This window comes from Cupressus sempervirens, chromosome 1 (assembly GCF_028749045.1).
Source record: "Cupressus sempervirens isolate cs-2001-9-10 chromosome 1, ASM2874904v1, whole genome shotgun sequence".
Lineage (NCBI taxonomy): Eukaryota > Viridiplantae > Streptophyta > Pinopsida > Cupressales > Cupressaceae > Cupressus > Cupressus sempervirens.
Window position 1 is genome coordinate 415,207,199 of NC_143118.1, and position 72,089 is coordinate 415,279,287.

Sequence of the window (72,089 nt, forward strand, 5' to 3'; positions counted from 1 at the left end):
AGTAATATATTTGTTCATTATGTTACATGTTATATTGTATACTACATTTGTATAAAATTATTTAATTTTTTATAAATAAAAAAAAGTATAGTGTTTAAATATTTTTTATAATTTGTAGATGAATCACTAGAAATTTATGAATTTGAATTTGTTTTTAGCCTTTAAAATATTAATATCTTGAACTATAAATTGATGTACTGCCACTACTTCTTCAAGAGGCAAAGACTCAAGCTCAAGGAGAACTCCTGTTTACAATATAGATATGTAGCAGCATTTTGAGTTCTAACAGTCATACCTACAAACAATAGTAAATAGCAACCGTAGAGACCTTAAACCCCAGCGCCACTATATTTATTGAACCCCGCGCGTGTACGACACTTTCGTAAATTTAAGCAGGGTTTGAATTTCGCCCATAGCTATACAGCCACGAAAATGCACTTCCTTTACATTGCTTTTTCTTAACTTTAAAAAAAATTAAAAGTCCTCTCCTTCGTATGGAAGTGCATTTTTTTGAATTTCTTGCTTCGATCGCGGCACACCCCTCAATATTTATTTAACTGGTAAGGCAGTCAAAGTAGAGCAGATTAGAGGAAGTAAGAAAGTGCATAACCATGTCGAAGAAAAATGATCTTGGACGGCGTAAAAGGCTACACGATTTCGAGCTGAGGAGTAAGTTTTCTCTGCGTGCTTTCTACTTACGTTGCGGTCATTTTTCATGGGTTTAAATGCGGATACTATGAACAGAGGAGAAAGAGGAGAAGGAAAAGAAGGAACGAAAGTTAAAAGCAAAGCAGGAGAAGATGAAGGTGCAAATTTTATTTAAAAGTCGTTTCGCGTTTCTCACGTACATGACTAAATTCTAGGTTTTTTTGTAATAGCTGAGTGTTTCACCTACACAAGAATAGCCTGTTTGATTTAGGGTTTGTGCAAACTAACGGTGGCGATTATGCTTACACATTTATTATAGGATGGCATTTCTTCTGTCTTTGTACGTTGCGGTCTTCTATACCTAGGTGTTGGGTGTGGTGTTTGTGCATTTCTGCAGTTTATTATGTCTCAGTAAATATGAAGTTGCCACTACTGCAATAGTATCCTGAGTTCTCCATGCTTGTATCTGTTGAGCTCGTCCCACTTGACCGGATCAATGTTGTCCACTGAAATTAAGAGGTTTACTTGTAAAAATGATAGCTGTTTTGTATTCAATTTAATTTGATTGGGTATTTGGTGTAGGTTGATGGTAAGGAGGAGAAGAAAAAGATGAAGAGGAAGAGAGGGTTTAATGTCAGGAAAAATAAAAAGGTGCAGACCAAATTATCTGCATTGACCAAGGCCAAGGCTGCCCAGGCAATGGAAATAGATGGCTAATTTTGCACTTTAAACAAGTAAGCATTAGAACCATATCCTTTTTCTTTTTTCAATTTACAATGGATCAATTAGTTGCCACCCCATTGTTATTGTTACTGGACTCGAATAAACAAATTTGCCATTCTTATTTACGTCTGCCAAGGGTTAAGAAGACAACTTGTTTCATTAGAAGGTAATATATAACTCTGCAAAACTTTAAAGGAACAGACTGTTGACAGTCAGGACTAGATTATATTCACAACTCACTCACAATTGTCATATCAAGAAATCAGTGCTAACATGTTCATCAACACCACAAAAATAGATGCAAGATTCAAACTGTCCTGTTTCTTTAGTTTGTTGGATTCTTAACAAGTCCAATGTGTATGGATATGTTGTGTGTAGATCATAGTGAATGTAGTAGTATTATTGGCACTTTATGACAATGATGTTTATGAAGCTTGTTTTGACTTTTTACCTTCAGATCATTGTCTAATTTGTTTGTGAAAATGAAAAAAATTATGATCAATTTAGTTGATGGATATTGGTTAGTACTAGGCCTGCCCTTTTTCCTCATCTCTTCCCGAGTTATTGTTCATAAGAAGTTCTATGACTTTGCTTGCACACAAGGCACAGCATACATTTGATCATTTAGTGCCAAACATGAGTGCATATTTATCTAATAATCTAGTTGGTTATTGTTAACACAAAAGCTTGCACCCATGCCTCGGGTATGACCCACAAGCAACCTTGTGAAACATGGGAACAACCTCCAAGTTTGGGATTTGGGGTTTAAGGTTAAATCTCCAGAGAAGACCGGCTGCCTTACAATCAAGGTGCACCTAAACTACAACTTGTGAGGAAAAGGGAGAAGGAATACATGAAAAGTAAATGTTGAAAGGGGAAGTGGGGTTATGCATTAAATGAAAACACAATTACTCTCTTTGAATATAACTGCACAAAACATGAATAAGGCATCTAAAAACACAAATCTGGACTCCAATCTACCTTCCAAGGAATTGTATGTAGGTTAAAACTAATGAGGTATTGCAGGGAAACATATTCACAATACAACATTCATGAGGAGGTTAAACACAACATTAGATCTTGGAAAAAAAGAAGAGGAATAATCCATACAAGGAAAGAAAATGCACAATATATTAGACTAGCAAGTTAAGGTAACAACTAAGGTTTCTATTGATGAAAGGCAAAAGGGAGTTACAGTTGCAGAGAATAATGCTGTTGCAATGAACTAGAGAAGAACCACCCAGAAAATATCTACAAACAGTGCCTTTATAGATCAGGCATTACTCAAATTACAACTTGAAGTTTCTCCAAACATGGTGGAGTTAGATTATGGAAGGCAACAATAAATGAATATCAGATAAAAATCTGATCTCTCTAGCAACTTGATCCATGAAAGTGATAGAAGGGACCAAATGAATGCATTTGTCAGATAGAAAGGGATAAAAACATCCTTGCAAATCAATAAATAGGCATGGAGTGAACTGGCGTCATGATATGAGAGCCAAATAAGTTGCTCCACATTGAGTAACCGGCTCTAATAACATGTTGTAACCATAAGCAGTCAAATTGTGCCAGTAGCAGAGAATCATCGAGGTGGTTAACACAACATGTTAATCCACCAATAAGTTACGCCGCCGCATGTGGAAAAAGATCTAGGCCACCAGTAAAAAAATGTGAGCCATTGATGACATTTTGTGAATTGGATTGGATGGCTAAGATTTGATGCAAAGCCTCCCTGTAAAAGATTAACACACAACTGTTGATGGAAAGGAGCCTTTTAAATTGGATGGCTACTGCGATTTCACAGCAACAGGCAGAAGAAACTAGGAAATGGGATAACACAAAATGTTAGCCTGCCACATGGCGCTGTCCCATTGACCCCTGCCATTGTGCAATCTATCATTTTGCTCCCTGAAATTGATTTTGACATGGCGGGGTAAACCATGACTGTTGATGAAATTGCACGAGCTTTAAAACATGGGAAAATGTTGGCCCACACCATCAAACAAAATGGAGCCACGTAGTAGAGCTTGACTAGTTTGCCATTTTGCAAGGGGCAAAAAAGAACCCTGTGAAATAGCAAAACAGTGATAACACGAAGGTTAGCCGTAAATAACATGACGTGTTAATCCACTGTAGCAGATTTCAGCCTATTGAAAATATCTCAAGTCAGTTATATATGGTGGGCTGAATGGTGGCAAAAATAGCCAGCAATTACCTTATAGATACTATGGTAGGGCCATCAAAGCTCTCTTTCTAAATGCTTGGTAATTATGTCCTAATACTAAATAACATTTCATAAATCACACAATAATGAAAAATGAAATGTGGAAGCATACATAGATAATTACACCTTGAAATCTAGGTTTTATTTTTTCAAAAAAAAATCTTAGAAGGGTACCTCCAAAACTGATACAACACACAACTATGTTGTTTTGGTATATTACAACTATGGTTTCTGTCCCTCAAAAAACTTCTTAGGCTTTACATTTTTCCGTTCAACTCCTATCTTTAGGTTAATATAGCCAAAAATGTAGTCTTTAAAAAAACAGCTTTAATTACAAAAGCATCTTCCTCACTTATGAGGATGAATTGAAAGTTATGTCTAAATCACTTATCAATAATTAGGTTTTAGACTTATTTCAATTTAGCTAAATAACAGTCTTCCACTTTGGTCCTTCAAAGTGAAATGCAAAATAGACTAGCTTGAACTGCTTGAACTTTTTTATATATGTTTGTAGTGAAAGTTCATATCTGAGCTAAAACTCAAACACTCCCTCTTAATAAGGAATGAATTTTGCACCAGTTCAAGTTTGTCTCCAAAAGCCTAAGACTTCTCTTTTGTTAAGGGCATGTTCAAAATATTAGCTAATTGTTGATTGCTGGAGATGTATTGGAGCTTAACTGCTCCTTTTCTAAACCATGTAACATTTGTCAAATGAAATGATAAATGATCATGTGCTTATAGTTGTTACATAACACTAGATTCTCTGAGTTTGTGACACAATTCTGTTATCATTGTTTATGACCTTTGAGTTTGACTCTTGATCAAACACCCTTGCAAGCAACTTGTAAAGTGAGATGGCTGCATCTCAATCCCAAGCAAAAGCAACACCCTAAGGTACTCTTTCTATTTGCTACACTACCTAACATATCGAATTGAAGTTTGTATACCATTAGAACTTCACTTTGCCATATCTAATATATCTCATACCATACTCCATTGTGCCCTTCAGATTTCTGATTGCATGTTTTGTTGCTACTCAATGTTCTTGGGTTGGCTCCACCATGATCTAAGTCAAGATGGTGAGTGCAAACTATAGATTTGGTCTGATGTTGCCCAGATACATTAAGGAAACTATCAGTTGCCTATAGCTGGGGTCAATCAGCTCCGAATTTGAAGTTGATTCATTTTTCAAATTAATGCACATAGATTTACAATCCTTCATCTTGAATCACTTCAATATCTCAATTGCATACTTATTCTGCTCATGGAAAATCTATCTTTGTCTTTGCTAAATTCCTAACCCCAAATAGCAATGCACTAAGTCTAGGTTCATCTCAAATTCAACAGATAAATTTACCGTGCACTATATATAGTATCATGAGATGCTCTGTACCTCTAATGAATAGATTATCTATATATAGTATCAAAATGAACATATTAGTCACAACAACTATATAATACAAATCAGAATTTGCTTCACTTTCATTGAAGCCCATACTAAGCAAATAGTTGTTTATCTTGGAATACTACGCCTTGGGTTTTTGTTTGGGTTCAAAAAGGCTTTCTTAAGCTATATTCATGGGAATCCTTTCCATTTAACGCAAGGCGTTAAGGCTGCTCTATGTACACTTCTACAATTAGACCATTAAATTAGATTGCCTTAATGCCTATACAATCTAGTTTGATGCCAATGACTAAAAATTAAGGCATAATTATTCTTATTGAAGTGTATTCGATGATTTGAGTAGAAGTCTTCTCATAGTCTACTCCCTCTTCCTAGTGAAACTCTAAAAATTGAACTATTGTATTAACCAAATACCAGAATATATAGAGTTTACAAAAGCCATAAACAAAAAGCAAAAATGAAAAGCAAAGCTGTCTATATATAGACGACTAAAAAAAAACTAATTAAGACAATTGAAAAATAGAACCTAAATGACAAGTAACTAAGATCTTAAAATAACAAGCTAAAAATAGCAAGAACCTAGGATACTAAAAGTAGTCTAATACCCTCCCTTAATGGTCATTTTATCAACTACCCAATCGACATAACAAAATCTGCTTATCAAAAAGCATAGTAGGCTGACTTCTCTTTACAATGCTCTGGAATAGGAGCCTGCTGCTTAGACTCTCCTTGGTTGGTCTTATGATCAGCCAACAGCTTTTTGCAGAACTTCTAAATATGACCAAGTCTACCGCAATAGGGACATGTGATTTTCTTCTTGGAACCTTCCTTAGATGTGTGTTGTCCTTTCTGCTGAGTGGACACTCGTTTGCCTTTATCTATGTCAGTAAATACTTGTTCCATACTGACCATGTCATTGCTACTATCAAATTGTTCTCTCCACCTAGCTTGCTGCAACAATTTATTGCACAACTCATTAAATTTCAAATCAATGTTAGTGGAGGTAATGTTGAGCATCTCAATAAAATGTTTGTAGGAGTGTGATAAACTCTTCAGCGTAATCACCACCATGTCCTCTTGCATCTTGCTACCTAATGGCCTCTAGTTGATCACATATATCTTTGATCTTCATAAGATGCTCTTGTAGAGTTATCTTCTCATCCATCATAATGGAAATTATGGCAGTCTTCATAAAAACGCTCAACTCTTGTCAAATGTTTCATGAAGACCCTTAAGTGATCCCAAATCTCTTTAGTTGTCTTGCCTGATAGCACTTTTGCAAGCATCTCATCAGTGTCTAATAATTTTAGTAGCATAATCACCTCTCATATATGCTTATCAAACTTGTCTAGGCTGTTTCCTGCTGTTGTAGGACAAGTAGTGGTACTCAAATCAACCGCATCTAAACATTGGTACTCAAAAATTGAAAGCATACTTTTTTTAATAATTTTTCATTTTATTAATATATAAAGATTTTTACATAAGTATAAAATGGGCTCTTTTAGTTAGCCTTCCCCTTCCTATGCATTTCTATTAAAAAAATTCCTTCCTATAGTCCTACTTCAAATATACAATTGTTGCCTCTTTTTTGGCTTTAGCATTTACATTACACTTTTTTCATATTACAAAACAAAAAGGGGCTTTTTGCCATGACACCATCTGTCCTTTCCTTCAACGCATTCGACAAATGCAACCTATTTGCTTTGCACCATCTTCCTAGAGGTGCCTCCGACAATCCAAACATTTCTTTCGCACCTCCGTCCTCTGTGAAGTGATTCTCCAACTTTACCATTTCCTTTGCGACACCTTTGCCAAAACTTTCCTAAAAATTGAATTCCCAAAATTTTGTTGTAGGGTTTCCTTGTTAACCATTTTCCGTTGGCGAATTACCGTGTCTTCGACTATGTTTCTTGTGATTTTTTTTTTTTCCAAGGCTTAATACCGCCCCCATTTCACTTCAGTCTTCCACCCTTACTGGGAATCTGACTCTTAGCACTCGATGACTCTTCTTATCACCTGCACTTCTTCGTTGCTTTGGATGGGCCATAAGGAAACCCATCACCTTCCTTCCTTCCTTCTCTTTGAATTTGCCAATTTCCTCCACCAGCCTCACCTATGCCACTTTAATCTTGGCTTTATAAGTGTCCTTATCCACCCTCGTTGGCCACCAGACAAACCCAAATTTTCCTTGGGTCTTGCCCATGTTCTCAAAATATTCACTATAATTAAAACCCAGTCTCGACCACACCCATTCTAGTAGAAAATTAATTCCTACTATCAAATCCATAGGGAACAACATTTTCATTACCCGTTCAACCTCCTTCACTGGATATGCCAACTCTAGACCCCAAGCCATCACCATTGCTGCTATGTCAACATTTATTTTCCAATGATGGGATGAGTTTTGAAACAATTCCCCCACCGTTTCCTTCACCGCTTCCACCACTCCTTGCGTTGGGCACTTCAACCTCTAGTTTTGCACCCGGCCAAACAAAGCTTTTTGCTGTCTTGGCGTTTTAAAAGTAAAGGTAGCTTCCAACCTTTCCACTTTCTTCCTGTCACTTCACCACAGTTTTAAATTAGTATTCAGCATGTTAAAAACATCCCTTCTAACTACTATATTTATAACATGTCAGTAATTTCCTTTTTAGCATTTCTTCCAGACACTACCTAAAATAATCATTTACTTCTATTTGTGTGTCTTTTCATTATGAGATCATTAATTGCAGATCTCCGAAATCCGCTTGTCCACTTTTACTAGAGAGTCCTTATTGATGTCAGTTTCCTTCGCTCACTCACCCAATGATTTAAATTTTACTTTATTCTTGCCTTAATCATTATCTCCCATTCCTTCCCAATGACTACACCACTCAGAACTTAACTTCCCTTCTCACAAATTGAAAGATCTATTTTTTCTGTCAAAAACTATTCAAAAAGCTTTAGTGAACAATAAGCACAAACTTTGATGCACTGCACAGAAAACAAAATCCCTTGTAGAAAACAAAATGATTTTTCTCCAAAATCATGCAAAAATCAGAAACCATAAATTTTGCCAAAATATCCATAATTTATTTTTGTCAAGCCCTAGATTGCAAGAAAAGTATCAACATAACCAAAAAAATGACAAGTTTTATGCCTGACCAAAAAATAGAGTTGACATGGGTTAGAAAACCACGGTTTTGTATAGACCCAAGGTAACATGAAAAAATTGCACGGGTAGGAAATTGTCTAGGATATTGTTACACAACTTATTGAGAAAATGCTCCACGCAAAATTCTCTAATTCAGAACTTTTCATAAAAAAGTTCTGGAAATAATTATATCCAGGTAGAAGTGCACAAAAAATCTAATTCCTTGACACCTTCACTGATGCTAGGAAACTCTGAAAAAATGAATGATTTTATGTACCAAATACCTAATTATAGAGAATTCACAAAATCTTTTATGAAAAAATTAAAAAGCAAAGTTGTCCAAATATAGATGATTAAAAACAAACTAATTAAGACTACTGAAAAATAGAACCTAAATTATCATTAACTAAGATTCTAAAATAATGAGCTAAAAATAGCAAGAACCTAGGATACGGAAAATAATCTAATACCTAGTGGAACTCTCTTGCTACAAACCATGCTTTATACTTTACAACTAAGTTACCGATTCGGCCTCCTAGAGGTGGATGCAAAAGTGGATACAAATGGGTGCTATAGGCGGATGGGTGCGCTGTGGGTGCCACCCAGGTGCCCCTCACAGGCACTCGGATGCAGGCATTTGGACACATCCGGGTGCTTGTGAGTGGTTTTAGGCATTCAGACGCATCTGGGTGGCACCCATAGGGCACACAGGAGAATCCATTGGCTTCCTTGTCTAGAAAAGAAAGACAAACATTTTTAAATCATTTTTTAACATGTGGCATAGTTTTATTACGCTTAAATCATGAGAAAATGAGTGAAATAATTAGATATATGTAATGAAAGATAAGAGCGATACAATAGATTTGAACAGCAATGAGACATTGATGCCTCAGAGAAACTCTTTAATAAGACTATATGCTGAGTGCTTAAAAATGGCTTACAAAACTGATTCCACAACTCCTTTTGAATTGCAATAGGTTTCTTTGCAAGGGTTTCTTTTGGCCTGCTGTCTAGTTGAGCTTATATTGATATGCAATTTGCAAACTTTTTCAACTTTGAGAGCATTACAATTTGCCATTTTTGTGACAAATAGTCAGATGAAATTCTCTCTTCAAATTATAGGGCAGGATTTTTTTAAAATTAATCTATGCCTAAAATCTGAAACAAGTAAACAGATTGCAGATTATGTACCTTGTACAAATAACTTTCTAGGGGTTTTGCATCTAAACAAAAGTACTTGAAAGAAACAATGTAGATCATCTTTTGATCTTGAAGGTAAGAATACAAGAATGAAATTACCTATCTCATTTCTTTCTATATATATACATACATACATACGCATCCATACACATCTGCATCCCCTCCCCCCCCCCCAAAAAAAAAAAAAAAATCCCGCATCCTGATTTTTAACTCACAACAAAGCTCCCTTTCACTCTTGGTGCCGTGATCCATACATCATTGTCATGATAGATATGTATTCCAACATGGCATTGTTGATTTTGAGATTTGTGACCACCTCAACCTGTGGGATAAAACACTTAGTGTCCTAAGACAAAACACCAGATATCTAATCCTTTTTGGAGCAAGGAAGCTTTAAATGCTAAACAATGTAGGATATTGTGTACACAAGTAAAGCAACCCCAAGGTTTACACTATGTACTTGTGACTTTGTTGTTGGACACATCTTAGTTTTTATGATGTGGTTTCTTGGTAACCATGTGAGGCCTTATGCTAATCACTCAATGAGAATTTGACCTTCCTTTGCAAATGATCGAGCGATACAAGTCCTTGATCCTAATTCTAATAAGGTTTTTGAACAAAGTGCAAAAGAAGTGTTTAGAGGTCCTATTCTAATCCTAGAGTGCAAGAGATGGTGTATGTTTGCATGAACTCTACTCGACCAAACTTTGTCATCAACTTCCACCAAGCTAGTGCAATCTTCTAAGAAAAACAATAAATGTTCAGATCAGTATTAACTACACCAACACCATCAGTTGGATACATATCAATCGGCAAGTAACAATCGAAGTTGAGCTTAAATTAAAATACCAATTGAACATGCAAAGCAATTTGCAATCAGCAAATTACAAATTGTCTGGATAAAGGAGTTTCATAAAGGCTCATTCAAGATTTCTTTCATCCAACTAAAACAGTCTACACAAATTCAAAACTATGTTTGAGAAATCAAGGAACCACACAAATACTCAAAATGATTTATTTCAATTTTGGCAGCATCAAAGTGACAATTCTCCAGATTCCCTTTACAAATGAGAGGGACAGGGTTTACATGGGTTTTTTTCATGCAATGAACAACCCAAATTGATTTGGAATCAATGGCAAAGATCATTTCAAAATCAGGGTCTATTATAATTCATTAAATACAATGCAGCAAAAGTGGAACATTATCCATGGATTATATTTCAAGCAAAAAAAGCCAATAAGAAAAGTTGATGATGCCTAGTCCTGCAACAAATCATCTTCTGGAATGGACATGCTCTTATCCCTTTCTTTATGTAGCAAATTCAATGAACCTGGATGCCATCACATCAAACCCTTCTGTTGTGACACTTGGCAAGCTGTTATGCTGCAAATGTATTAACTCCAAACCTTCTGTGCAAACATCAGGAACGCTGTCCCAGTCTGCTGTAAGCTTCTGGGAGTCGCTGGTAAAAACTATGAGGGAAACAAGATCATCCAATTGATTTTTCTTAATGAATTCCTTATTTTGAAAATAAATGAATTTCAACCTTTTCTTCAATTCTTCTAAGTTTAGATTGCTGGAAACGACAACCTCTTGATCCAATAACTCCTTGATTGATGTGAGGATTTTTAATGGATGTCTAGGATGGATCCTTTGATTCTAAGGCAATCTTCCTATGCATGATCAAATGTGTATTCATTGCCAAAGAGCAGTACCAATAACTAAACTAATGTGCATTATCCTCTTCAATTATCATTTCTTGAACTATTTTTGTTGTAGGAATCCTCCTTAATGCCTTGAGGTGAGGAATTGTCTTGTTTTGAACTGGTTGAAATCTTCCCAAATCCCTTCCAAACTTTGGATCCTGTTCATGAGCATCTTTATTGCATTCATTAGCCTTTTTTGAGACATTCTTATGTTGAAGATGGTAGCTGCGATATAGATCTTTATCTCTGGAAACATTGACGTTATTATCGTTATTATCACCTTCAGTTGAAAAGGACACTTATGTTTAATTTGTAATATTAATGTAATGACATGTGTCATTCGACATGCATTGAGGCATGGAAATTCAAAGAGTTGTAATTATAATTTGTAATAAAGAGTCACATTTTGGGAATTTGGAGAGGCCTTTGGTTGGGATGTGAAGAGTCTCTCCTTAAGTTATATATATTGCATCAAGCGATAGGAATTGTACACGTGAACTTTTATGATCAATAAATGATAATTTTGTTGTGTGGCTGGGTTTTTTCCTTCATTCTAGAGGGGTTTTCCCAAGATATTTTTGGTGTTTATTGTTTCAGTTTTGACTCCTTATTGTTGTTTATCTTCATTGATTTCTGGGCTCAAAACTTAACATGGTATCAAAGCTTGATTATTGAGCGTGTCTTGTTTTATGATGTGGTGGGCGGTTCATTTCATTGTTGTTTTGAGTTGTTCATGTCATTTAGTCTTTGAATCCTACAATCTATAGCGTTGGGTTCAGTTTGTTGGCCAACCTCTTTTTTTTTGTGTGTGCTATTTGCTAAACATTATTTTTTTTCTTTTCTGTTTGTGACTTCCCCTACATCATTTTTTAGCTTTTGCATTGCTTTCATGACTATATCAAAATCCCTCCATTTCGGCTCTAGAGATATGGACATATACAAATATATTTCGATGGGGGATTGCCTATGTTTTTCAAGAGCAATGCACATTGAAGGCGAGGGAAATATGGAAAATGGTTTCAAGATTGACGTTGAAGAGTCTTTGAGCCCCCATTCTAATTATTTTTTAAATGATCCACGTGCACAAAGTATCATGTCTACGACTCCATGAAGAATCTGGCACCATAAATGACATCGGAATACTCGTCAAATTTACAGCTTCATGGAAATAATGGATTCTTCAGCTAGTGCTTTGCATAGTTGAATGTTTGCATTTATATTGTGATTGGCACTGCATGTTTTTTTGGCATCATGTGTGTATCTCTAGCCATGCCAACGTTTCATACGAGATGAGTAGACATCTATAGAATCATGCACAACAACCAACTATATTTGGCAACTCCTTATTTGACATATAAGTGTTTTTTTTTTTTTTTGCAATATATGAGATTCATATTCTTTTGAAACCTCTTGCCGTTACTTAATAACCGATGGGCGTTTTTTTTTGTTGCTCTTCGTTAGGTGATTACGGTGAAACACAAAATTCTCACACTGGCCTGATTTTTGCTAAAAGTGGTCATCTTTGCCAGAGGATTGTCTATACATCTTCGCTTGTCTTGTAACTGACGCACTTGATTTATCAACTAATCTTAGAATTATGGTAATCGTGAAAAGTGTAACGCTCAATGAAGGGGTTCTTAATAATTTTTGGAGCCTTTCGATCAATCTTATCATCTTTTTTTTCTTTTTGTACTTGCTTTAGATGAAATAAGAGGAATCCTAAACGTTGTGAGGCAACAACCATCGTTGGTGAATAGGAAATAAAACTACCATTTTGGATGTACTTCCTGCTCATATCATTGATTCAATTGTTGTGGGAGGTTATGCGCTCATTCATGTGTCTGTACTTGTCAAAGATGGAATGATTTGGGTGTGTAGGAGCTTTTTGCTTCACCATTTTTGTCCATACTCTGAGGGCCTGTCCAATATTCTCAGTCACATTCATGGCTATGTAGCTTTGCTGAAGTTGGGGGTCTACTTTATAGAGTTTATCTTTGGTTCAAAAATCGTAGTCCATGACAATCTAGATGTCCTTTGTTGGATGCTATATAGCAAAGTTTGGACTTTGTTGCATCTCCATCTTTTGGTAATCTGAAGAATTTCATAAAGGTAAGATTTTTGTAACAGCTGAGGTACGTAATCTCTTCTATATATAATTAAGATGTGTATCTTCTATATATAGTTGTATTTTCACACTATTTGGAAAAACATTTGAAGCAATGTATTCGAGTTGAGTGCAATATAATTCTTGAGATGTTATTAACTAATAAAATGGTAAATTATGGGTAGACAATAGCAAGTAATGAATATCTCTCATGGCTTTGTGTTAGTTGTCTATGCTGCAGAATGTGTCATTAGAAGGAAATCTGTTTGGCACTCAAGTTGGAGATATTATGTAGATCTTAGATGTTAATATACTGAGATTAGATGATGTGTTAGATCAATGAGAATAGTTTATGTTTTAACATTAATGATGATCTCTTTTGGTATAGAACTAAGCATTGAGGTGAATGTTATATTCAGAGGATGCAATGAGATTATGTAGTTTGGACAAGGATGTTGCAGAATAATGATCCTTAGATCCATGTTGAGCCATAGAAGGAGATTTTAGCTTCAAAGGGAGGGTTCATAATTAAGAGGTAGTGCTTATGGAATCTCCTTCATTTACATATATGTTTGTGATGATTGTGGTATTTGTAAAATTTGAGACTTAAATGGAACCAAGTCTTATTTTGTTATTGCTTATTTTATTCTTGTGTGAAAAAATTAGATTGTAAGATCAGCTATGATAACTCTTTCACTATGCGATAGTGAACATCATGTTGAGAGAGTCCATGATGTCATCACATTGATAGATTCCGTGATGGGAGTTGGATGTCATGTTGAGAGATTCTATGACAGCTCACATTGAGAGAGTCTGCGATTAAAGGCTTAGCTGAGTCTTACAAATCTTTTCATGTTGAGTGATTCCATGAATATGAGTAATTGTTACAAGTTTTCATGTTGAGCGATTCCATGAATATGGGTAATTGTTACAGGTTTTCATGTTGAGTGATCCCATGAATGTGAGTAATTGTTACAAGTTTTCATGAATTTTATAGGATCTATGTGATGAGATTTTGTCATTGCCATTTTAGTTGCAATCTTGTGTGAATGTGCAGCTAAAGATCTCTCTTTGGCTAAGAGGGAGTGTTGAAGATGGTAGCTGTGATAAAAATCTTTATCTTTAGAAACATTGATGTTATTACCGTTATTATCACCTTTAGCTGAAAATGACACTTATGCTTAATTTGTAATATTAATGTAATGACATGTGTCATTCAACATGCATTGAGGCATGTAAATTTGAATAGTTGTAAAAAATATTTGTAATAAAGAGTCACGTTTTGGGAATTTCGAGAGACCTTCAGTTGGGATGTGAAGAGTCTCTCCTTAAGTTATATATATCACATCCAGCGATAGGAATTGTACACTTGAACTTTTATGATCAATAAATGATATTTTTGTTGTGTGGCTGGGTTTTTCCCTTCATTCTAGAAGGGTTTTCCTAGGATATTTTTGGTGTTTATTGTTTTAGTTTTGACTCCTTATTGTTGTTTATCTTCATTGATTTTTGGGCTCAAAACTTAACACCTTAAAGTCTTGGAATTCTTGTTTTTTTAGTTGTTGTCCCAAGGTCAATTGTTGTAACTTGATATTCCATGGGTATGATCTTCTCATCCGCCACCTGTAAGATGCGGGATCCTGAATTAACAATTCAGGTCAGGAAAGCATTTATGCCTTTGATTAGCTAAATTTCTTCTTTGTTATTCTTCATGCTATCCATCAAACAATCAAGAACTGTGGACAATTTCATTTCATCCTTTAGCTGATTATCATCAAGATGAAATAATTTCTTCTTTTCCTTCATTTGGATTGAAATCTCCCAAGTCCTCTCCTAAATCAAGCTCAAGTTGTATAGTAGGAGATGTTGGCTGCTGCTCTTCATCTTCATCCTGTGCTGTTTAGGAAGGCTCCTCTTGATCCTTTTGAGGTAGAATTTGAGTATCAACAGCTTGTCTCGATTCATTCTCATCATCTAGCATGTCAATCTCTTTAACAGATGAAGCACTTGTGGTAGATTGAGCAGTGTTAGACTTATGCTTCTTTTGCCTGTATGCTTCACTGTTGGCCTCTTTATTCCTTGCTTGTGACCATTCGGCTGTCCCTTCTCTTTTCTTGGAAGCTTGACCTTCTTCCTCTTTATTCAATCCTGTGTTACTTATTGTTCTTTCATCTCCTTAAGAAGAAGACTACTCATTTAGTATCCTTCCATGAGTCAAAGTGTCACGTTGTTTCCTTAACTTTTTGATCCATCTAGCCACCCATTCTATTGATTTATCAATCACTTCCCCCATCAAGATATTCAAATCTGTCATCTCTTTTACTTGTGACCAACTAGGTGATGGAATTGACTTATCCTTCTCTTGTTCATATTGGGGATAAATGTGTCTCCCATTATTTTTTACCTCATCAGGAAATAGGAAGATGTTACACTTCATCATGAAATCGACAGACATTCTGGACTACATCTTCCTTTTAATTCCATACTCATTAGTGAGATTCGCCTAATAGTCTTCTAGATCAACCTTGTGTATATACTTCTTTCCTTTAGTTGTGAGAATCCTCTGAAATGGATTGAAATTATCTCTAGCCTTGTAACTTCCAAGTTGGTAGAACCTTAACTCTGTGAGTTGGGTACCTATTCTTTACAGTTTTCTTGTTTAGGGCACTGTAATCTATGCATATACGCAAAGTGCCTTGCTTCTTTTTTAACACTAGTCAGGTGCAACTCAGCAGAAAACCATTTGCAACCATAACACTGAGTACAAGAAACTCCTCATCTTGAAGTCATTGTTCCATCACCAATTCCTCATCAATAAAACTATGCTTGGCTCCACTCTTTACTAAAGACACCTTTCGTTTTCCCTTAAGGACACCTTTCAGCCAGAACAAATGACAGCAAAGAACTCCAGATAAGGTGGCAATGTGTGTAGTCTCTCTGACTGTAGTATCCTCCAACTCAAGCTGCTAGGGCTGATCCCCCTGTGCATCATCCTTATCGGCACTAGCCTCTCACCTATCCTGATCCTTATGATTGGATATGACCTGATTCAAATAAGCTTTGCCTTTTCCAAGGCAGTGATGACTGGGCTCCCATGGTTCATTGCAAGAGAAGCATAGTTCTCTCCTTCTCAGTTCATTCCTTGACTCCTGATCAGCTTTGGGGGGTGTGTTCTTTTATCAGATTTCCATGGACTGAAACTTTTCTTTTGTGGCTGATTAGAGGGTGTGACTTCAAGATCAAGAGCTATCCTGATGGGATCATCTAGTGTTTCTAGGCCTATGAGTGTTGACAAGCCCTTTTAATCTGTCACTTAATCCTCCTACAAAAAGCATTGTGACTTGCTTTTGTGACATGTTAGGAACCATAACTGAATTTTTTTTGGAACTCATTAATGTATGTCTCCAAGTTTTCCACCTTCAGTTGAACCAAGTCCCTGTAATAAACCTCTATGCTTTTCCTGTCAAAACGTGTAATCAACCTGCTAACAAATTCTTCATAAGAATGAATCATGGCATGGTCTTGAGATACTTGCCCATGGTGCCACCAATCATATGCTTCTCCTCCTATAGGCATCGCAATACACTATATAGCCTTATCCTCTTACATGGGTTGAAGTGCAAAGAGTATATCAAGTTCATGTACCTATGACCTGTCTGCTATCTTTCTGCTGTCATCAAACATTGGTAAAGGATTATACTCCTTGGGTTTAGTGCCTTGTTTGGTTGGCCTTCTAGGCTCCTTGTTCTGCCCCAATCTATACCTTGCCTTGTCTCTCTGCTGGTTCATAAACTAAGTCAGATTAATTAAATCGCTAACTTGGTCTGGAAGTTCCATATAATCATCATAGGGTACCATGACAGCATCTGCATTATGGGGTTCTTCAACCTTTTCCTTAGGAACTTCCCCTTCATCTTCATTTTTGGGGTAAAAATTGTAGGTCTCAGTGGCTGATCAGTCCTTGTGATTGCTGTCCTAAACTCCTAACAGCATTAGAATCTGCTCCAGCAGGATTCTCTTGCTCAACCTCATTTCTTTCATCATCTTGATTCTTCAGCTGTGGCTGTACTGTTGAATTACCAATTGCAGTCAGAAGTTGCTGTTGAGATTGTATAAAAGTCCGCATCATCTGCTGCTGTTGTTGAGCCAAATGTGCCAGAACATCCAGTAGATTAGGCTGACCATTCACACAACCATTCCTTTCCTCTGCTATATTCAGAGGACCATTGTCTGCTTCTTCTTCCGGTTGTTCCTGTTCCTGTCGCTCTGCTTTACTTCTGGTAAAATTTCTGTGTGGACCAATTTCTTTGGAGCTCATAAGATCAATTCAAACTGATATGCAACACAAACATCTTAAATGCATGAATGGACCCTGCAGTCTGGCAGGTTTGTGGCCCTGATACCACTGGAATATCTACTCGTCTGATTTTGAGATAAATTGTGAATTTAGCATGTTTTATGCTTCAGATTTATTTCGTAATACAAATTGATTTGTTCATGCAATGTGAAATTCATATGACAAAGAAACAAATGAGCTTCAAAGGAAATCAACTCTCATGAAATTTGATTAGTGAGATAACAGAAGTAGGACAGAGTTGAATCAAGTTTTGTGAAGAGCTTTTAGCAAACAAACTTTCTGTAGATTCCAGACTGCTTTTTAAGCATTCCCAGTCCTCCTGATGTGTGTGCGATTTTATTCAAATGCTTCCATGGTGATATTTCTGCAACTTATCATCTGACTGATTGAAGATGCCTGTGTGATTTTCCTATGATTGTTGAACGCACTGTGATTCTGATTTGAGAAGTATACTTCACGTATCCTCTTAATTTGAGTCTTCCTAGCAGCGACCCCAGCCTCTGGTTCAGACATTATCCTGAATCAAATCTGATCTCACTAGCAAATTCTGGAAATAGCACTGATTAATTTCAACCTAGGCAATTTTCTTCTTGGATTTTTCCTGGTTTTTGCCATGGAAGATGTCTCTATCACTGCCCTAGTTTGCATTAGGTAGACGTGATTTTGATTCTATCTCTGGCTTCTCACATTCACAGCTTTTATATAATAAGGATTTTATTACGCTTTTGGGCTTTCTCCTGAAGCCTGCATCCTTCTTAAAGACGCTTGAATTTAACTTCTGAATTTTTCTTCAAATCTGCTTCTTCTAGATGCTGGCCATTCTTGATACGACTTCTTCATCTTCTGCTTCATTATCTGTTGTCTTCAAATCATCTGCACTTAAATGTTTTTTCAGTCACCAAATTAAGCTTTCTCTTTGCATTGTGCTTTATCACTGTGTATGATGACAATTTATTGCAGCTTTATCTCAGTTTTACAACTGCTTGGTGCATGTGGGACTAAAAAAATGACTCAAAGTGGAAAATTAATCTGCATAGGGGCTCATTTACATTCCCTTTTGCTTGATTTCATTCACTTCATGCCTTGGTGGAGAATCAATTTGCATAGGGACAATACAAATCCTCATTCCTGTCTTTGAATCTGTCTTTAAAATTTTAGCAAGTCCGTCAAGTGGAAAATCGATGGTCATAGAAACAAGTCAATTTCATGCATTTGTTCAATCTTTACACATTTCCCTTTTGGTGGAAATTCAATCAGAAATTTCATCTTCCATTGCACATAAGGGACATGTTGGAAGTCGACCCTCAAAGGGACTTTGCTCATTTGATCTCCAAGGGGAAGTTCAATGGTAATAGGGACTAATGGTGATTTGGACCTCATCAGGATAAAGGGGAAAATTGAACCCCATAGTGACAAATGGAAAATTCTTACTCGTTGGGAAAAACTCAGTCCTCGGAATTTTTTTGTTACAAATTGGAAATTTTGCCTCCATCGAGACAAAGTGGAAATCTAGCCTCCATAGGGAAAAAATGGAAATCAAGCCTCCATAGGTACAAAGTGGAAATTCCACATCCATTGGGACTTCCAATTTCCAACTGATATACCAACTTTGCTAAGGGTTCACAGTTCTATCTCTTGGAAAGTTTATCTCCATATTGACTCTTCACTTTAACTCGACCTCTTGGTGGAAAAATAATTTCTACAAGGACTTTATGGATTTTGACCCCAATTTTTTTCATTCCTTCCACTTAGGAGTGGAAAATCGACCTCCATAGGGACTTTTCATCTGCGCGTATTGGAAAACTGATTTTCATAAGGACTTTGGATTTACTTGCACCATTTCATCATTTTTATCCAAATTCAAATGCAAGGTGGGAATTTAATGCTCATGAGGACAAACTGAATCATCGAACAGCTTGATACCTAGGAAAGTTTCCTTGAAACTCAACAAGCTTTTGCACTTTGACATTGATGACTTCAAAAAGAGGGGTTCCTTATTTGCAACGGGGTGATGTGTGAAAAGGTCACAGCAGGCATCTCATTGAACTTGCCAATCTGCGGCTTCTTGGAAGTTGGAAGGCTCTAAATCATTGATGTTACATATCAATGTTCCTAAAATTGGTTCACCTTGTAACCTATAAAGATTGCATTCTCCAACCTCAATAAATTGCACTATATTTGGGCTAGATTAATTCTTTCTGATTAAAACTTGCTGATCTTTGAATTCAACTACATGGCCCTTGTCCTTCATCACTAAAGCTGGAAACAAATTCTCTTTGAAATTGGGAACATAGCCAAAATCAACTTGACCTCTAGAGTTATGCTCCCTGAAATTTGCAATATATTCTCAGGCTGATGTCTATGCTCAGAGACTTCATTGTTCACATACCAAGTTTTGCTTGTAACCTGTTGGTAGGAAGATAGGATACCACTGAGAAATCTTTGTCAAACTTGGCAGCAAACATGTTGAGTTTTTTCAGAGGCAGCTACTTCCGTCTGTTATTGGCTTATTTGGTTTTTTGCAAAGTTGCATGCACAGGGATATGGATATGGTATCTGATATGGATACAGCCATTTATGAAGATCCCCAGTAGGGATAAGTTTGGATACAACCTTCATAAAAATTACACAGAAATACATTTAACACGATTTTCTAAAGTTATCATTGGAGGTTGTCATTGCTTAAAAAACTATATAGACACAATTGCTACATCCATAATTATAAGCTGATTTAACAATTTACAATATGCAGGAGATAGTAGAGCTGCATTGGAAGATAGCCCAAAACAATGGATTGCTGAAATAGAAAATCATTTCATCTGTCTTCCTCATTTGGCATGGGTTTTCTTAAATACCCAAAAAATTTAAAAAAAGTTCATGATTGAAGGTTTTTAAAATTAAGATCATGAAGGTATCTGTCAGTTTTTTCAAAATCAAATCACTCAATATTTGACGAGGTTGTAAAATTAGTATCTAATGTGTATCCTTGGTGTATCCCTATCGTCAGGGATGAAAATGCCTAGGGAGGGGCATTGTTGTATCCGGCTACTCTGGGTTTTCTTCTTGCCTGAACATGACAGCTGAGACACTTGATTTTACTCGAGTCTTTCTTCCTTGGTTGTGAGGATGGTTCCTCACTCTTTCCCTTATCCTTGATGTTTTGTCTACATCCTTTTTCCAAAGCCCTAGGTTACATCTACAAATCCGAACAGTCTTCAAACCTGGTTAAATTTCATGTCAGAAAAGACACCTAAAGTTTGACCCTAGTCCTGCTGCTAAATCTTAGTTCATGGTCCTAGTTGAAACTTAAAACCCTAATAACAATCACTTTTAAAACCTTGTTGGTTCAAAGCAAACTTGCCGGTTTGGTTTGCCCTAGCCACTGGTTCTAAACTTGGCCGCAACAAACAAATATCATAAATATCACGTTTTCATTTTATTCCTAGCTGTGGCTGCCCTCGCTACAATCTGCAAAACCCTAGTGACAGATGTTGCTTAGCAAATATGGCAGACAAATCCACATTTTTTATCAGAACAACTGCAGAATTCCTTAGTTGTGAGTTATGACAGAAGCAAAAACATAAATTTAATAGTGTTCAATCTCACGATTTTTATGTTGACCTGCACAGTAAACCTCTGTAAATCCACAGACAAAATGGTGTATTCTGAGCATTGTTGTGGTTTCCGAAAAAAAATGTTCATATTTTTTCTTCAAGCTGCAGCCTGTGATGCTTGACCAAGTTTGACTGCAATTTCTGCCAAATAAGATCTGTGAATCACCAAACATCCACCCATTAATCTGTCCTCCCTTTGTCATGGTTTTACCATGAAACACTTGTGATTCCAACAGGAAAAATAGAGGAGCGAATTCCAACACAAAATGCTTCATGTTGTTCCCTGAAATCTGCCTCTGATATTTGCAAGCCCTGGCTTCACAATTTTACTTTTGCTCTTCAAGCTCTGATACCGTGACGAATTTTCAAAATACCTTGCAATTATGTCCTACATCTAAGTAGTATTAGGACATATCAGTAGGTATTTTGAAAATTCTTCAGAAATGTTCCCCAACCATCATTGATTTGCCCAAAATTAAAAAATTTCTTTGGGACAGTAATTTTAGGAAACACCACGAAATAGTAGGGGACAGATAGACATCCTTGGGAATATTACGATAATAGATAGTTTCTATATCTATTTAATGTTCATCTATTGTAAATAGTACAATCTTTCTAATATTTAGATAGCTGTTTGTTATTTGTTAGCTAGAATAAAAATGTTTCTATTCTTGACGACTAGTTCCTAAGGAAACATCGTCTATTCATTTGTATATATCGATCATTTGATCTCTACTAATATCAATCATGCTTTTTAGCAATTACTTCCTGTAATATGGTATCAAAGCATAAACTTCAATTTTTTTCAAAAAAATTATAATTTTCCACAAAAATTATATGAGCAAAATTTTTTGAAATTATTTCTGCAAATCAATCTGGAAGATTTATCTGTAAATCCGCTATTTTTCCAACAAATATTTGAGTTTTTTCGAACGAGTTGGTTCCATTTTTAATTTGTAGATTCTTGGTGAGTTTTGTGAGAGCTCAACTAGGTTGTCATCCCTTTTTTTGGGTGCCTTGATTTTTGTGCCTCTTTTTTGAGCCAACGAAAATAGAATTTGATAGCAAATTCCTTCTGGGATTTTTTGAGCTCTCTTTTGGGTACCTCTTCATTTTTTGGGTCTTCCAACATTTTGCCTCAAAGTATGTGCCTTCATACAATTTCACGTTTTCACCAAAACATGTGCCATGGCATCATTGACAAATATTTTGCTCGAGGGAAATAAAAAATTCAATGGTCGGAATTATGGGCTTGGAAATAATAGATGCTGACCATCTTCCAATATCTTAGCATCGATTAGGTAGTCCTGGGTAGTACAACTCGTCCTGCTCAAGCTTGTCCTGATGAAACTGCCTATGATCAGTATAATTAGGAGGTAGTGATGCTTCTCAAATTATCAACAACTGATGAACAACTCCTTGAGTTCCCATTCGACAAAATAGCTATTGAGATATGGGAGCACCCAACTACATGACTTTTTCAAGAACACTATTTTCTATTGTGATGGATGAGCGAAAATCACTCTAGGAATTAATAGGATTTAGGAAATTCGTGACCAATTGCTTGCCATTGGACACAAGATGGAGGAAGAGAACATTGTGGTAATCACTCTCAAAAGTTTTCCCAAGTCCTACAAGCATTTTATCGAGACTCTTAACATCACTTCTACTGGTGTGGACCTCAAGTTCACATATCTCTGCGCACTTCTGCTTCTGTAAGATCGATGAAAACAACAATTCAGTAGCAGTTTCGTCTCCACCTCCACAAAGCAAGCCTTTGCTGCTAAATCCTTTCAGAAGGATAAGGGCAAGTCTCCTTTACATCAATCTTCTTAGTAGAAGTCCTCTTCTTTAGCATCAAAAGGCTCTAAGAAAAAGAACATTCAATGCAACTATTGCCACAAGTATGGTCACATCAGAAACACTTAGCTGCCTTTTCTAAGCAATTTCGTTCGTAGCCCAAAGCAAATAGTGCAAAGCATGCTGAGCAAACAAAATCTGCCTTTTAAGCCTTCATGGGTAAAAGACTTGCAGATCATGTCAAGTTGTCTGTTTCTTACATTGATATAGGTGCTTCTTGTCATTTCACCCACTGCAGAGATAGGTTTATTGACTACTAACCTTATACAGATTCAATTATTTTTGGTGGAGGGGAAGAGTAGACTGTTGTCAGCAAAGGAAAAATTCAAATTCAATCTACTGAGAGGAACCTCATTTTCCTCGATGTGTACTACGTCCCAAGGATGAAAGTAAATCTACTCTTAGTTAGTCAGTTGTTGTGACACTCTCCACAGTTGGATGTCACCTTCAGTTCACATCTTTGCATTATTACTAATAGGGAGACTCAATTCGTTGTTGCAGTTGGCCTTGAGGATCATGGTCTTTTTAGACTTGTTGATTCTAGTGATTCTTAGGACTTAGCTATGGCTGCTTGTCAGTCTTTTGTTAGTGCACTTTGGCATCAACGGTATGGGCACTTAAATGTGCATTATCTCTCCCAGCCTACTTGGGAATAGCTTGTCCTTTGATTGCTAGAGATTCAGATACATCAGCTTGGAGTTTGTGATGCATTTGAGGTTGGGAAGCAACATTGCACACTTTTCAAAAGTGGTGATTCATGACAGGCTTCTCAGGTACTTCAGCTTGTTCATGTCGATATTTGCGACCTTATGACCACTCCTGTTCTTGGGTTCAGGTATTCTTTGTTGTTTGTTGATGATTTCAGTAGAAAGATGTGGGCCTATTTTTAAAAAAAAGAAATCACAAGTGTTTGCTATATTTCAAAAATTTAAACCTCTAGTTGAAACAGAGTTTGGGAGATCTATTATTGCTTTCAGGTCAAATAATGGGAGGGATTTTATTCTAAAGAACTCTCTAGTTTCTGTGATATTCATGACATCAACCACTAGCTAACCACACTCCACACACCACAATAGAATAGTGTAGTTAAACATTGGAACAAAACAATCATTGAGATGTCTAGATCTATGCTCGAGTACAAACATGTTTTGAAGAAGTTTTGGGTAGAAGCAGTTCACATTGTAGTCTACCTTTTGAACCGGTCATCCATTATGGCGGTCAAAGGCAAGACTTTGGAAGAGGCTTAGTTAGGTCGCAAGCCTAGAATTAATCACTTGAAGGTTTTCGGCTCTTTTGCCCATGTTTGGATCCCTAATGCATTACACACCAAGTTGGATGCCAAGAGTAAAAAACTCATGCTTGTTGGATACGATAGTCTTCAGAAAGCCTACAACTTGATTGATAGTGAGACATTTCGTCTCTTGTAAAGTCGTGATGTAGTCTTTGATGAGCAACGAGGACCATTCATGCATGTTTCTCTTATATCTAATCTAATAGATCAAACTATGAAGGCTCATGATTTGGGAGTTCGATTTCCATTAGGTCCCCTGATTGGAGGGCTCCAACACCCCTAGTAGCTCCGGCAATACCAATGATTCCTGTATAGACACATTTGACTTCTCTTGTAGGATCACCTAGATATGCAGATGCTTCACTTGATTTTGATCTAGACATCTCTAGTGAGGAACTTGAACTCCTCTAATGATGAACTTGACCATAGAACACCTTTTGATACTAATGTGGGTCCTTTTCGGCCTAAGTGGTGGGCTAAGACGTTGATCTTTGAGACGATGAGAGAACTGCTTGGAGAAAGAGCAAACCCAGAGAGACACTCAATAATGCTCTCATGACCAACATTCATAGTGTGTTTGAACCTTAGACATACTCCGAGGCTAAAGGAATTCCAAAGTGGGAACATGCCATGAAATTTGAACACCAAAGCTTGCTGAAGAATCATACTTGGGTCCTTTTTGATCTTCCATTAGGGAAGAAACCTATTGGCTGCAAATGGGTCTACAGAATAAAATACAAGTTTGATGGTACTTTGGATAAGTACAAAGCTCGTTTAGTTGCAAAGGGCTTTTCTCAACGTCAAGGTATTGTTTACAAGGAGACCTTTTCTTTTACAGTAAAGATGAGCACAATCAAATTAGTCGTAGCCATGGCAACACAGTTTGGTTGGAAGGTCCATCAAATGGATGTCAAGAGTGCTTTCCTGAATGGTGAGCTACAAGAAGAGGTCTACATGGTGCAACCTCTTGGTTTCAAGTTTGTTGGTAAGGAACGTTAGGTTCTTAGATTGGTGAATGCTTTCCATGGTTTGAAGTAGGCCCCTAGGGCATGGTACATGAAAATTGATAAGTACCTCAATAATCAAGTCTTCCAGAGGAGTTCGTCAGACTCAAATTTGTACATTAAGACTATTGACAATGACATCATTGTGATATTGTTATCAGGATTTAACTGTGTAGTTTTTGAGTCAAACTCTATGATCCATGCACCATGAGTAGTGATTCACACATGAATCCATCTCTCATAAGAATAAATGGAACACTTAGCACTCATTGGATCAAGGTGATGCTCACAGAGGTGAAGCACCGAGACTTTCTAGGAGTTCACCCATCCCAATACTATTGCAGCTCGAGCGTGCTTAACTACGAAGTTTCCTCCATGGTTAAACCCACTCTGCTTGCAACCTCATTTGAAAAACCTTCACCAAATGTTGTGCCTCATGAACCATTCATTAGAAAGCCCCTTAAGCTCATCAATTGGTAAGGAGGTATTTTCCATAGCAAGTCAAATTGTGATATTGCTATCAGGTTATTTATCCTTCTGGTCATTTATGTGGATGATTTTGATCATAATTGGTAGTTTGTCATCTTTGATTCAGGGAATCAAACAGAGTTTATGCTAGTCTTTTGATATGATTGACCTTGGGCTTATGCATTATTGCATAGGTGTTGAGGTTTGGCAACAAGTTTTTTGGTATCTTCCTTTCTCAGTCCAAATATGCTAGGGCTTTATTAAACAGGCTTCATATGCTGGATTGCAAGCTTGGATCTGCAACCATGGAGTAAGGTTTGAAGTTATTTGCCATCTAATGCTCCTCTAGTTGATGATACTACATACAGGCAACTAGTAGGCAACCTCATCTACCTCTCTACTACTAGACCCGCTATCGGTTTCATAGTCAACTACATCTCATGCTTTATGATAGCTCCCGAGGCTGATCATTGGATTGTAGCAAAGCGTGTGCTTTGTTATGTGAAGGGCACTACTAAGTATGGATTTCTTTACTCTCAGAGACCTAATCCTAGACTCAGTGGGTGAACATAATTAGATTTGGCAAGTTTTGTTGACTATAAAAAGTCAACTTCTGGATATGTGTTTAGTTTGGGTTCCGATGTCGTCACATGGACGAATAAGAAGCAACAAGTAGTTTCTCTCTCCTCTATAGAGGCCAAATAGATAGGGATAGTTGATGCAGGTTGTGAAGTTGTTTGGCTTCATTGGATGTTTGGGGACATGCAAATGTCACTAGCAGGCATTATCACCAAGCCACTTGGTCCAGATAAGTTTGTCAAATTCAAAGGACAGCTTGGTGTAGTGGATAGATTAATCGTGAAGGGAGTGTATTATGATAATAGATAGTTTTTATATCTGTTTAATGATTATCTATTGTAATCTATTGTAAATATTAGAATCTTTCTTATATTTAATTAGCTGTTAGTTATCTGTTTGCTAGAATAAAGTGTTTCTATTCTTGACAACTATTTCCTAAGGAATCACCGTCTATTCATTTGTTTATATTGATCATTTGATCTCTGTTAATATCAATCAAGTTTTTAACCAATTACTTCCCGCGATAGGGAAACTCTATGCATTCCCTAGCCATCTTGGGGTTTGCTAGTTGTCACTTAGGCCGTCATTTTTTTTACAGATTACATACACAGATCAGATATATTTATTTTTCAGACTAGATGTACTTATCTTAATTTGAATGAATGCCTGGAAATTTGATTCAAAAACATGATTTTAAAATGTATTGTTTTCAACTTTTCTGGTGCAACTTAGTTCACGTGATGTTCCAAACATAACTGTATTTGATCTTTGCACGACTGACTCTATGTGATTCCGTAAAAGTGACTTACTTTCTGGCCACAATTGAACTGATAAACAGCCCATATTATTTTATGTGATTGTACACCACTAGAAATCATGACTGAACTGCTGTTCATTGGGTCTTAATTTTTCCTTTGCAATATGGAGTTCTCTTCGCCTGCAAATATTCTAGTTTATTAAAGGTTGGGGTCATCTTCTTCCACACTGTTCTTTCATTACATGGCAATAAGTGCTTTTCCCTTTTATCTGTGCTATATAAAATTTGATTATGAATGCTCAACTTGGCAAATAACGAGTCATGGAACAAATCTTAAAACTGAAGTCACAAGGTTTTAATTTGTGTTTGTGTTTGACAACAGGAAAATTTGGATGAAGTACGCAATCAGAAAATAATTGAAAAGAAAATTTTGTTATTAAATTTACTTTATATTATTAGTTTTAAATTAAGTTTCTGGATGTGCACCGCCCCCGCCCCTGCATCCTGTTGCTGATGCATTTGGGTCCAGATGTGCGGGGTGATGTGTCTGGATGCACTGTGGATGAGCACCTGGACAGCATTCGGCCATTCGTCTCTCTCGTTGACATAAAAAACACATTTTAGTGCGCAGCAGTCCAAAAGAAGGGCAAGGGGGCTTGGATTCAAACAATTTTTTGAGCTGCCAAAACCAATTCAATTTCCAGCTCATCTTAGTTTTTGCATTATGGAGCATTGCTGCTATGCTAGGTAAGCTCATGGGTGGTGCCAAGATGTCTTCTAGTTTGGTTTACGTTGCATTAGCATATGACATAATTTTGTGTGTCGTTAATTGCATTGAATATTTTTGGCACCTGTGTTTACGTGTAAAATTTGATCTCTCTAAATTTAAATTACATTGATAAAACTGGGAATGAAGAAAATAAAATTTCTGTAAGCATAAGAACAAAATAGTAAAAATAGCTACAAACGAGTGAGAACAAAGCAATATGAATAGCTAGAAAAGAGTGAAAACAAAACAACAAAGAACTTATAAAGTGACTCAAGATACTCTCAGGAATGGTATGTGTTGTGCGTTACCATCCCAGGTGGCATCGATGTTTTTCTTCATTACCTGTTCAATCCCCACATGGGATCATACAAATACAGAGAAGAAGTGCTAGAGAGGTGCAAATAATCAATTGATATAGAATAGCGACAAAAGTGGTGATTTGTAGAGCGACAATGTACTTGTTTTTGAATAGAAGGAAAGGTTGTGACTACTTATGAGCTTTTCATAAATGGTCAAGGCCCTAGTTTGATCTTTTGACCCTCACAAGTAGTCAATGGACCAAGGAACACTGGACTTGTGTGCGCACTTATTTGTTGTGCATATAAGACAAAGTAATAATGTAAATGAAAATAGAACAATATTATTGTATAAATTGGTATCCCTATGCATGGAGGAGATTTTGGAGATGTAGAAATTTAAAGATGCCAAGGAAACAAAAGAATAACAAAGCAATACAGGAAAGATTTTTTTTTGCCTCTTCTAGGATTTTAATCAAGTTACCGTTTCAGATTTGGGTTTGAAATGCGTTCAGTTTTTTTTTGAGGTGGGTTTGGATTTGTTTTGGGTTCGTCTGTACAAAATATGTGTTTACATTTACATATGTATATGTATATATATGCAGCAACAAATAAGTTCATGCACCAGTATGCTAATATTAAAGCAACATAGTAAAATACAACACCATATATATATAAACTTTTTAGTCCAAACAACATAACAAAATGGAAAAATACACCTCTATATCAATGTTTTAGTTCAAAATTAAAGATGTCAATATTAACAATCAACCATCACCAATCAAATATCATAAAAAATCATCAAACATGTCATCGTTGTCCCACTGTGGCAAATTAGAAGCACAAATAGTGCCACTGACATCAATATTAGCAATTCAACCTAAGAAACAACCTTAGTATGACCAGGTAGCTCGTGATCATCATCATCATCAATTGCAAGTGCATCAAGGCGAGCAATCGGATCTTCCAACTCCATATGCTTGGGTTCAACATCCCAGTGTTTTGCCTCCCCTTATTTTGTAGGTATTTTCTTTGTGTGCTATGAGCCTCAAGTTTGAATGCACATAGACCAAGTCTTCTCCCTTTTTGGAATGTAGTCTATTGTGTTTTATTGAGTGGATGAAGGAGTATGTGATCTAGTTCTCTGCTCAATGAGGATGAACTAGCAACCTATCAAGATTTTCAATTTTGAAATCAGAGAGTTAAGAGTTTTAAATAAATTTAAAAAAAATGTAAATTCAATATTCATCAACAAGAATTTAGAAATTAAAATTATAAGGGTTAAGAACTTGTGATAAACTTTTGATGGCAATAGGTTGTAGGTGTTGTTACATTTCTCCGTGGAAGTACCACCATTTAGGAGCAATGCCATTGGTCTTTACTTGAAGATCGTCATGACTACAATAATTGGTGCTTGGGAAACTCATGAATTTAGTCCTTAGGCTTTATGTGATTAGAATAGAATCTATGAAGGGCTGCTTTGTACCCATGAGCACCTTTAGGATTCTTGCGTGGGGAAACTTTAGTGGTACTTTCCTCAAGGACTGACTGACTATAGTACTCGGGGCTCAATGCAAAAGCAAGGAGATTGAAAGTGTTATTCAATTGTTCCCATCTCTTCACCATGATTTTTTGCAGTTCCTTGAAGTATGTTTCGTCAGAATCTTGCCTTTTGTCATTTATGATTATTTGAATATCTTCCATCATGGAGTCTATTCCAACATATACCTCACCCAAGCAAGGCTGATTTAGGTCAGTATATCAGATCATGCTCAATATTGGCTTAGTGAATCTCAGGAGGTACTCAATACGAACCCACAAAGAGTCATCTACTATCACTGTCTTGACTCTTATTGGAAGCTTCCCTTGTACTACTGAATTGCCTCCACATGCTCCAATTAACACTGATTACCATTCTAGACAATACCTCTTTAAAATCCTCACAAGGCATCTCAAAACTGTAGTATTGGAGGCAAAACAAGTCTCAACAACCTATTTCAAATTCAAAACAATAATAAATTAAAATAAAAATTAAAAAACATAGAGTGACAAACTTACAAAGTCTAAAACAAATTATAATTTGAAATAATTTATCTTACCTTCAAGAGTTCCAATCTCAAGAATTGCCTAAAAGTGGCTTGCATAATATGGCTGTTTGTGATGAACATTTAGATCTCCATGACATCTTTATACATTTTTTTGATCCACTCAATTGTATTGCCATTTTTTTGCAGCATTAGGTTGAGTAAGCGGACAGCACAAGTTGTCCGAAAAATATGTCGGAAAAATATGTTTGAAATGCTCCTTGACCAATAACCTAACAACCCTACAATTTTTGGCATTGGCAGTTATTACTATTAAGATAATATCTTATACTTTCTATAATAGTCAACTACTTGTCTGTAGTCCGTCTTTCAGTTTAGATAGGAATGTTTCCTATCCTGTCTCTTTTTTCTTCAGTCCAGATAGGAATGTTTCCTATCCTGTCTCTAGTTTTGTTTCTAATTCCGTCTTCAGTCTACGTTGTTTCTAAAAAGAAACAACGTCCTTGTAATTCTTTATAAGGAACACATTTGTTCCTCTGTTAATTAATTAATCATCCGGAAATCCGTTAATCTGCCAATTCTTCTTGAATCTTGTAACATGTTATCAGAGCGAAGTTTTTTTTTTGAAAATAATAATTTCTTTTCAGAAATTATCAGTAGCTATTTTCGAAATTAAGTATCCGTGATATTTTGCTTCAAACTGGGTTTTTCCATTCGGAGAAATCTCACTGTAAATCGAGAGCAGGGTTTCCGTTTTCTGTGAGAAATTCATAGAACTCCTGGTTTTTGGCTAGGGCTTGTGAGACCAGTAAAGGGTGTTTTTTCTGCAAATCACGGCTCTACAATTTCTCTGGTCGGCTTGTGTTTTGCTTGGTTCGTGGTTCGAATGTGCCAACTTTCGGCTGCAGTCTACAAGCCTTGAAGTCGTGCGTTTTTTGGCCGTTTTTCTTGCAGCCGGGCTTTAGCTTTCATGCGCCTGTAACAGCGAAATTATTACAATAATAGATAAGACGTCTATTATTAGTTAATGGTTATCTTGTAAATATCTTTAGCTTTAGTTTGCTTTCTCTGGAATAGAATGTTTCTATTCTTTACGATCGTTTCCTAAGGAAACATCGTCTCATTCTTTTGTATAAATTGACCTCTCGGTCTCTGTTATTAACAAGCAAGTATTTACCAATTACCTTGTAATATGGTATCAGAGCTAAATACTTAAATTTTTTCGGAAAAATTTATAATTTCTTCTTGAAATTATTTGTTTAAATTTTTCCAAAATTATTTCAGATAATTTCTCCAAAACCCACCTAGGGTTTTTCTGCTTGGAGAAATTCCCGAATTACGGGTCTACAAATCGCGTGGAAATCGTGGCCATTTTTTGGAGACTCGCGTTTTTGGGGTGAAAATCTGCATGTTTCTATATCAAATCTTCATGCTCTTAGCCGTCTCAGTCTGTCATCGTGCTCTGGGAAGCAGATTCGACCATTTTTCATTAAGAAATCTGAAGTTTTTTCAAGCTTTTTTCAGCTAGGGCCTTTTTTTTCGAAACCCTAATTTTTGGGGTCGAAATTTTTTTTTGTTTGCAGATTCTTGGTGGGTTTTTCGAGAGCTCAACTGGGTTGTCGTCCGTTTTTTCTGGGTGCCTCGATTTTTGTGCCTCAATTTTCGAGCCAGCGGATTCAGAAAACGACAGCAGATTCCTTTTGGGTTTTTCGAGCTCTCTTTTGGGTCATTCTCTAATTTTTCTGGGTCTTCCGTATTTTTGCCTCGAAGAACGTGCCTTCACAGATTTTCACAGTTTTTCATTGAAAAACGTGCCATGGCATCTCTGACAAATATTCTGCTCGAGCATAATTCCAAATTCAATGGTCACAATTATGGAACCTGGAAGCAACGCATCATCGCAATCTTCGAATATCGAAACACCGATCAACTTGTTCTGGGTGTTAAGCAGCGTCCGACTTTTCTAGGTCCTGATCAAGATACATGGGATCTGAACAATCGAGAGGCAGTAATGCTTCTCAAACTCTCCGTAGCTGATGACCAGCTTTCTCAGATTCCATCCGGCAAGACAGCGGCCGAAATCTGGACACATCTAAAAGGTCTTCATGAGACTTCCGACAAGAGCAGAGCCTTCTTTCTGAAAAACACTCTGTTTTCTATTGTCATGGATGAGCGCACCTTGCTCCAGGCACACCTGAATCGGATTCAGGAAATCCGTGATCAGTTACTTGCCATCGGTCGCAAGATGGAGGAAGAGGATATTGTGGTAATCACTCTTCGGAGTTTACCAAATTCCTATGAGCATTTTATCGAGACTCTCAACATCACATCTACTGGTGTTGATCTAAAGTTCACTGATCTCTGCACCCTGCTACTTCAGCAAGATCGGTGGAAACAACAGTTCGGTAGCAGCTCCAGTTCCACCTCCACTGAGCAAGCCTTTGCTGCAAAATCCTTTCAGAAGGATAAGGGCAAGTTTCGGCAACCATCTCAGCAGAAGTCTTCTGCTCCAGCATCCGATGGTACCAAAAAGAAGAACATTCAATGCAACTATTGCCACAAGTATGGTCACATGAAGGTTGCATGTCGGAAACGCTTAGCTGCCCAGTTTAAGCAATCAGGTTCGCAACCCAAAGCGAACAATGCAGAGCACACTGAGCAGGTGGAATCTGCCTTTTATGCCTTCATGGCTAAAAGACCCGCAGATCATGTACAGTCATCTGCCTGGTACATTGATTCAGGTGCCTCTCGACATTTCACTCACCGCAGAGACTGGTTTACTGACTACCAGCCTTATTCAGATTCTGTTATCTTTGGTGGTGGAGAAGAGTACACGGTTGTTGATAAAGGCAACATTCAAATTCAGTCTGTTGGGAGGAAGCTCATATTCCTTGATGTGTACTATGTTCCAGGGATGGAACTAAATCTACTCTCGGTCAGTCAGTTGCTGCGACATTCTCCACACTTGGCAGTCACCTTCAGTTCACATCAGTGCACCATCACTGATCGGGCGACTAAGTCTACTATTGCAGTTGGTCTTGAGGATCATGGTCTTTTCAGACTTACTGATTGCTATGGTTGCTCGGCGATCTTCCATCAGCACACTTTGGCATCAGCGATATGGGCACTTAAATGTGCATTATCTCTCACAACTTGCTCGGGATGAGCTTGTTCTTGGTTTGCCAGAGATTCAAACCCAACACCTTGGAGTTTGTGACGCATGTCAGGCTGGGAAGCAACATCGCACACCTTTCCCCAGTGGCGATTCTTGGCGAGCTTCTCAAGTACTTCAGCTTGTTCATGCTGATATCTGCGGCCCTATGGCCACTCCTTCTGTTCTTGGATACAGGTATTTTCTGTTGTTTGTAGATGATTTCAGTAGAAAAATGTGGGTGTATTTCCTTAAAAAGAAATCCGATGCATTTATTGTATTTCAGAAGTTTAAACCCTTAGTTGAAAAAGAGTCTGGGAAATCTATTATTACTCTTAGATCAGACAATGGGGGGGAATTTTGTTCTAATGTTTTCTCCAGCTTCTTGGATACACATGGCATCCAACGCCAGTTCACCACACCCCACACGCCACAACAGAACAGTGTAGTTGAACGTCGGAACAGGACAATCACCGAGATGGCTCGTTCCATGCTCGAACACAGACATGTTCCGAAGCGTTTTTGGGCAGAAGCAGTTAACACTGCAGTTTATCTGTTGAACTGGTCACCCACAGTGGCGGTCAAAGGTAAAACTCCGGAAGAGGCCTGGTCAGGTCGCAAGCCCAGAATCAGTCACCTGAAGGTTTTTGGCTCTCTTACTTTTGTTTGGATCCCTGATGCTTCACGCACCAAGTTAGATGCCAAGAGTCAGAAACTGATGCTTGCTGGATATAGTAGTCTTCACAAAGCCTACCGCCTTATTGATGTTGAGACATCTCGTCTCATATACAGCCGCGATGTAGTCTTTGATGAGCAGCGAGGACCATTCATGCCTGTTTCTCCTGTTCCTGATCCAGCAGACCAGCCTATGCAGGTTCATGATTTGGGAGTTCGGCTTCCATTAGGTCCACCTGATGGGAGGGCTCCAGTAGCTCCTACAGCTCCAGTCCTGCCAGTGATACCCGTACAGCCACCTCCGGCTTCTCCTGCAGGATCACCTCGTTTTGAAGATGCTTCACCTGAGTTTGATCCAAATTCTTCTGATCAGGATCATGCTGATCAAGCATCTCTTAGTACTACTGTTGGTCATTCTCCTCTCCGGCCTAAGTGGTGGGCTAAGACACTTGCTGATCTTCATGATGATGAGCTCATTGATGGGAGAACTACTCGAAAAAAGAGCAAAACTATAGATTCTGTCAACTTTGCTCTTATGGCCAACATTCATAGTGTGTTTGAACCTCAAACATATTCCGAGGCTAAAGGAATTCCAGAGTGGGAACAGGCCATGCAATCTGAACACCAGAGCCTACTGAAGAACAACACTTGGGTCCTTTCTGATCTTCCCCCAGGGAAGAAACCCATTAGCTGCAAATGGGTCTACAAAATCAAATACAAATCAGATGGTACTTTGGATAAGTACAAAGCTCGTTTAGTGGCAAAGGGCTTTTCTCAGCGTCAGGGCATTGATTATGAGGAGACCTTTGCTCCTACTGCAAAGATGAGCACCATCAGATTACTCCTAGCTATGGCAGCACAGTTTGGCTGGAAGGTCCATCAGATGGACGTAAAGAGTGCTTTCCTGAATGGTGATCTCCATGAAGATGTCTACATGACGCAGCCTCCTGGTTTCAAGGTTGCTGGTAAAGACCATCAGGTTCTCAGATTGGTAAAAGCTCTCTATGGTTTGAAGCAGGTCCCTCGGGCATGGTACATCAAGATTGATACGTACCTCAGTGATCAAGGCTTCAAGAGGAGTTCTTCAGACTCAAATCTGTACATCAAGACTACTGACAGTGACATCATCCTTCTGGTTATCTATGTGGATGATCTGATCATCACTGGCAGTTCGGCATCTTTGATTCAGGGAATCAAACAACACTTATGCCAGTCTTTTGATATGACTGACCTTGGGCTCATGTATTATTGCTTAGGTGTTGAAGTTTGGCAACAGTCTTCTGGTATATTCATCTCTCAGTCCAAATATGCCAGAGCCTTGTTAGACAAATTCCGAATGCAGGATTGCAAACCTGCATCTACACCTATGGAGAAAGGTCTCAAGTTATCAGCCAAGTCTGATTCTCCTTCCGTTGATGATACTACGTATAGGCAACTAGTAGGCAGCCTCATCTACCTATCTGCTACTAGGCCTGATATCAGCTTCGCAGTCAGCTATATTTCACGCTTTATGACAGCTCCTAAGGCTGATCATTGGATGGCAGCAAAGCGTGTGCTTCGTTATGTGAAAGGCACTTCTGATTATGGACTTCTGTATTCTCGGAGTTCTAATCCTAAACTCAGTGGGTTCATAGATTCAGATTGGGCAGGCTCTATTGACGATAAAAAGTCAACATCTGGATATGTGTTCAGTTTGGGATCCGGTGCAGTCACATGGACCAGCAAGAAGCAGCAGGCAGTTTCTCTCTCTTCTACAGAGGCTGAATATAGAGGGACTGTTAAGGCAGGATGTGAAGCTGTCTGGCTTCGTCGGATGCTTGGGGATATGCAGATGTCACCAGCAGGACCGACTACTCTGTTTGTTGATAACGAAGGCGTTATCAAGTTAGCACGGAATCCAGTCTTCCATGAACGAACCAAGCATGTGGATGTTCATTGTCATTACATACGATAGCTGGTTGAAGACAGGACTATAGATCTGCAGTATGTTCCTACCTCAGATCAGACTGCAGACATTCTCACCAAGCCTCTTGGTCTTGATAAGTTTGTCAAATTTAGAGGACAGCTTGGTGTGTTAGATAGATTAACCATTAAGGGAGGGTATTACAATAATAGATAAGACGTCTATTATTAGTTAATGGTTATCTTGTAAATATCTTTAGCTTTAGTTTGCTTTCTCTGGAATAGAATGTTTCTATTCTTTACGATCGTTTTCTAAGGAAACATCGTCTCATTCTTTTGTATAAATTGACCTCTCGGTCTCTGTTATTAACAAGCAAGTATTTACCAATTACCTTGTAATAGAAATCGTGTTTTTGCCATGCTTCTCAGCTCCTGTTTTTTTTTTTGACGTTTTTTAAAACAAAACGGCTCTCAATCCGGCCTCTGCGATTTTCCTAAATCTGTGACTGTTTTTGGAAGGTCCTCTGTCTTTTTGGCCACTGTTTGCTTCATATTTGGAGTCGTTTTTTTGCATACTCAGTCTATAATCGTGCTTGGGAAGCAGAATTGACCATTTTTATCAAGAAATTTGAAGATTTTTCAAGCATTTTTCAGCCAGGGTCTTTTTTTTTCGAAACCCTAATTTTTGGGGTCGAAATTTTTTTTTGTTTGCAGATTCTTGGTGGGTTTTTCGAGACCTCATCTGGGTCTTCGTCAGAATTTTCTGGGTACCTCATTTTTCGTGCCTCGATTTTCGAGCCGGCGGATTTACATTGCGACTGCAGATTCCTTCTGGGTTTTCTGTCTACTCTTCTGGGCACTTGTCATTTTTTTTTCTGGGTCAGCCTCAACATTGCCTCGAACTTCGTGCAAATGGCATCTTTGACTAATCTGATGTTGGAGGGCAGTCTACGATTCAATGGCCACAATTATAATCATTGGAAGCAGCGCATGTTAACCATCTTCGAATATCGTCGTTTGGATGAGCTTGTTCTAGGCACAAAGACTCGTCCGACCTCTGACCAAGCAGAACAGGACAAGTTTGATGATCGCAATCGAGAGGCCGTTATGCTTCTTAAGCTCTCTGTTATCGATGATCAGCTACCACAGATTCCTTCAGGCAAGTCAGCTGCAGAAATCTGGAAATATCTGAAGGAGCTGCATGAAACATCTGACAAAAGTCGGGCATTCTTTCTAAAGAATCAGTTGTTCTCCATTATGATGGATGAACGTATGTCCTTACAAGAGCATCTGACAAAGATTAAGGACATCCGTGATCAGCTCGAAGCTATTGGTCGGAAAATGGAGGAAGAGGATATGGTAGTCATCACTCTGAAAAGTCTACCATCATCCTATGAGCACTTCATAGAAACACTCAACATTACGTCAACTAATGTTGATCGGAAGTTTCCAGAATTATGCACCAAACTTTTGCAGCAGGATCGTTGGAAACAACAGTTTGGCAGCAGTGCTTCTACAGGCATTTGCTGCAAAATCCTTTCAACAGAACATCAACAACCATCAGTCTTCTCAGCCTTTCCAGCATCAACCTTCTGCTCAATCCCTGGATGGCTCTACGAAGCAAAATGTGCAGTGTAATTACTGTCACAAGTTCGGCCATATGAAGTTCGAGTGCCGAAAACGTTTGGCTGCCCAAGCAAGGCAAAATGCTTCCCAGCCAACAGCACAAGTTGTCGAGCTTCCTGATCAAGGCGAAGCTGCATTTTTCGCCTTCTGGATCTGTTTATGTTTTTCATGGGTTTGTTGATTTTCTCCTCAAAAATCATTTCAAGTTGTCTGTAATACGCAAGGTTGCGTGAGATTCTGGGTTTGTTGATTTTCTCCTCAAAAATCATTTCAAGTTGTCTGTAATACGCAAGGTTGCGTGAGATTTTGGGTTTGTTGATTTTCTCCTCAAAAATCATTTCAAGTTGTCTGTAATACGCAAGGTTGTGTGAGATTCTGGGTTTTACCGTTTTTTCCACAAAAACGAAGTTTTGTAAATGCAACCTATTTTGAGTCATAGCACTCTTCTGGCAAAGCTTCTTGGTTTCAACATTCTGTAGATCCAGGGTGGGTCTCAATTATCACAGAATGTTCCGACATCCGTACGTTGACCATTAAGGGAGGGTATTAAGATAATATCTTATACTTTCTATAATAGTCAACTACTTGTCTGTAGTCCGTCTTTCAGTCTAGATAGGAATGTTTCCTATCCTGTCTCTTTTTTCTTCAGTCCAGATAGGAATGTTTCCTATCCTGTCTCTAGTTTTGTTTCTAATTTCGTCTTCAATCTACGTTGTTTCTTTTAGAAACAACGTCCTTGTAATTCTTTATAAGGAACACATTTGTTCCTCTGTTAATTAATTAATCATCCGGAAATCCGTTAATCTGCCAATTCTTCTTGAATCTTGTAACAATTACCTGAACAACATTTTGAGGGCCAACTTACTCAAAGTCTTGGATGAGAATGTTTGCAATGAGTGGACCATTCTTCACTTCCCCTTTACAATCCACAACTCTCGATAACATTGCAATAACATTGACCAAAAAGGACAATTTCTTGCATCTTTCCATCCATTAGATATAATGGACACACATATTTTGATCAAGAATCCTTGATCAAAATAATGGACACATGTTTTGATCCAGAATCCTTGATGGGCTGCAAGGAATCCTCTACATGTCTCACCTCTTTTTACAATAAAGTTGTGCACACCTTCTCATATCTTGGGCCCCTGAACCCTCTTGGAGTCTTTTCAATTGGTCTCACCATATTTTGCTGCTACGGTGAGCGAACAACATTAAATGTTAATTCATTTGCATAGATGCATCTTGCCGTGTCTTGTTTGGATGAAATGGTATTTCCAAGGGTCCCTTTGCTCTCTTATTTGTCACCGGTTCTTGAGGAACGCACAAGAATAGATGGGCCTCTCCAAGTTGTTTATTGGAGGTGGAAACCTAAACCATAGATGCTTTTAAAGTTTTTCTTTGAGACTTTTGCAAAAGTGAGCATTTGCATTCCCAATTGCTTCATCTGCTTTTTTTGCTCTTGAATCTATTTGCTCACAATATGGTTTGCAAGAGTGGTTTTAGGTAAGTAGCCCATCAACTCTTGGCTGCCTTATGCAAAACTTAATGTATTTTTGAGGGATAAAGCATAAATGTGCTTTTACTCTACTTTAAGAGCTACTATATTCCGCTTTGCAATGGCTGCAAATCCAACCGTAACCTCCACTTGGTATTTGCTGAAGTATTTCCACATATTTCCATGGTGGAGAGCTTGGGGTTGGTTTTGAAATGGGAGTTCCTGATTAGAAGTACTTGCCATTTAATGAATCTACAAACAACATATAAAGCCACAAACCAAAGTAAAAAAATAAAATAAAATGTAGAGCTCATTTCACTTTGTGAAAACATTGCAAAAATAAACTTTAAAAAACAATGAAAATCAACAAACTAGGTATGACAAGCGAAGGCCTTCATGCAACAAAGTATTAAATACATAATATCAAAAATTTATCATACAGAGTCTCAAAATGCATGTTTAAACTAAACCCAAAAAAATAGAGTAAATGGCATCACGGCCTGTATGGAGTCGCGCATAAATTCAGGTTGGGAATGGAGGGCCGTGATTTTCTTAAACTATCAAATGCAAAGCTATGAAATTAGTGGAATTGTTGCTGTTAGTTCATCCCTGGAAAACCTCATCTGTAGATATAATACAATGTGCCTTAGCTGCTAGTGGGAGATAATCAAAATCCTCAACCACCTACAGTGTACCGAAAATTAACCTGTCTTTTTTTGGTACGAATATATTCACAAATTTCAATGATTTTTCTGCTGATAACTTTTGTGCTGAATTTCAAATGTCATGCTTGAGGTTCAGTGAACCTTGTGACATCTTGAACAAATCTTGTGACAGCTTGAAACATTAATAGTCAGTTCTGTCATCAATTTGCAATAATTGGCAATAGTAAAAGCTTGATTAAAATTCTGAAGGATAGGACTTGCACAGTGACTCAACAAAGAATATAAAAAACAAATCAGTAACAAACCAATCTATGTTACGCCCAAAGTATAATACAAAGGCAATGATAATATTAGGTGACTTCAAACTAGTTCAACAATACGAGGAGAGTATGAAAACCCAGTATGTGGGTACATGCAATTATTTTGGGGTTTGTGTATGTGTTTCTATATATATACAAAAGAAAATTAAAGAAATATACATACTGTCAAATAATCGATCAATGCCAAATGCCAAAGATAAATACTAAATGCAAATTGAATAAATTTTAAAGACACAAGTAACATCATCAAATATTCGTAGTAACACGGAGACTTGTTCCCCACCCCACCCCATGTCTTGTAGACGGGGACGGACCGGGGACTCCGTCTGCCCATCCCTAGTGGCGCCACTAGATTCTGTCACCTTCGCCGATGATGGGGGGATGTTTCGGTGTTGACTATTTGCTGATTCAACTATATATGTTCAATGTTTGAATTCAATGCAATGTTCAAGTATTTACTCTTTTATATCGTCATATCTTATATTGCAATACATCTTTTCATAACTAGTGTTTTAAGTACCATGTGTATTGTATATATAACCCCCATGTCTCCCGTTCTTGTCCCCCTGCCTTCCCAAATTAGGGCCCCTTTGTCCCCCCGTCTTGGAAACTTGTCCCCCATCCAAGAAACTTGCCCCCCCGTTCACCATCTCGTTGTTTCCCAGGGCAGTGTAACTATGTGCAAACTTAAAGTTGCTGTGTACTTCAAATTCAAATGGGGGTTTGGGGGCAAGGGGCAGCTCCCCTTGTGAGAGTATCTTGATTTCAAGAGGTTGGAGGCATATGTAATGTCCCCATTCTCAAATGGCGCTGGCTAATCTCTAGAGAAAATGCACCAAAGACAAAAAAAGTCAAACATGATTCTTTTTCAGATTCACGAAAACACAGCGAAATTTTCTGAAAATTTTTGTTGTTTTCGATCACAAAATATACAGATCATGATGATTAAATGCTGAAAATTTTAAAAAAATTCAGTGTTTTCGTTTTTTTGAAATTTAGTCAATGGTGCAATTTGTAGGGAGGATAGTTGTGTCCTTCTGAAATAGGTTTTAATAATAAGTAATAATTAACAAAATTAAAAATAAATAAATAAATAATTATATAACTACGAGTTAGTTAAGAATGAAAGGTGAAAGGGCACACAGTGAAGAGTTGTGTCTCCCTCAACACAAGATATAGAAGGGAGAAGATTTCATTTGAAAGGTGACATGGATGGAGCATGAAAATTGGGAAATGAAATAAGAAATAATCAGTTTGGAATTGGAGAAGATTTCAGAAATAAACCTGAATTAGAAATAAAGAGCAGCAACTGAGAGTAGTTAAGGAGAAATTAAAAAGTTCAGGGGACAACATTCTGGGAAGATATATTAAGAAGTTGTTGAGTGTATTTGAGGGAGAGAAAGATTGTATATTAGACTTAAATTTGCAGATCTGCAAAGGAGAGGATAAAACATAAGATCATCAAAGAAAGTTTGAAAGCATAATTTGTGAGAGCAGTTTGAAGAAGAATTGTATTGAGAGTATATGCAGTTACAAAAGAGGAATATATGCTGATATAAAAGAATGTGCTGATGCAAATTGAGAAAGAAAGTCTATGGAGACTTAAAGAAGTAGAAAGTGAAGAAATAGTTTGAAGGTGAGAATCAAGAAAGAGTCATGGAGAAGAAAGAATAAGGAAGTGACTCTTTTAGAAGGCAAAGGGTTGTAGTGACGAAGATTGTGACTCTTTCAAAGGTGGTAGTTATGAAAGATTGTTACCCTTTCAAAGGGCTTTTAGGATGAAGGGTTGTGACTCTCTTGAAAGGTTGTAATAATGAAAGGCTGTCTCTCCCATCATGAAAATATAGGTTGGAGGGAAAGTCATTTGTCAGAACCATAGAAGAAAGGATTGTCACGAGGAAGGTAATCATAGTAAATTCTGTTTTGAGATATAAGACAGTTCTAATTTGTAAAAGGGGGAAAGGACCAAGAGAGTCAGAATGAGGCCAAAGGGGTATAGAACTGCCTTTGTGCTTGGAAGAGTAGTGCTGCTAGGGCAACTGATCACATTCTTATCCTACTATCATGGTGTGCTTGTAAAAAGAAGATGGAAGATTTGGCTTAGGATGGAAATAACTGAGATAAGAGGATAAAAGGTCTGATGCTTCACTAGGTACTTCTTGTGTTCTAGACACACATGCCTCATTGCAAATGGGGATCTCCACTCTTTTTTGCATCTTGGCTTAATAGTTTGTTAAATTTAGTTTGAGTTTGGCAGCATTTTAAAGTATCCACAATATCTTTCACGTATCTAGACTCAAAAGGGTGCTTGGACAACATGCTACACCATGTTTGGAAATACTGCAACTTGATAATGAGGGCAAGTTAATTTTGGAACTTGAAACCATCTTGATGTGCGAGCAAGAGATTAACAAGGACAAACTATCATTACCTTGTTGTGAAAGAGAAATCGATGCCCTAGAAACTATTCTTCACTTTAAAGACCTAACAATTTTCTCAGATTGGGTGATGTAGTATGGATTATCAATTGATTTATATAGAAATCCCTTGACAATTTTATGAGAATGGGTGATTAGATAGCATGGCTTGTCAAAATATCTCCTACTTATCAATTGATGAGCTTAAGGGGCTTTCTAATGCTATGGTTCATAAGGCACAACACTTGTTGAAGGTTTTGCAAATGGGGTTGCAAGCAAAGTCGGTTAAACCATAGAGGAAACTTCGTAGTTAAGCACACACTTGAGCTTGAGTAATATTGCAACAGGTGACCTTGTAGGAAGTCTCGATGCATTACCTTTGTGAGCATACCTAGATGCAATGAGTGCTTAGTTTTCCATTGATTCTCATGAGAGATGGCTTCTTGTGAACCACTAATCAAACATGGGTGAATGATTTTGACTCAAAAACTACATAGTTGCATCTTGATAGCGTTCTCGCAATATGACTTGTTGTGGAAAATATATCCTATGTAGAGTGGAAATATCATACAATTTAACAGGTACACAGAATGGTCCAATTGATGCATATGAAGTAAAACCTAAACATACCATTCATACCACAATACCAGTAGGCAAGGAAATGATTTCTTTATTAATACCCAAAAACCAACATGAGTACATTACCAATGTTCCAGACATTTATAGAAGGGTCGGTTGGTTTCCAACCAACCGACACATTTCCTCACCACCTAACTACCCAACTTGACTAGCTTTAACAAGTACTAAACATAAAAGTTACTTTATTCCAACTACATCTATCCCCCCAAAAATAGAAGTTATTTGGAGACGACTGTAGAACATGAAACCAACAAAAACAACTTTGACTTCAAGAGCAAGGAGGGGAGGACATCCCCGTGCTTAGAGTTCCCCTTAGATGTTGCAGGTCTCGCTCAGCTATCTTCTACTTTGTTCGAATGCCCTACAAAACCCATAATGCATCCATCTTTTTAGCTTTTGCGGCAGCGACCTTGTTCCCCAATTCAGCTTTTTCTTTGTTCCAGGCTTCCTGCATAGCAACTTTCTTTGCTGCCCACTGCTGTTGAAGACTCTTTCTTTCTAGGCCCCAAACTTTAGCTAGGTGTTTCTCCTTTTGAAGTTTCAAAATGGTTCCCTGAAAGGCAACCTCCATTGCTGTTAGCACCTCTATGAGTACATTACCAATGTTCTAGACATTTATAGAAGGGTCAGTTAGTTGGAAACCAACTGACGCATTTCCTCACCACCTAACCACCCAACCCGACTAGCTTTAACACTAAACATAATAGTTACTTTATTCCGACTACATCCTACTTATCAATTGATGAGTTTAAGGGGCTATTTAATGAATGGTTCATTAAGGCACAACACTTCTTGAAGGTTTTGCAAATGGGTGTGCAAGAAAAATGGGTTAAACTATGGAGGGAACATTGTAGTTAAGTGCAATTGATGGAGTAGAATTGGGATAGGTGACCTCCTGGGAAGTCTTAATGCTTCACCTCTGTGAGCATCACCTATATGCAATGAGTGCGAAGTGTTCCATTCATTCTCATGAGAGATGGATTCTTGTGAACTACTAATGAAACATGGGTCAATGAGTTTGGCTCAAAAGCTACACAATTGAATCTTGATAGCAATATAATAGTTTGACTTGCTATGGAAAATAGATCCTTATCAATTGATGAGCTTGAAGGGGCTTTCAAATGAATCTTTTGTTAACTCACATCACTTGCCCAAGGTTTTGCAAATAGGGTTGCAAGCAAAGTGGGTTAAACCATGGAGGAAACTTTGTAGTTAAGTGTATTTGAGATGGAATAGTATTGGGATGGGCGACCTCTTGGAAAATTTCGATGCTTCACCTTTGTGAACATCACCTATATGCAATGAGTGCTAAGTGTTCCATTCATTCTCATGAAAGATGGACTCTTGTAAGCCACTACTCATGAAACACAGGTCAATGAGTTTTGACTCAAAAACTAAATAGTTGAATATTCATAGCACTATTACAATAGATAATAATGTGAAATGCATATTTTTAAATAGTAATCTATTTATAGCCTGACAATCAACCATGTAGAGAAGAGAAGGAAATGCAATGAAGGGGAACAAATATGAGATCATCTAGGTAGACCACCCCATGCTTGTTAAATTCTAGGATCGTTTTTGCAGATGTAATATCATGGCCATTGTTATTGATGATTTTCAAATGCAGATTTTGGATCTCATATAAATATGAGAAGACGTGTTTCTTCAAGAGACATATCCCTATAGTTAATCATCTTTAGTTAATAAATAACTATATGTATAACTCACCTTTAAGCATATATGAAATATTAATATTTTAACCATATATGTAATATATAATTATAATATTCTATTATTATATAATAATAAATAATATATAATATATACAATATAAATAATATATATATTATTGTTATCAATAATATAAGACATAAAACAATGTTCATATAAATCAAGAATACAGATGAGTATATCACTTCGACTGATGCTGTACTTCAACACACCCTCTTAGCAAGGGAGAAGTAACAAAATCATTTTATTAGATATTAGTATCAAGGATATCTATACACAACATATTATCTGACTTTATCTCTCTGAAATAGTGACTTGTCAAATAACTACAATCACAATGTTGTGAACACTAGCATAACATATATTATGATCCCTAATTGTCCGAAACAATATCTAGAATAATCATGATGCTTTCGTTATCAATGGCTTTCGGCATATTCAAAACAAAACTGTCATAATAACAGGCCTATCATTTGCAAGATCATCATCTTACAAAGATTATCTTCTGTTTGTTTGTTATCATGGTGTCTGGCAAGATCCAGACTAAAAAACCATAATAATAGGTCTACCATTTATAAGATCGTCATCTTATAATGGTTACCTTTTGTTTATATATATGTCAATGAAAGATCGTCACTTTTCATTACATATCATATGTGAAATAGTAACCATCATTAACTCAGTCAAAGGGTGGTACAAAGGCTCTCACCTTATTCTCTCACAGAAAAAATGCATTACAAGGAATTTTACTTAGAACTTCTCCTTATAGAGAAGATATTATTTACAAAAGATTGTACCTCAAAATTCTCTCTCTGAACAATGCTCTTGGGAAGTTAGGTCCTCTAGTTACTCCTTTAAAGTTTCTCTTCTCTCAAGGATTCTTGTCAGAATTATTCTGAATCTGATATTAATCTTCTGATTTTTGTAGTAATAAGTCAATACTTCCTTATGATGCACTCAAGAGTAGGCCCATCAAAACTATGCAGTTTACACATGTATTTCTAGACTCCTTCTGAGTATCGATCTTCTGAGCTCTTGCGTTGCCTCAAAAGAAGTGTCATACTCCCTCTTAATGTAGAAGAATCTCATAATCTCAATCATCAAAGATGTTTGCTTAAAGAGCCTCACTTTATCCATCTTGATCATCAGGATCTTTGGAGCTACTATCATTAGATTGAGTCTGCACAATATTTGGTAGCATATGTAAAGTGCCAACCTTCTTTTCCTGTAAGAATATCCTCAAAAACATAAAGGAAAAGATCAAGGCAAATAACCCTTATAGTGTGTATCAATTTACAAATAAGAGAGAGACTACATAGAGAAGATAAATGTAAAAAATGAGAATACTTATCTGCACATGAATATTCAAAAATTGTCTTTTTAGAGTATTTGAGAATGGAACATCACCCCTCTAAATAAGGTTCAAGTGGGAATGGAACATTGACTATTATTCCCCCCACAATGTAAAATTTTCACTCATTCTTATATTGTTCAGCAATATGTATCAAATATGACAACTCCTTTCTAAGTTCCAACTTGCCCTTTTCATCCATATTCATTTGGTTTAACAGTGGTAGCGAACATGTTCTTCCATTTTTTCAACTCGTTCACAATTCGCCAATATCTTGATTTAGTAATGATTGTGCCACATGAATGAACTTACAACTCATTCGTTGAGTTTCATTCATCAAAGAGAGACTCATAGATGGTTCAAATGAATTCTTAAAAGCTTTATTAACGTCTCTCAACAACTCAGAATTCCTTCATTCATGCAAAGGTATTTGTTTGATCTTTTGATTTAAACCTATATTACAGTCATCTTGCGATTTGTGCTTTCCAAATATATATCATTAGTGAATCTATCACAACGTAGTTTACTCCCTCTGAATTAATATGGTCAAGACCACTAAAGGTTGACTGAATCATGTCCTCTATATGCTTCCTCTCTTTCAAGGTTGCCTGAAATGTCAATCTTGCTTTGAATCTCAATCTCACTCTTTTCTTGCAAGAATATTCTTAGAGGAAAAAAATCAAGGCACGTAGCTCTTATAAAAATATAAATAAGAGAGAGACTTCATTGATTAGTTAAATAAAATACTCAATGATACTGAATAATTCTGCATATTAAAATACAATTATTCGAATATAGATAAAAATCTAATTTAAGGATTTACTTGTATTCATAAGAAATTATACTACTATCTTGGTGCACATCAACTAATTCTAAAAGATATTTCCACATATTTATGAATTTTATATTTATTAGATATTTATTCATTTGAATTGACAAGTATTTCAAAAATTATCTAATAAACATTGAACATAGAAATCAATATTTGTGAAATGAACTCCTACCTTTATACTTACCGAAAACTGATTTGTATGTTTAGTGCATATATTACCTTGAACCTCACCAAAAATGCTTTCGTTGTGAAGCGATGCCTCTTCGAGAGTGTATCCAGCTGTATACTAATCACGTCCTAAAATTTTTGTTACTCATTTCTAATATAGTTAACCAAAGTCAAGAGACACCCTCACAATGTCTTGTAGTTTTATCACCAAGACTTTAACTTTCTTTCAATTAGTTATTACATATTTTGTTCATACAACAGATGCTTGCATGCCTTGTAGATTAACTATTATTTCCATGTGACAACACTGAAGTATTACGTTATTCCACTCTTACTCGTTGATCGTCTCCAATATCCTCGATTGAGAGTATTCTTTTAGAATTGCTCGATCCCTTACATTTATATTGGAGTATTTCTATTATTTACTTAGTGTCTTATCGCTGAGTACTTTGATTCTCATGAGAAATTCTTGCTGCAACAAAGAGAAGGCGTGAATATCCATAAGATAAAGTCATGCTATTTCACCATATTACTTCAATCATATTTTGTTTGCCAACGTATCCCAAGCTATGGATTTGAAATCACACCTCTGCCCCTGTTTCCAATCTCTGCAAAGCAGCTAGGTTGTGTATCGTATGGGGATATGCAACTAAATTGCCCCATACCTTTGTGCGACCATCTACAGTCAAATTAGCTAATGTTTAGTCAGTGTTTTCAAAGACATTACATATCTTTGCAGAACCTTTGCCTAAAGTTTGTGGCAATATGGATTGTTGTTAGGTTTGAATCTGCTCTGCAAGGCACCTAGAGGCTTTCCTTGACACATCCCTCATTATTATTTATGCCATCACAAGGAATTTGTCCCTTACAGTGTATAAGTCACACATAGCCGATGTTCATCCCTGTATATGATTAATTGCATGAGGATGGGTTTAGATTCACAAGATGATGTCTTGGCTTCTAATTGTAGATGTAATCTATGTACAAGGGACCATATGTAGCAATGTTGGTGTATTTTTACAATGTACAAACATCATGGAGACCAAATCAATCCGCCGATGAAGACGATATGCACAGGTTAACATCATTCCATTTTCCTCTATGTTGCCTCTCCAATTCTATTGCATATAAGATTCTTCAATCCGCTGTCAAGGTATTTTTTTGTCACTTTCAAATTAAATATTTTCTGGTTATCTGCCAATATTATGTATTTCCATTTATCATGACATATAATCGATTTGCCTCTCTACTGGTGTTAAATCCGTTTTAGGGTCAGTCCTTATATCCTTCAATGCTCCTGTGAAGTCTATCTCCTTGGCGTTGATCTGTTCTGACTGTGAGGTGATGAGGATTGCCAATCAATCTGTTATGGGCCAGGTCGCTCCATGTCACCGTCGGTTTATTGCTTGATGGACACTGTATTCAGAACAAGTCTTGATCCTTCCGCATTATTCTTTTGCTTTTCCTTTATTCTATCCAATGTAAGTTTGTTTGTTATTTCGAGACTTCATTTGTTTTACGGGGACTTCATTTGTTATGACTTTGATGACCATATTGAATCACATATATTTCTATGCCAAGTTGTAATCGAATTCCTATCTTCACTCTAATAATCAGTGTTGCAAATTATACAATCTGTCCTTCCTCATTTATTTATATTTATTCAGTTGTTTTAAAAAGAATTTTCCTCCCATGTCCTTAATCACTTTCTTACTTACGTCAAGATTAGATATCTCCGGCTCTGTGCAGATTCATCACGAAGGGTTTGGACTGCATCTTCTTAATTCTTTTGCTTGAATAATGGTCTGACCATATTATATCAGTTCTCTCAACATTCAAATTGCATGCTTAAAAATATCTCTTTGTCGAACACCATCTTATTCTCATTCCTTGTTTTCTTACATTTGCAGTTTGGCTCTGATACCATTTTAAATTTTAAAATCGTTTCTGCAAATGTAATATCATGACCATTGTTATTGATGATTTTCAAATGCAGATTTTGGATCTCATATAAATATGAGAGGAGACATGTCTCTTCCAGAGACATGTCCTTATAGTAAATCATCTTTAGTAAATAAATAGCTATATGTATAACTCACCTCTAAGCATATAAGAAATATTAATATATTAACCATATATGTAATATATAATTATAATATTGTATTATTATATAATAATATTTAATGTATAATATATATAATATATATATATTATTCTTATCAATACTATAAGACATAAAACAATGTTCATATAAATCAAAAATACGGATACTCAATGTAATGAGTATATCACTTCGACTGATGCTATACTTCAACAATGCTTGTGTCCAATGTGCTTGCCACTTGGGGCAAGAGGGTGAGTGTCTGGTCTTCGGCTTAGATTGGAGGATTTATGGGCACCCTATTATGGTTTCCTTTGCAACCTCTACGATGGTTGATTGTGGGAGATATCACTACTCATAAAAGGATGAATAAGGAGGTAGATGCAAGCACCCCAGTAGGTAGACCACCCTGTTCTTGATGTCCAATGTGCCTTCCACTTGGGGCCAAGAGGGGAGTGTGCTTTTGGGCTTGATGTGATAATTGCTCCGGGCTAACCTATCACACTCCCCTCATTCATATCCTATTGTGATTGAATACTAAAAAATGAATCTAGATGTGACATGACCTATCCAAAGAATTATGATTATTATATATATCCATACTCCTGTATGATTACTAAGCCTAATAGAAATTTCAATGGGTTTTATTGGTGATATTAAGGAAAGATTTGGGGCAATCCCAAAGGGGACATTACAATTAGTTCAGCAGATGTTTCTGTGTTTTCTCTGTTTTAAGATGGTCGTTTCAATTTCACTTTTACTTGTATGATTGTGTCAATGCTGGATAAAAGAAATGTTACTATGACCCAAAACTATTTTGGGTTTGAGCTAGCTATACACAAATTTCTTCATTGTGATCTTCTTTATTCCTTCTTGAGGGGATCATGATTAGTCCCTTTCTCCTACTTATATAGTAATGGGAAGATAATTCATAATGGATTGGTTGATTGTAATTCTTTTCATGAAAATTTGCTTCCGCTAATAAATATTGTGGTTCAATGTTGTAATTAATATTTCTGTTTTTGTCTGGGAATTTTTTTAAAGCTGATGCATTGGGTGGATGATGGTTGACTGTGCTTCCTTGAATCAAAGAACATATTTTTGTTTTGCAGATATAAATGCTGGTGATCACTGGATGTATTTAAGGCTCAAGATTCTTACGGCTTAAGTTGTGTAATAGTAAAGAAATTATTCGCAACCTGGAAGATTATCTATATTTGGATTAGGTTGAGTTATTCTGAATTTGCATTGTCACAATATATTGTTTAGGTCTGCTCTTATTGAGGCATGACTTTTGAATCTGCGATCTTGCAAGATATGTTTGGAAGTGTTATTTGTATATGTTAAAATCAAAGGATTTTATTTTCATAATAATTTAATTATGATCTCTGAAACTTTAATTAACTATAATAGTCTGTTTTATGATGTTTTCAATTGGTGGCTGAAATCAAAACAATTTTATTAAAATGCTTGATTGGAAAGCTCCCCAAAACAAAGTAATACTTTTATTATATGTTGATATATATGGCCTGCAAAATGAATGTGTGGAGCTCGTATGTACTCTTCTGCATTTGCTGCTATGTCAGAAGCTGACCAGTTCGTAAATTTGAACTGTTGTTAAACAATATCTGCTTGTTGCTTAAGAATCTAATCTTCTCTCTAACAGTTATTCCCAATTAAGCTGTGGTTATACCAACTCCAATAAGCACAATCTCTGAAAAATGAACTAAAATTTAAACTAAACATCTCTTTGCTTCTAATTATTTACGAGTATTGTGATCATTAACTCTGGAATGACCATGTATCTAAAACATAAGGGTTTGCATGAGAACATCTGCCAACCTAGCAGTCGGGAATTGCAGGAATTGGAGCCAGACGGCACAAAGGAAACGATATCCACTCACTCAACATAAACAAATAAATTGTCTCAGCAGATGCGTCTCGTACATTCTTCTTTCCAGTGGTTTCTCATGTTCTTATTATATGTCCATTGGTTTATCTGATACGACATGTTTCAATATCTAAGCAGGAGAAGACATCTGAGAAATCATTTGGACCTGGGGGCTTTACATCACTTTGAGAAAACTTCGCTTGCTTCACTTGTTTGAGCAAGACTTCAATGTCACTTCCTTTACGCAATTTGTAAAATTATATTCTAATTTTTTTCTGCATTCAGCTTTTCTAGACTGTGCTGACTGATAATGCAGTATTCTTCTCCCTCAGCCCTCATCTCCTCTTCTTTAAATCGACGTGACCTATTCTACTGCCTCAGCTCTTATCTTCTTGGGTAATGCAGTATTCTTCTCCCTCAGCCCTCATCTCCTCTTCTTTAAATCGACGTGACCTATTCTACTGCCTCAGCTCTTATCTTCTTGGGTTTTCTGGAACTTTATTCTGTAACTTTTAAGTAACGGTTCATTTGGTTCATAGGGATCTGGTAAATGGACCCAGATTCGGGTGGGTCTACTGCAGGGTGAATCTGGGTCGTTTTTGTAATTTCAATTTGTTTCTTTTGTTTACATGGGTGAATTTCCTGTGAATGTGCTACTTTGTGGTTCATTCTGCAAGAGCCGATTGAGGGTGCAGCAGGAGGGAGGCTACTTCATACCACCAAGTCATGTCTGTGAATATGTGTGGGTGATAAAAGGGATGAAATGTTTGGGAAGATGCTCATCACTGAAACCAGAGCAGTTTATAGGCAATAATAAAGATGTGAGAGGTCGGGACTTCGATTTGTTGCCCAATGGATATCAGGAAAAAGAGGACGCTCTAGATTTCCATGGATATTTCTTCATCAAGTTGGCACTTTGATTAACTGTTCGTAGAAGGAATCCACCTTTAAAAAACCCTTAAAAGAATCTCATAGCTGTATATCCAGTTTAAGCAAGTACTGTTTGATAGGCGTCTCTTCATTTTTAAAAACTTATTAAAAAAAAAAACATTAACAGGTAATGTTAATAAATATGGTCCATGGAGTTTCAGGGTCAGGGATGGCAGGTGATGAAGTAACATGTTTATGGTATGGGGGTTTAGGGCTAATTTTTAGTGAAGGACCTCGAAAACAAGAGCTATGGACGAGCTAGAGGAAATAGAATCTGAATTTATGTTTTTTTCAGGAAATAGGAGATGTTTTATGCTTAACACTTGTATCCAAGGTAATGCATTAATTATAATTAATTATAATTCAAATTACAATACATTTGATTAAATATTTATAGATTTTTATAATTAATTTAAAACTTTGATTTTTTTTGGGGTTTGTTGATATATTCCAGTATAAGTTCATGTATATTTTGCACATTAGTAAGATTATAAAATATATGATACAAGGTGAAAGAAAATCCATATATGAATAGTATATTTTAAATTTAAACTACTTGATTGACTTAGAAATAATTTATAAGCAAAAATAAATTTTCCAAATTTATTATAATTTTATTACTAAGGTTTATATTTTCAATTAAACTTAAATAATTATTTATATGATTTTAATTTTTTAATTCTAATGTTAAAAATGATTGAATTACATAAGAATATGAATCTAAAAAATTGTGTTAAATATCGAAAATGAGTATATTCACAATTCTGAATCAATTTAGAAGTAAAAAAAGTTATAATATAAACTAGAATTTTTAAATTAATATAATAATTATTTGAAAAAATATTTAAGTAAAACATACAGTAAAACATGTTTAGCAAAAGAAAAACATATAGTAAAACACACATTTTAAAATGATAAAAATAATTAATGTAATAAATGTTTTGAATAAAATATATATTTTAATTGATAAAAAAAATTAATTAATTTGATAATTGTTGGAAAAATATATTACTCGATTCTGATCTGAGAAATTTATATTGTTATTAGTTTCCGCGGAAGGCAGGTGACTATAGCATTCTAAGTTTGTTATATTTAATCAACCAATGGAATCCAAATATTTTTGAGAACCACGGTTATAGTATGTGATTTATATATTTAACATTAAGTTTTATATTTTCCAATTTTTTAATTCCATCTCTCATTTGCTAGTTTGCTGAACAGTAGTGCTTTGAATTTGGATTTCATTTTTTTTTTTCTTCCGTATTTGTTTCTATATATGTTTTCAACTAACAACTAATAAATGGGAGTTGAATACTTTGTCGCTTGAAGACAAGGTGGCACATCATTCCACTTGTCTATGATTTAGTTTGGATTTTCTAATCTATGTGTAGAATAGGCATAGATAGAATAGGCATAGATAGCTGTTTTCAGTACGATGAAACTCCTTTTTAGGCACTGGAGTATCTAGATTCATCTCCTAGCATTGACTATGGATTGAGGGCAGATTTAAAAATCTAGAAAGTAGACAGATCCAGTTGCTTCTTTAAATGATGATGTTGAATGGTTAGGTAGACTTCGTAGTCAAACAGTGGTTTCCACCGGCTTGCAAGAGCAGGACCACCATCAACTACACCATATCGTTTCAGAAGAGTCAAGATGCAGACTAACTTTCTTCCCCACAATAAATGTCCATGCTGCCTAATACTACTTTCAATAAAGTTTTCCCCATCAACAACAACACACTTGTCTGCTGCAAGCACATCAATTTTGTAGTTGGTGTTTGCAACCTATAAATGCACATATGACAACCTGCAGGGTTGCCAAATTCTGAGAAGCCAATTTCCTTACTGCATTCTAGGGCACATGCATTCTGTTTTGTTCATTCTGAATAGTCCTTTGTTGTTTTGAGGTGAGCAATTTCTCCAAACATCTCTTTTGCCTTATTCTGCTTCTGTCATCCAACTTTGCAATTTATGAAAATTGTATTCTCCTTGGACATGCAATTGACCTTAGGTTTGCAAAATTCATGAATTTGTAGGTTTCCTATGCCATCATATAAAATTTGAGCGAATTGTATAAAAAAACACAGGCCTTGAAGTACTCATGCATAGGTATCTTAATTTTTTTCTCAATTGACTTTTCCTCGTTTGTTGTTTCATAATTGGAGAGAAAATGTAAATATATATGGATCGCGCTGTCAATTATTAGTTTGTAAGAAAGAATGCTAGTTATCTTGAAACTCGGAAATAAAATGATTTGCAAATTTTAACCTTTACGTAAATGTCTAATTATAAACATAGACCAAACTACTGCCAACTGTAATTTACTGGGGCATAGCTATACTTTTATACTTATTTGCAGGAGAGAGGGTTAACATAATGCAGATAAACTATTTGTTTTCATAGAAAGGAAAATCAATGAGAACATAGTCGTTCAACATTAAGTCTTTTGGATGATCATTACAGAGGTGTGATACAAAGAACTCCTGTAGTATACCGTCCAAAAGTCCACTCAAAGATCATTGTTTTGCAGATAGGTGCCTTGATAGTGGGACAGTGGTGCCTGAATCCTCCCTGTGCTTCTTAATCCACAATTCTCTGTAGGGCTTGTAATTCGCCTTTGATTTGCTACGGATGCATGAGCCTGATCTTTATGCTTTTCGGCGGATTGTGGAAATCTCCAAACTCTTATTGATGAAGGCATAATGTTTCCTCACATTCTGAACAAAGGTCTCCAATATAAAAACCATATGGTTACCACTTGGGCTCATTTCATCAACATTTAAAAAAACCTTGCATAAAGGCTAAAAAGAAAGATAATTGGCCCTTTCGTTTAGACCCCCTGTTTGTGGTCAATTCTGTAAAGACCAACTCTGATGATATACAGGAAACCAAACTCTGTGCAACTAGAAAAGGATTTGAGTGTAAAGAAAGAAGTAAGAAATGAGATTGTTGGAGAGGGCGAAGTCATCAAGGCGATGGAAAGGAATGCAGGATGAAGCGATGAAGAGGGGATGGAAGGGTGTGGCGAATGTTGAAGAGGAAATGTGGGAAGAAACGATGCATGTGAAAATGTACAGGCAACGTCTCCCTCCTCATCTTTCCACATTTCCTTCTCTTCTCAAGGCTTGCGCTGTGCTCTGCCTCCACTTCCTCCTCAATTTAATCCATTGATCTTCACACTTTTGGATATCTAGTCCTTCCTCAAGGTGCAACAAATCATTCGTGGGAAAACGTAGTTATGTTTGTAGTAGGATTAAATTTGCATTAAATGCAGTTCTCTAAACAAAAGCAGATTGAACTATTGACTTAGGACACCTATAAACAAAAATAGATTGAACAACTGACTTAAGACAGCCGTATATACAGCATAAGAATCGGATTATAACAACATATTTGTAAAGCAACAAAAACTAGAAATGAGCTTGCCTCAAAATGAACAGTTCATGGCTAATGATTATGGTGGTCTGTATGAATCAATTATTACTATGATTTATTACATTTTGAATAAAAACAAATATATTCACTGAATAAAAACAAATATATTCACTGAATAAAAACAAATATATTCATACTTTACCTAACCTTGCACAGTATAGGGCCATTTCTATCTGTAAGACAAGAATCTTGGTAGGTATGGGAACCATTACCACTACTATGAATCTGATATGCTGCTACCCCAGTGTTTAAGTGAAAGCACTTATTGACTGTAAAAAAATGTTGGATGTCTTGAATTCCCATAAATGACAGGCTTTTTTGCTCTACAAAGAAATACAATCCTTTTAGCAGTGCCAAGTGCAATCATCACTAATATGAGTGTCATACTTTCCTTCTGTTTGTCAACAGATTGCATGACAAATGTGGAAGCATAAATGAGGCATGTGGAATGTTTCACCAATTGCCTCATAGACCTACCTCCACCTTGTTTTGTTGTCTATTCTATGTATTCATGCGGTCTCATGTATTGGGAAGCGTATGTTAAGTTACTTTCCATGTAAGGTATTTTGGTTTAATGTCTAATCTATCATTTGCATGTAGGAAGTCTAAATTTCAGGATTTAAAGTTGTACACCTAATTGTCATGTTATTAGGAAATATGTTTCTATTAGGTTGACGTTAGGTTTAGATCATGGAATTCAAGAAGTGACAGTGATATGTTATATTTCTAAATTTCAGTTTGAGTTTAGGGTTAATGAGTCCATCAAATAAAAATGTGTTAGAAAAATGTATTTAAGAATCCAAGCACAATGCTTTTAAATGAAAGGTAACCATATAAGGAATAATTTTTGACCATACTGTTTACATCTATATTAGTGTTTCTGAGGTGCAATAATTTTAAAATGGGTGTTCAAATTTTTGTATTTGAGCTGCTGGAATACAATTATTTTCCAGTTAAACAACCAAGTTTGTCTATTCTTGAAAGAAAAAGGTTTAAATGAGCTCACCTATTATAATTTTTTTTTCTTTCTATAAATTGGTATATAAATGTCTTTTTCTTAAATGAAAAAAGGTCAAAAAATTAACAAGAGATGAGCATGTATTTAATGCATGTCAATGTCATAATGTGAAAATTTTGATGCACGTTACTGTTTAAAATTGTCCCTGGTTCTTTGCACGACACTGGATGCATGCCCCATCACCATACCAAACCATACTTGAAAACTTTGTACTATTCATAAATCACTTTGAAAATAAAATATGGTACGATTGGATTATTGCTCAGAATATACGATTATTTAAACTGCCCAAGTCGCAAAAATATTATTTTTAAGTGTGAGGCCTCACCTCGACCCATTATAGCATAGACATGTTACTAGCATTTTGATATTCGAGACTTTGATATTTTGACAATTATTTGAGGCTTAGATGGACAGTGGATTGCTTTATCTATTGATTTTGATATTGTAGTAGTGTTTTACATTTATGACATGTACTATGAACTTGATATTGTGAATTGAATGATCAAACACATATGGATGCAACTTTATGATAGGATATTATTAGATTATAATGTGAAGCAAAATGTTAATTTGATTATAATGTGCAGACAAATGTTTGAGTGATTTTGATGATTTATGATATGCAAATGGAAGTTAAATTGATTAGGATGGTTTATAATATGCAGATTTGCTATTCTAACACGTTGAATGATTTATTTGAACTGATTAGGAGAGAAAATTTAATTTGAATTATGCTAATATGGATTTCGTAAAATTTGAAATTCTATGCATTTATGACATATTTTATATGACCTCCTTGGACTACTGATGCTCGAGTTTAATGTGCAAGAAGTGGAACTATGGAAATTCTTGGGGGAAACAAGTTCCAAACCTATGTGAACACAGTTTAATCAAGGCGAATCTTTAGAAGATTCAAAAGCCTCGTGAAAATATTTTGCTTCGTAAATGTAAGTGTGCTTGTATGTGGAAGTGTTAATCATAAAGATGCATTAGGGACATGTTACAATGATGTGGAATGTGTTTTTGTGTCACTTGACACTTGTGAATTTTGTGCGCAATGACATGTCATCTTAGGGTTTTTGGTTATGGTGGAATCTTACCCTAAAATTAATTACCTTGTTAGCGAGTTAGAAAACCCACTTGACAAAGGGGTAGGATGGGTCACCATTAAAGGAAATTCGAATTTGGACTTGCCTAGGGTTTTGAGGGGTCATTAGGTGATCCCAAAGTGTCTTTTAGATTAAAATGAGCTACCCATGTGATAGTATAACATGTAAGGGACCTAATTTTGACCATGATAGTGACTAGACAACCTAGGGGCCCCCTTGACCCATGCATTTTTCCATCAATTCGAAATTGGAGTTGTCACGTGTTTTCTCTCATGTTCCCACTAAGTCAAATATAGAAAATTTAGAGGCGACAAGTTTGTAAGAGGAAGTGGCTAGGTGTCTTTGCTAAAATAGTTAGTGAGAAGGCCTAATTAGAGTCTTGGTTGAATTGGTGGGTTGTTCACCCACTCTCTAAGTTTAGAGAGAATTAGGGTTTTGGAGGGAGATGAAGGGAGCTCTACTACAACTATCATTGCCTTTAGCTTGGACCAAGGTTGGTGATTCAAAGCGTGTTCTTTTTCTTTCCTTTTTGTATTGCAAAACAAATATGCAAGCATGGAGTTTGTGTCATGGAATCATGCATTGTGTGGTGAAGCTTTCCATTGTAGATTTGGGTATTGTGTTGTGAAAATGTGAATGTGTATTGTGTCCATGTAAATTTCTTGGCTTCCCTTTTCGATTTTCTTGTTTTGATATGAATGTTGAATGTGATCATGGGTGTGAAGGCTTCACTCACCCTTGGGAGGGAAGAGAAGCCTTGGGTGAAGGGATTAGTTGGGCTCAACAATGTAGTAGAGAGCCTCTTCTCTTGGAGAGAAAGGAGAAGATTTCATGGAGTATGGGCTCCATTGAAGCCAATTTCTTGATAATATGATTGGGAGTGATAAGTCGAAATATGAATTTTGGGGGTGATAAGTGGAAGATTGTGATGAAAAGCATGTATGATGCAAGCCTTGTAGAGGCATGGTGAATTCAAAATGTGTGAGTTGCACTGACATGACAAATCTCCTCTTGAGGAGCCCACCTTCACCCATTGTTCTTATGATTCCAATGGTGAATCAATGTGTAAACCTTGGAAGGGAGTATTATGTCTTGTCTTGTGAGCTTCTCATACATTATCATAAGTTGTACGTGTGTATCTCATTTCGATCTTGTTTCCCCTGCTCGGTGGGTGGTTTCATAGAAGCCTAGGATGGGAGGTGAGCTTCCATGATTTTAAGTTTTGTGTTGTGTTGCAAATTTTGTGAAGATGGATTCCTTGGAGATATTAGGGTTTATTCTTGGCAATGTTGGAAACCAAGTGTGTGTGGAGATACAAATCCTCCATGTCATTGTAAATGTGTCATGATGTTAAGTCTCTATGTTCATTTCATTGTGATGTAAATAGAGATATTTTTGTTGAAAATGTGTAAGGAAAGATTGAAAAATATTTATATAGTTCACTTATAAGGAAACATTCATTGTGAGTTTTCATATTATGTAAATTGATGCAAAATGGAGAATCATGTAAATGAAACATTTCTTCCTATAGTCCAATTAGTGTAAATATTTCATAGTGGTTAAACCCTTTTGATATAGTTGATTTAATTCAATGCATGAATGGTTGTATCGTAAATATATATGTTTTGCATACAATATGATGGAAGAAAGTTACATATTTTGATAGTTCATTTATGTGTATGAAGAATTAGGTCATTTGGACTTCAAGTTCTAATAAAATTTTTAGGTGACACCATCACCCCATCAAACATATGTACTAAAATTCCATGGTAGGAATAAGAGAAATTAGCTTGAGAAAGGAATACATAGTCCAAAAGCATAAGGTAACAATTTTGTAGGTGCTTATTATGCCTCTAGAAAATGTATGGGAAAGAAAATAATTCCTTCCCTAGATTACAAATCAATATTTTATTCAAGGGAATATACTAAGGATTTTGTGTTTGGAGTGTTAAAATAATAATCCATGTACTAGAGAGTAAGACCCACATAATAATAATGGCCTAGCCCTATATTCTCTTTGTAAAAAGACCCTCATGAATCACGTGACCATTGGGACATCATGTTAGAAAACAACTTAAAAATATATAGTTAAAATAGGACCATAATTGTATAAGAAAAAGGATGCCTACCTTTTAAAAACTAGGGTGTATCTAATGTGATATCCTCACCAAATAATAAATAAATACAAAAAAGTAATACTACTCAAACCCACCTAGCGCCTACTTTTTTCTTAGAAAGACTTGGCACATGTGACATGGGTTTTGGGGAAGGAACAATTCTGACATGATATCAGACCTTAATTCCCAAGCACCCGCATCTTGAAATAATACAAACTTCTTTAGGGATTAGTAGTTTTAAATAAAAACATGTTCAATGCCTTTGTAAATGGTCAAGCTCCCTCCTAGGCATACATGCATGTGTTTGAAATCATGATTAGCATTTGACATAATCAAGACCCCCTTAGGTGCATAGCCCTTGGGAAGGGTGAAAAAGGGTGTGTTTAATATACGTTAAAAGCCTTTTTCCATCCCAACTACCATGTCACGCCTTGGAGTAGTAAATGGAAATTTAGGGATGGGCACATGTCAGATTTTACTCATGACATAAGCCACTTCCGCTTTGAAAAAGGAAATATACTCCCCTCTAAGTGACTTGGCACCTAGGAAAAAGGTAAGCCATAGTTTGGATATAGAGAAACAGTTTAGGCACCTGATTGGTGCTAAGACTTAGTAAATGAAAGTAGGTTAGGAAGGGTTAGTGGTTAGTGGCAAAATAAGATAAGGGGTTTAGAAAATAATTTAAGATGCATAGGGTGGTGAGTTAGTAGATAGGGAGACTTTGCACAAAAAGGGGAAATTCTGTGGTTTAAGGAAATTGAATTAATGCAAGATTGGGCCCATTCTGTGGTTTAAGGAAATTGAATTAATGCAAGATTGTCTTAGGGCCCATTTGGTTGCTAGAATAGGAGTGGAATAGGAAGAGAAAATTAGAATATGTTTTATATTCATTGTTTGGTAGGGTCAATCAAAATTGGGAATAAGAAGACATATTCTAATTTTGCCCATAAAATGAGTATGTCTATGCCAAAAAAAATCTATTATTGGAATAGGCCATTTCTATTCCCAATCTGATTTTAATTTTAATTTTTTTTGAAATTTTTTGTTTGAATTTTTTTACTAACATTTTTATTATTATATCTATTTGTTTAAAAAAATGAAATAAATTATATTTCTCATTAACTTCAATGAATAAAATAAAAATGACAATAAATTAAATTTTTTACTATTATTGAAAAAAATTAACAAAAAAAAAAAATTAAAACAAAAAAATTTAACAAAAAAATTTTAAAAAATACAAAACTTAACCTTATTCCTATTTCATTTTTGTACAACCAAACAATAGATTAACAAATTCCCAATTGAATTCCAAGTGAACCAAACAAGATTGGAATTGCCCTTTTCTATCCCCATTCCCCATTTCCATTCCCATTCCATTTTTCTATTCTAATTTTCAATTCCTATGCCAGCAACCAAACGGGCCCTTAGGTCAAGAGCTTTAGATGTTTAGGCACTTTGGTTAGAAGTTAGTAAATTTATAAGTTAGCTTGTGAATAAGTTAGAATATGTATTTAAGTTTTTTTGAATAATAATAGTAATCTAAAAAGTAAATATATTAATTTAGAAATTAAGTTATAGGTTAGTGTGAAGTCATTGTCAGGTTGGGGGTGCATAGTTGGCACTAGTATAATAAGTGTGTTTGATTAATTATATATATATATATATATATATATATATATATATATATATATATATGATTTTTATTTAATTGATTCTCCTAATAAATTTTGTATTGAACTCAATCTTATGCATGGGTGATGTTAATACAATTTGGGGAGAAAAATTAGTATATATAATTGACCAATGTCAGGTTATAGATATCAAAGAAAATAAGTGTATGGACCATGCATCTAATATATAAACGTATAGAAAACTTATATAGTTAATTCCTCCAAAAATTTTAGTAATACACCTGTCATGTAGAATCTATTGAAAGTCCCTTACCAACACAAATAACGAGCTCAGTTAATGAATTTATAATATTTACCCTATGTCATGTGATGTTGAATACATCTAGGATATTTGCCAATTGTAATAATAAATATAGGGCTTGATGTCCAAATGGAATTGTTTAGAAACCTTCTTATTGTTATATACTGTATATAGTATGATATATATAGCCCCCCCCACCCTAAAAATATATATTGAGTGCAAGCATATCATATGTATGTTTTTTTTATAAATATGAATGGGGCGTTGACATCATAATGACTATGTACATACACTTCAATTTATTTACTCAAGGGGATCAAAGTTTCTATGTACTCGAGATATCAGAAATACTACACTGTGGAATTTAATGGGTATGCATTACCTTGACTCCTAATGAAAATGAGCATTGGCGAGTGACTTCTCACATAGGCCTTCCACTACTCTAAATGCATGTATCATCTAATCATACTACATAACTAGGAACACCTATGTAATCCTAACTCATTCTATAGACATCTTGACCTAAATTATATTTATCGATAACACTTAGGGCTTAGTTGGTTTAGTGGGTGTAAGCATGACATCAAAGTCGACTAGGTGTAATGGACTACTATAATGCAACCACTCTATATTCAATGTTATGTCAATTCAATTCCTCATATCAATGTATTGTTAAGTTATATTTATTCATATTTAAAAAATAAAAATAAAATAAATGGTTGCATTTTTGCCTAGTTAAACTTAGGGCATGATATTAACTAATGTTCAAATACTTCCTCCTCTTAAACACTTGTATGTTAAAAAAATTAGATATTGAAATTTTAAATTTATATTGTTCTTTAAATTTTTAATAATACTCATACTATAAGTTATAACTTTATAATATTTAATATAAACTTATTTAATAATGTTATTATTAATTTTCTTAAAATATATAACGTGTGCAATTTTTTACACTACCTGATGAGTTTTTTGGAAAAGTGAGATTGAATAAAATTAATTACAAAAATTAATTTGATTATATAAGTAAAGCTTTTAACTATAAACTTAAGACTAATAATAAAGTAAAAACTTTAAAACTTGTTTTAACTATTTTGTGTTAAATGTTTGGTTATTTGATTAAAATTTAAAAACTGATTAAAATATAGAGAGGAATAGATGTTTTAGAAAATTATAGATTAATATTTTATTCTATTTAATTTTTTTTGAGGTAGAAGTTAATAAAAGTTCACAAATTACTATTGTAGTTATTGCCATCAAATATAATATATAGTAAACAATATATACAAATATATTATATTTAGATGGTAAAAATCTATTATACCAAAAGTGTCTTAGTATATGAATTGACTACAAAGATAAAATCTAGTATAGTAGTTGACATAGAGAAGAAGATGAAGATTTTTGATATTAGTTCTATAATATTTTATTAGTTTTGTCTAAGTTATTTTATTTTCTCTTAATTGATTTTTTGGTTTTTACATTTCTATTTTTTAAAAATAAAATTTGAGGTTTTACTAATTAATTAATGTCTCTAAATATTAGCATAATATTCTATTAACATTGAATGCATAATATTCTATTAATTTTGAATGCAATTGTTCATTTAAAATTGGTTAATAAATTTGTTAAAATTTGTACTATCCCATGCATATATTAAAATCTTTTAAGTACATACAATTAGCATTACAATTTTTAATTAAGTTTAATTCAAATGTATAGTAAAACTACAATTTATTAAAAAATTGTGAGCTCAATCTAGTGAAATAGAGCTTAGTCAACTTCATGGTTGCTCCGGTGGCTTTATAATGTAAATATCTTCTATTTTTATAGAAGATGCATTTGCCATAGATATTTACATAAAATGTGGAGATATTTACATAATAATGTGACACTACATAAAATGTTTGGAAATACAGGGTCTCATGGGTTTATATCTCTAGGAAAACAACAAATTATATTAGGTTCTCTCTTCTCTAAGTTCTTCAATTGGTGGGTTGACATATGATTTTGGTGGTAAGTAAATGCTTCGAAAAAGTTAACATATTCCATGTAGAATTAGAAAATACTTTGATTTGGTGGTAAGAAAGTTTTTTTTGTTATATTTCTTATCATATTATTTTGTTATTATATTTATTCATGTTGGTTTGTTGTCAATTTTTATTGAAAGCATTTCTTAAGATAGATTTCATATTATGCATTTATTTGTTTCTCTATTAATTAATTAAACTTAAGATAGTTTTCAAAAATTCTTTAGATTTTTTTTTATGACAATGAACAAAAATTAAAAATATATATCATGAGATTTTTTTTTGACTTGTGAAGACAGTAATTATTTTATTGATAATATTAGTTATAAATAACTAGTTTTTGTTGTTGACATATGCTTTATAAAAAATAATAAAAAGTAACTCAAATATTGAAATCAATATATTTAATTTAAAATTTTTGACTTGTACAAAGTTAAAACATAAGAGTTGTTAAGTAGAAAGTCAACATTAAATTAAAGTTAAAAGTTCAAAATGATATAAAAAAAAACTGAAAAAACATATTAGATAGAAAGAGAAATTTTAAATATGATTAAAAAAAAAGAGAGAGATTAAAATACATAAATAAAAATTATATAATTTAAAATTTTTTTTTCATATCCTACTTATAAATTTATGCAATAATAATAAATATTAGGGGGTGAGAATTTTTTCTCAAGTTTTGGGTGCCAACTGCTATTTTTACAAATGAACAATTCATTATAATGAACATGACAATAATATGAGAGAGAAAATGTGAACTAGGTCCTTATAAATAATTAGCTAAGGTAAAATGTCTTAATTACACCAACATAATGTTATAAAGCTTTGTTCAAAATTTAAAATAACAATAATAATACATGTCTGCTATTTCCTAAAATTAAATAGTCAATAAATATTAATAAAGGAAAGAATTAATAACATTAACAAATAATTCCTATCTTTTTATGACATTCTTATTAAGTAGGATAATATGTTTTAGTAAGTAGTTTCATTTTCTCCAAGTTAAGGTATAACAAACATGTAAGGAAGTTTTTTTGTCCTTCATGAAATTCTTGACTTACAAAGATTTAAATTATGAAAAACTAGATCCACCTTTTCATCTTTCATAAATATAAAAAATAAAAAATAAAAAATAGACATTAATTATATCTTTCCAACTCTACATAGTATTTTTCATCATTTTTGTTCACAAACATCTTGAGGAAACACTTAAAGGTAAGTATTGCTAGTTTAATTTGCAAAATAGAGTGAAAATCAAGGTGCCATTAAAATTAAAATTGATATTCTCATCTTAAACATTTTCTTCCATACCTTCTATTTCCTATTTCCTTTCTTGGATTTCTCCTTTCAATTATTAAGTAGATTTTTGTATGCGACTCTACTTGCAGTGGTAGCAATAATGTTTCATACATTATCGATTTGTTCATTAGTAGATCTCAAGAAACTATTATAGAACAATAATGTCAATGTGCATTTTTAAGAATTTAAGATGTAAAAGATATCATATATACAATTTGCTTTCTAATTTTCTAGTAAACTGTGACAAATTTTGGCTTTTGAAGATGTGTGATCGTGTTTATATTCCAAGTCCAATCAACACATTTGGAAATTGCATTTGTTATAGAATGCCCAAATGCTGAAAGATCATTATGATTTGTTCTTGATCAAGAATTCTTGGAAAATATTTGTGGGTAAATACATTATGTAGACATTGTTTCAAAATTCCTCACAAATTGCATGGACCTTTTTGAGAATGAAGAAGTCGTAAAGCAACTTGCAAATGGATATGTGAAGAATTACTTTAGGCCTCCTGAAGACTATGATGCATATATTAATGTATATGTAATAGCGATGAGTAATGCACATATAGGTGGCTTGGTCACCCTTGAACCTCTAAGTTCATGTGCTTTTACAACTTGTGTCTACAATTCCCTAAAAATTACAATCAAAAGAAAGTATAAACCCATTGTTGATCATGCATTACATGCTCACCATTCCTTATTTTTTGAGCAAGATGCATTGAGAATCGCAAGTGTTTGTGATGCAATGACATTCTTGCAACTACATATGTCTCCTTTAGTGGTCTTGCCTTATGAACCAGCCTACAATTGAAGAACAAAAACCTCTACTACATAGGCTTTTAAAAGTTTTAAATAGTTGTTCAAAGTTTATTGTTATGGATAAGCATTACAATGATATGAAAAGGAGGAGTTCTCATGTTTTTGTAAGATGATAGACATATTAAGTTCTTGTTGTTGTGTTCTATGTCAAGTGATACATAATTACAGTTCATGGCAATTGAAAATGAAAGATTTGAAATATAATCTAATGTTACTTTATGCAAAGACGAATAATTTGACAACAATCTATAAAAAATATTTTCAAATTTAAAAATGTGAAAGCAAAAAAGTAAACAATGGGTATATTGTTTCATACATGATCTCTAATTACCTAGTAATTTACATTTTCCTCTCATATTGTCGTACTTCATTCAAAAAAATGTATTTGAGAAAGTTAAAAAGATTTTGTTTACAAATCATTTGTTCAATATTGCTTATCCTATTGTTAGTTATGAATTTCATAGGCTCATGCACTATACTAGGAGTTTTCCATTTTCTACATATAATTGACATTACTAATTGCAACAATCTGGTATGTTTCCATCCAATTTTTTTGAAGTGAAAGTTGAAATTTTATTTGTAATTGTAGTTCTCAAGTAGTAGTAATGAGGATAATAATTTGTAAAGAATTAAAATTTAATTTCTATTCATATTTCTACAAATTTATGCATGTCCAGTTTTCCCTAGTCTGTTGTAAATTATTATTCCACGAATGTTTATATCATTCTCATATTCATAAAAATTGAAGCTTACAATTGTTTTCAAATTCATAAATTATTAGTTTTCAAATTTTATACAACAATAGGAGTCTAGTTATGCATTTTCATATAATTGTTATGCTTTCTTTTTCATTTTGTCTCTCTTGATGTTACTTTGTTCTATATCTTTGGCCTTCCAAATCTTTTGCATAATTCAACCCAGAATACTCACACACAATACTAAATTATACTTGACATTGAGTCATTCATCTGATCAACTTCAATGGGTGCCTCAAAATAATCTTTGTTATTCTTTGTTGGGGTTTAAACTACATTTGGGCAACTACATTTGATGAAGATCTGGTTGCCTTGATAACCCAAATAAGTATTTCTACTAGTTCTTATAAGAAATGGAGAGACTAAATTGAGATTATTTGCACTAGATTATACAACAATGCTCATTGAAGCTAGATTGGTTTTTAATTATCTCTCTATATTCTAAAATATTGAATAAGGGTATCAAGAAGATCAAGACTATGAAGAGACATATCAACCTTGTTCTTAATCTTAAGGCTGGGAAGAAATTTGAAGAAATGAATATCTATATAGCCGTTACATTGAGCTTTCATCTTGTGTGTTTTTAATAAATGCATAAAGACTCCATTGCTTTATTATAAATGTATGTGTCTAAATTGCACATGTCAATTTACGCTCTTCTAATATAAATAAAACCCTAAACTAAAGAATTTCCACAACATCAACTAAACAAGCACCAAGAAAACACTCAAACAAAGGGCTTCCCATAATTCAACCTAAAACACATGCCCAAACATATTTTAACAACTCCTCCAAGAATTATATTGGAGTTTCCATTGATAACTCTTATCAAGAATCTTACAGGAAATTCAAGAGACAAGAAGGGTAACAATTGTAAGAATAATAGTGAACTAATTTATAATGTAGTAAACCAGTCCTGTCAATCAAATAAATTTTAGATTTATGCCAATGAAAACAAATCATTACCAATACGATTTGGCATGAGCATTTGCTACTTACCTGACAATATGACTTAAAGTTTTTGCTGTTTACTTTTTTGGATCTCTTCGATTCTATTAAAAACAACTATTGTGCTTTGTTTGTACTTCATATTTTGCTAATTATTTATACATTGAACACATTAAAGACAATTAATGTTTCACAAAAAATTATAAAATTCTTCTTAGATTAAGAGGGGCAGAACACATTCAAGAGTATCAAGTTTGGGATTTATTTTGAGTTTGTGAATCATTAATTGAAACATTGAAGCCAAAAATATTAACATAAATGCACTTCTTGATGCTTCTTCACATGGAATACTCCTAATAACAATTTGACAACATATATTGTGTGTTTTACCATGGTTTGGAAAAAAAATGTTCAAGGTCAATACTAATTGTGGCTGAAAAATCTGAAACAGGTGTGCAAAGATATAAACTTGAAATATTCATGTGCCAAGATGAGCACAATTAGCAGAAAGAAGTGTGGTGCTGAAAATTGACTTTTACATTTGTAGATAATTGTCATTAACCTACGTCACTATGCTCAATTCTCAAAGCACCATGGATTTCATTGAATTAGTCATGGTAGTTGAATTCTGCATTCTAATGGTCCTATTTTTCACCATAAAGGAAACTCCTACATTCATTCTTATGTTAAATTTGAATGTAATATATAATTTTCTATGTAATTCTTTGATAAATTCATGTAGTGTGCAGAGTCTTAACAAATAAACGTACAATGAAGTATACATTTGAACATAAAAACTTCAATCAATTTTGATGTAGACAATATTATCAAAGTAATGTGTATTGTCATAGTCCTTTTAAGTTAGTAGTGATACTGTTATAGACACAATTCTTATTCCTTTATGGTTGATATAAAATATGCTAGTCTTTGTGTCTTATTGCACTGTGATAGAATTCCACAGCGTTTAAAAATATGTGGATTCTCAGATATTTGTAATGCATTGATATTCTTCCAAATGCATGTGTCCCATTGAAGTTTCACCATATGTGCTCATCACAATCTTGAGTGTAATGCATTCTAGTACTAATCGTATATAAATATCAACAATGCACACCGTCCTCCTACACCATCTCAATCTTTATTGTACATCTGTAAAATATTTGTGTTGTTTATGTATGCACACATACACATTAATTAGATTCATATTACATTTCCACCAAGAATATTTCCACAAAAGAATAACATTGAAGTTAAGTTATATCTTAGAGTTGAATGACGCTTAGCAAAATCTAATAAATGTTGCTTATTGTCTAAAGGTTTTGTTTCTCCACATTGCATGAGTATGAATACTATGAATGCATTTGCTACAATAAACCACCCAACAAGTCATCCTTTTGAAAGTCTAGAATCTAGAGTCCTTGAAAAAATATTAAAACTTCCAAGTGAATGCCAAAGAAAAATATTGGAAAGATATTTTTATGACAATAGTGTTGCAATGTTTTGATATGATGAATGGGGAAACATTCAACTGATACTAGAGACCAATCAAATTCATGTTCTATCTCCATTCATGACAAGTGGAGAGTTGATTTACCTAAAATATCTGGTGTGGGTATATAAGGAAGCTCATATCATATTTCATTGTTAAGATATTATAATCCATTTCCCTCACGAAAATTACATCGCATAAGAATTGACTGCCATTTTCAATCCAGCATGCAACACATTATTTTGCCAGCTATCACCATTTAGGGAAACTATTGAAGGCTACACACTTGTATGCATAATAAACCTTCTCATATCATATCCAACTCTAAATCACTTGAATGGATTATAAGACATGACAATATAGAGCTTGTAGGACAATGGTATGATGATGATACAGGAGCCCTAGCAACTAAAGCCATAGAGCACCATTACTCATACCATTATTTATTTGTATTTGCGAATAGTGACATGCCACCTGGCATTTACCTTATAGCAGATATTGGAAGATGACACATCCTAAATGGATGAATTAAGTGTTAGAACATTACAATGGCCAGAAAAAATTTGTTATGATGTATGAGACTAGGCTTCGTTTTATGTGGGTTGATAAAAAATAGTACAATATGAATATGCTCATTTGCATCTTAATAATGTGTGCATATATAAGTTTAGCTCATCTCATATGTATATAATCAATTATGCTAGAAAAATAGAATATTCTACCATTGCTAGAATAAGAACTAGTGATCAAAGAATCAATTTCATGTGATGTTTTCATTCCATGACAACAAAGTTATGTTCATGTTTATTGGTTAGTACCATGAATAGTCATGGTAGAACAATTCAAATGTTAACTTTAAAATGGGTTTTCCTCAACTTTAAATTTCTATGTTTCCTTTGGTAAAATGTGACACATTGACTGATATTAGCATTTAATGCATATTTATCTTGGATCAATCATTGCATTAAATGCATATTTTTCTTTGACAAAAAAGTCCATGATGCCTATCTTTTTTATTTCTATAAAACTCACTAACATACATCATCTAAAAATTTTCCTTAAAATATTTGAATATCTTCACCAGTTTATCATGTAGTTGTGTTGTAAGGCAGAGACATGAGTACTTCTCTAGACACTGTTAGAATGTGCCAAACATGTCCTTCCTTTGTTTTCATGTATTTCTGTTATAAGGTAGTGATTGATAACAAAAAAATCTCAAAAAGTTTTATAAAAAAAAAATTACAACCTTAGAAAAAAGACAAAACACACTTGTAGACATTTGTATGTATAGAGTACCCATGATTTGAGAATTTATTTTCCAATGTGTGAATTTTTTATCTGGAATGTGATCCCTTATAGTAAACAAAGGATATCCATATAAAATGATGACCAATTTCATTGAGAACAAAACTAAGCATGTGGTTACATATGATGAACTTGTAATGAAGGATTGCATGGCACTGATCTTGATAATGCTGATAAACTATACATTGTTCTTCACGGTGGAGAATAGTACATGTTTTGGAGCATTGATTATAGTGATTACTATAGTCATAATATATGTATTCAACATTTTGATGTAATAGAATGAAAATTGTTCATTATTATTAGGTTACAAGTTATGAGTTATGGATAAATAACATAAGTCAATAGAGAGTTATGAACTTCTAAACAATGACTATTATTTTCCTTACTTGCTAGAATTGTATATGGCTTGCTATATATGTAGAGTTGAAAATGTTCATTGGCAGAATTTCTCATGTGGAATGTAGTCCTAATATGTTCATATCACAACATATTTTAACACAATTTCAATTTTGATATAGAGCTATAAAAGAAGAAATGGAGAAGACATATAGGGGTATTTAGAAGCAAGAACCTAGTAAAGTTTCAACAGAGATGGAATTGTCCAAGCTAGAAAGACATAAATAGCTTGGAACATTTGACATAGCAGAACATGCAACCTTTTCATATGACATGGAAAAAACCTCAATGGGACAGAGTAATACACACACCAACTTTCCCCATGTGAATTGGACACCTCATAGTCAACCCTACATTTCACATAGTAGTCCCATCTCAAACAAAAGAAGATTAAACAGTTCCAAAAAACATAATCAAAACGTTGAAGTGAGTGAAGTTTATGAAAAAGAAAGGTCATATCAAGGTGTTAGGAAATGTTCAAGTGGTCGCTATGTTGCACAAGTGTGGAATCCTACAGAAAAAAAACAAGAATGGTTAGGAATATTTAATACCTAAGAGGAGCTTGCTATTGCGTATGATATGGCTACAATTTCCATGAAAGGATACAAATTGATTAGAAATATAATACATTTTCATTATGAGGCTTGTCAAACATAAAGTATCTATGGCTTACTAACAAATGGTACTGGATTGACCAATCAAGTTGACCAATCTCCAATTGAAATAGGAAAAAAAGCTCCACTACCAATGGTCTATGCTACTCATCATTGTGATGATACGTGTTCTCTAGAAAGTGACAAAACATTCCACTACCAAATCTTAGAATCAACTTACAATAGTGTATCTATTTTACCCAATTTTCAAATGGGTTATGAGAATATAGATTCATCAAGTTTCATTAACTTGTTCCCATTTCAACTATTGCAACCAAATCTTACCAATGTGCACCTTGGTAATGAAAAATGGATTTCAAAAGATGTCAACATGGAGTCAAACATACAAAACAATAGCAATAATCTTGTCGAACAAAATGTTCATTCACTATTGAACACACATGTTATCAAATCTCAAAACATGGACATGTATGGTGTCAACCACAACACATTCGAATTTTCCAATCACTATAGAAAATCACAATATACACACCTTGAATGTGCTGGTCAAAATGATAATAATGTCCTTGACACTCACCATGCGATGGATGTTTCAAATACCATAGACATAGACAACTTGGAATAATATTATTATTGGTCAACAACATAGTTTTCATTTTCTACTCTCTTTTTCTATTGTAATAGGAGTACTCACTCCCAATGTCATATAATATTGTAAATACTAAA

General features: G+C 35.1%; 1 protein-coding gene across 1 annotated transcript; it reads left to right on the forward strand.

Annotated features, from left to right (window-relative positions):
* The first annotated feature begins 447 nt into the window (after positions 1 to 447).
* Positions 448 to 50,676, forward strand: LOC149578056 (uncharacterized). Its single transcript, XM_089827391.1, has 4 exons — positions 448 to 669; positions 745 to 806; positions 1,231 to 1,382; positions 50,379 to 50,676. Exons 1-3 carry the CDS (start codon positions 612 to 614, stop codon positions 1,363 to 1,365), a joined length of 255 nt encoding a protein of 84 aa, XP_089683517.1. The 5' UTR covers positions 448 to 611; the 3' UTR covers positions 1,366 to 1,382; positions 50,379 to 50,676.
* Positions 50,677 to 72,089: the final 21,413 nt, after the last annotated feature.

What these genes read in the sequence shown, in the direction of transcription:
- LOC149578056 (XM_089827391.1), top strand. Translation starts at nt 612, where the DNA reads ATGTCGAAGAAAAATGATCTTGGACGGCGTAAAAGGCTACACGATTTC. An exon ending in ACACGATTTCGAGCTGAGGA is followed by an intron (nt 670 to 744) that starts GTAAGTTTTCTC and finishes TACTATGAACAG; the next exon opens with AGGAGAAAGAGGAGAAGGAA. An exon ending in CAAAGCAGGAGAAGATGAAG is followed by an intron (nt 807 to 1,230) that starts GTGCAAATTTTA and finishes TATTTGGTGTAG; the next exon opens with GTTGATGGTAAGGAGGAGAA.